General features: G+C 30.8%; 7 protein-coding genes, 1 long non-coding RNA gene and 1 other non-coding gene across 11 annotated transcripts; 6 read left to right on the top strand and 3 right to left on the bottom strand.

The window, feature by feature from the left end:
- The first annotated feature begins 5,229 nt into the window (after positions 1 to 5,229).
- Positions 5,230 to 8,273, top strand: LOC112755298 (probable galactinol--sucrose galactosyltransferase 2). The gene is made up of 8 exons (XM_072219737.1): positions 5,230 to 5,435; positions 6,111 to 6,352; positions 6,652 to 6,742; positions 6,827 to 6,875; positions 6,976 to 7,067; positions 7,160 to 7,273; positions 7,368 to 7,493; positions 7,588 to 8,273. The coding sequence occupies exons 1-8, from the start codon at positions 5,245 to 5,247 to the stop codon at positions 8,147 to 8,149; spliced, it is 1,467 nt and encodes a 488-aa protein (XP_072075838.1). The 5' UTR covers positions 5,230 to 5,244; the 3' UTR covers positions 8,150 to 8,273.
- On the bottom strand, positions 7,428 to 9,782 carry LOC112755299 (uncharacterized). Of its 2 annotated transcripts, XM_072219736.1 has the most exons (5): positions 9,124 to 9,782; positions 8,899 to 9,018; positions 8,637 to 8,832; positions 8,351 to 8,550; positions 7,428 to 8,272 (listed from the first exon to the last, which is right to left on the bottom strand). In XM_072219736.1, exons 1-4 carry the CDS (start codon positions 9,200 to 9,202, stop codon positions 8,472 to 8,474), a joined length of 474 nt encoding a protein of 157 aa, XP_072075837.1. In that variant the 5' UTR covers positions 9,203 to 9,782; the 3' UTR covers positions 7,428 to 8,272; positions 8,351 to 8,471. The 2 variants fall into 2 exon arrangements, 1 of the variants encoding a protein (XP_072075837.1); XR_011873764.1 differs by having other exon boundaries at positions 8,637 to 9,035.
- A 1,870-nt stretch (positions 9,783 to 11,652) lies between these two features.
- On the bottom strand, positions 11,653 to 11,724 carry TRNAC-GCA (transfer RNA cysteine (anticodon GCA)). The gene has a single exon. It is a non-coding gene; the product is annotated as a tRNA-Cys (tRNA).
- A 9,992-nt stretch (positions 11,725 to 21,716) lies between these two features.
- LOC140179694 (uncharacterized) lies at positions 21,717 to 22,455 on the top strand. Its single transcript, XR_011873498.1, has 2 exons — positions 21,717 to 22,078; positions 22,170 to 22,455. It is a non-coding gene; the product is annotated as an uncharacterized lncRNA (long non-coding RNA).
- A 4,642-nt stretch (positions 22,456 to 27,097) lies between these two features.
- LOC112756530 (polygalacturonase-like) lies at positions 27,098 to 32,645 on the top strand. Its single transcript, XM_025805151.3, has 9 exons — positions 27,098 to 27,509; positions 28,636 to 28,764; positions 28,891 to 29,061; positions 29,744 to 29,764; positions 29,894 to 30,101; positions 30,197 to 30,278; positions 31,147 to 31,255; positions 31,345 to 31,464; positions 32,194 to 32,645. The coding sequence occupies exons 1-9, from the start codon at positions 27,213 to 27,215 to the stop codon at positions 32,416 to 32,418; spliced, it is 1,362 nt and encodes a 453-aa protein (XP_025660936.1). The 5' UTR covers positions 27,098 to 27,212; the 3' UTR covers positions 32,419 to 32,645.
- An 8,126-nt stretch (positions 32,646 to 40,771) lies between these two features.
- LOC112756406 (zinc finger AN1 and C2H2 domain-containing stress-associated protein 13) lies at positions 40,772 to 43,451 on the top strand. The gene is made up of 2 exons (XM_025805001.3): positions 40,772 to 41,240; positions 42,473 to 43,451. Exons 1-2 carry the CDS (start codon positions 41,142 to 41,144, stop codon positions 43,247 to 43,249), a joined length of 876 nt encoding a protein of 291 aa, XP_025660786.1. The 5' UTR covers positions 40,772 to 41,141; the 3' UTR covers positions 43,250 to 43,451.
- A 2,016-nt stretch (positions 43,452 to 45,467) lies between these two features.
- Positions 45,468 to 54,167, top strand: LOC112758630 (protein SEMI-ROLLED LEAF 2). 2 transcript variants are annotated; one of them, XM_025807340.3, is made up of 19 exons: positions 45,468 to 46,661; positions 47,081 to 47,155; positions 47,399 to 47,514; positions 47,632 to 47,746; positions 47,886 to 48,014; positions 48,346 to 48,393; positions 49,351 to 49,553; positions 49,645 to 49,841; positions 49,945 to 50,237; positions 50,411 to 50,560; positions 50,661 to 51,104; positions 51,243 to 51,392; positions 51,550 to 51,622; positions 51,844 to 51,971; positions 52,093 to 52,293; positions 52,395 to 52,493; positions 52,589 to 52,714; positions 52,802 to 53,023; positions 53,498 to 54,167. In XM_025807340.3, exons 1-19 carry the CDS (start codon positions 46,518 to 46,520, stop codon positions 53,660 to 53,662), a joined length of 3,078 nt encoding a protein of 1,025 aa, XP_025663125.1. In that variant the 5' UTR covers positions 45,468 to 46,517; the 3' UTR covers positions 53,663 to 54,167. The 2 variants fall into 2 exon arrangements, with proteins under 2 accessions (XP_025663125.1, XP_025663126.1); XM_025807341.3 differs by having other exon boundaries at positions 46,526 to 46,661; positions 47,074 to 47,155.
- Positions 54,168 to 63,222: 9,055 nt separating this feature from the next.
- Positions 63,223 to 64,815, top strand: LOC112758157 (uncharacterized). Its single transcript, XM_025806751.3, has 3 exons — positions 63,223 to 63,358; positions 64,261 to 64,368; positions 64,454 to 64,815. Exons 2-3 carry the CDS (start codon positions 64,275 to 64,277, stop codon positions 64,600 to 64,602), a joined length of 243 nt encoding a protein of 80 aa, XP_025662536.1. The 5' UTR covers positions 63,223 to 63,358; positions 64,261 to 64,274; the 3' UTR covers positions 64,603 to 64,815.
- Positions 64,816 to 67,162: 2,347 nt separating this feature from the next.
- On the bottom strand, positions 67,163 to 71,166 carry LOC112755337 (leucine-rich repeat receptor-like tyrosine-protein kinase PXC3). The gene is made up of 3 exons (XM_025803362.3): positions 70,898 to 71,166; positions 67,991 to 70,597; positions 67,163 to 67,891 (listed from the first exon to the last, which is right to left on the bottom strand). The coding sequence occupies exons 2-3, from the start codon at positions 70,536 to 70,538 to the stop codon at positions 67,566 to 67,568; spliced, it is 2,874 nt and encodes a 957-aa protein (XP_025659147.1). The 5' UTR covers positions 70,539 to 70,597; positions 70,898 to 71,166; the 3' UTR covers positions 67,163 to 67,565.
- Between the last annotated feature and the right edge of the window lie 46 nt (positions 71,167 to 71,212).

Genomic DNA, 71,212 nt, shown 5'->3' on the forward strand with positions numbered 1-71,212 from the left:
ATAACTACTGAGTGTCGATTCTGTAACTGGCAGACCATTCGTCGGAAAACAAAGAATTAACGCCACGTCCTCCAACGTCACGGCACACTCACCAACCGGAAAATGGAATGTGTGGGTCTCAGGGAGCCATCTCTTGATCAGAGCATTAATCAATGCCGACTGACATTGGACAACTCCAATCTGTAAAACATGATAAAAGCCGGTGTCCCGTTAATACCCTTCTACTATTGGATTGTACCGATCCGACGACATGTAATAGTCACATTGCAACATTCTAGAACCCTAAACACAAACATAATATTAATTAATTAACAAATTAAATTTAACAGAATAAAATTTTCATTATCAATTAACCAGCAAAACATATCCACAGTCAATAAAAATAATAATAATAACAATACTTTATATAAATAACTATTATATTATATACTAATACTCAAGTAACTATTCTATTCTATTCTAACAACATACATACAATAATAAATCAATCATTAATCCTTTATTAAATATTTATATTATACTTATAACAAAAATAATTAATTTAGTAATTTTTAATTCATAATATTTATTTTACTATCGTACGAAAGCTTAATAATAAACACTATTACTGCAAAAAAAATTATTTATTACTAACAATTAATACTAATTAATTTATTTATTATCACACGTAGAACAATCTTAATATTAGTACTGTATTCTTAATAATAATTAAACCATCAGACGCGTAGTAGTAATAACAATTTTTATTATTATTACAATAATTTATTAATAACAATTAATATTAATTATTTTATTTATCATATCTCTATTTTTAATAACAGTATTATGATTATTATTGTAATTATTGTATTAATAACAATAATTAATTTATTATCATAATATACCATAATCCTTCCTTCTAAACAATATTATTACACTAATCCCTAATCTCTAAGATTTGCGTTATAATTTATTATTACTCATCCCTAAAATTATTTTAATTAAATTAAAATATTTAAAAATTATTACTACACTAATTTCTAACATTATCATTATAATAAACTACTAATCTCTAACATTATAATTATTATTTTAATTAAAATAAAATTTTCTAAAATAAAAACTTATATAATTAGGATGATCAAGATAATTAGCAATATGAAACTCCGGATGATTAACATCTTTTATTCTTCTTCTTCTAAGTATTGCTAAAAATGAATGGTCCAATTTTTTTTATTCAAAGGTTCATCAATGGAGGGCTATGGATGAATGAAGCTGGTGATGGGGTGAGGAGAATTTGTATTGCTGCTTCGAAAGTGAAAATGAATGGGGGATTTGAATCAGCTTTGGAGTATATACATCCTGGTGGGGGCTCATCAACCTGCATGCGCGACATGTGGCTGGGGGCACAAATCGGACGGTCCGATTTGTGTATCTTCCCCCTAATCGGACCGTCCAATTACTGGCATCAAATCGGACCGTCTGATTTCTTCATCACAGCCGGTGAAGTACCATGGATGCTCGTAACCGTGTCATGCTCCATCTTCTTCTCAATATGTAAAATAAAAAAGGGCATTTTTACATTGGACATGTAAACATCCTGATACCTGATACCTGATACCTGATATTTTTGTTTCTAATCCTAAATAATATATATTCTTAGACTGATTTTATTTGTTAACTATAACTAAGTTGACAAATAATAATGGTAGTATTAGTTTTAATGTAGGATTTATCTAATTATTTTTTTGCGCCATTTTTATTGCACATAAAAATAACCTGATACTTTTATAGAAATATAAATTTCTCTTTTTTTTTTTCTTAAATAGTACACCTTTTTAGATTTGTTAACTGTAATTTTGAATTTTTTTTCAAAGTTAACTAGTATTAGTTTTGAGATAACACTTAGCTAATTGTATTTTATATCATTTTCACATTACATATGTAAGTAAATTAATACTTTCATAAAAATATAAATTTCTTTTACTTTTTTAATTTACAGTCAATAATATTTTAAAAATTGTGTGACAATATAAATATAGTCAGAATTAAAATGAATTAAAACAGACATAAAGTATTATTTTTTTTTAAATTTTTAGCAAATGTTTTACATATTAAAAAAAACACCGATTAACAAAATTCATACTTAAAGGCATCGACTGAACAAAAACTTAATATATATTAACTATTGGTGATAAAATAATGTTGATACTTTTTTTAACATATATTAAAAAAAAGCTAATTCATTATTTACATTATTTCTTATGTTGTGAAGAAGAAGTATTTGTCACATAAATGTAGCATGTTATTAGCAACAAATAAGGCGATAAGATAGTGACTATATAATATATTTATTTATTTATAAGAGAAAAATCTAATATATATAATATAATACAATATAATAGATTAAAGAATAAGAAGTATTTTTGGTGAGTCAATGTACTACACTGAAAATTTGGTCTTGCACGTTTTTATACAATTAAGATAATTTAAAATATATGAATGGTTGAAAGTGTAAGAAAATTAGTACAATCACATGATCATTCAAGTAGTTCTGACTTCTAAATGTAGAGACAATATAATGTTAATTTGTCTTTTGAAAGTGGAAAGAATATTTTAGATGATATTATACTGTAATTATTAGTTGATTTTAAATTATCTTCTTCTGATATTTTATTTTTTATTAAGATTTTTAAAGACATTGGATATGTATTTTTTTATAGGTTGTAATTTAAAAATTATTTATATATGAAGTATTCGATGAAGTACAATGAAATACTTTTTAAATTGAAAAAATATACTATTATTTTATATAGTAAATACTCTATATTTTTCAATCTTAAATAATTTAAAAAACATCCATATATATTAATTCGTAGAAATTTTGGATTCACCAAAAATATTTTGGCTGATTTTTGGCTAATACCCTTTTGGTTCCCTAGCAGCGCTCTTTCTATAATTAGCTATAGTTTTAAATATTTTTTTAAAGTTGAGGAATAACAGTACTGTACTATTTCTACCATGCACGTCTAAGCAAATTGATTGCAAATTATCCTTTCATAAAAATATAAATTCTTCTCAATTTTTTTTGCTTTTAATCCTAGATAATATACTTTCTTGTATTAATTTTATTTGCATTTATTGTTAACTATAATCTCTAACATTATTTTTCAAATTGATTAATAATAATAAAAATAGTATTAGTTCCATAACAAGACTTATCCAATTATTATCTGTGCAATTTTCATTGTACACGTAAAAAAGAAAATATTTTTACAAGAATATATATTTTTTTATTTTTTTAGTTTCTAATCTTAAGTAGTATACTTTCTTAGATCAATTTTATTTGTATTTGCTGTTAATTATAATTTCGAACATTTTTTCTTCAAGAAGTTGATGAATAATAGTAATAATATTAGTTCTGAAGTAGGGTTTACTCAACTGTTTTTTATTTTTTGTTTTTTTTTTTTTACATTGCATATGTAAACAACCTAATAGCTGATACTTTTGTAGAAATATAAAATTCTTTCAATTTTTTTATTTTTGATTTAAACCGTATATATTTTTAGACTAATTTTATCTGCACATACAAACAAATCCGATGCTAACTATAATTTTTAATATTTTACTTCAAGTTGACAAATAATAATAACAGTATCAATTTTTAGATAGAACTTGTCTAACTATTTTTTACGCCATTTTTACTGTACATGTAAGTAACTTATACTTTTACAAAAATATAAATTTCACTTTTTTATTATTATTTTATTTTAAGTAAGCAAATGAATACTTTTACAGAAATATAATTTTTTTACTTTTTTTTATTTGTAATCAATAACATTTAAAAAAAATTGTGACAAATAAATATGGTCAGAATTAAGATGAATTTTGGTTGAAGAAACATAAAAGTACACTATTTTTCCAAAATTTTCAACAAATGTATTACATATTAAAAAAATATTAATTAACAGAATTTATATTTGAAGATGCTAACTTAATAAAAATTTAATTTGTTTTATTAATTTTTTTTATTTCAAACCAGAGAAAAAGATGAATAATAATTAACACAAAATTTTTTAATAGTTTATGAAAATTACTGTAATATTCTAACAAATTTTTTAATGATCATAAAAATTAATCTATGTTGAATTGTAGTATCTAAATTATTTGGATATGACATCTAAAATAATTTATTTTTACATATATGGATATTATCATATTAAAAATACAAAAAAATTATTAATAAAAAAAATTATTAGTTCCAAAATTAAATATATATTATCATATTAAAGTATTTTTTTAAAGAGAAAAAAATTTTATTCATAAATTTAATTATCAAGTTGCCATACTACTTAAAAATCTTAATTATTTTATTTATTAACAATTTAACATTGGATACTGAGTACAAAATTTATATCTTAACGAAAACACAACGATGAAGTTTTCCATAATTCAGTTCGAAGAAAACACTCCAGACGTCACAATCACACGTACCCAGGTGTACTCTCCAGGCTTCTCCACGTGTACTCTGCATGCTTTGTTAACTTTCTTTTAAAATACCACGCGTCACAATCTGGATAACACTATAAACCAGAACTTGTTCGATCTTTAACACTAAAGTTGGTATAAAACTCCAAGATCTTCAAACTCCTCCCTACCTGTCTCACTCACAAGACTCAATTCACAGTAGTAATCTCTCTGTGTGAGGTTATTTTGTTGCTGCAATCTCATTTTTCATCTTTTACATAAATTTTGATTCGCTGATTCGAACTTTTTAAGTTTTTTTGGGTGAGTTCGAATTTTTTAAGTTTTATTGGATGAGTTCTACACTTGGAATTTTTTTTATTGATAATCATTAAATCCAAGTTTATTGTTATATTTTAAGTTGGTTATACTTTCATAAAAATTCGTAAAATATTATATGTAATTAAAAAATTATTTTTGCATAAATTTCATTTTCACATCATTTATATTCTAAATATGACGAAGATGAAGATGGTAAAGGCTATATCAGTAAAATCACTAACTTGAATTTTTCCTTCCACGTTGCAATGACTCTAACTTTTCAACCTTTACCATCCCTTGTCACCACCATAAACAACCATCATTAGGTCTTATATTTATTGAATACTAATTAATACTAATAATAATATCATAGTATAGTAATGTATAGTTTATAAATATTGAATTTAATTATTTTGTAATATATATTAATTTGTGTGTTATTATGATGGTGGTAATGGATCAGCGGCGAAGTGTTTAAAGATGACGGTGATAGCTGAGATTAGTGTTAACGATGGCAACTTAGTTGTTCATGGAAAGACTATACTGAGAGGAGTGCCAAACAACATTCAACTTGTCCCGAGTTCTGACAATAGCCTTGGCACCAGTGTATTTGTTGGTGCCACTGCTTCCAATAATAAAAGCCTGCATGTCTTTCCCATGGGTGTTCTAGAGTATGTTCTTCCAACTGAGTTTTCTTACTATCTTGAGATCATTTATATCTAACTTATAGTCCTAATTAGTTTTGTTTTATGTGATCTATTACTAACTACACCAATCATATCAATATGATTGGCAATAGTACATGATGTTAATGGAGTGACTTATCATAATGTTATGAACTAATATTGTGCACTTATCTCCAAGACTATTTTAGTGGGTGGGGCAATTCTGAGACTATTTGGAGCTTAACTCTATTTTTATATATTTTTAGAAAATAAAATTATTTTATTGTGGATAACTATGATTTAAAAAGACCAAGAATTAGATCATTTTACTGACCGAAAAAGACAACAACTATATAATAGAATGCGTGTAAAATGTTCACATCATATTAGACTTACGTGTATTAAATTAATAGTTAATAATTAAATTAGTTAGTTACAGCTAGTAGTATATAAGTATGTACTCTTCTTCTACTCTTAATTTTTCATTTTAATTGAATCATTCTTTTTCATTACTAAAGTTTGAACTAATACATCACGTGATGAGTAATGAGTATTAACTTGTAATTAGGGGCATGAACAAGCTAAGTAATATTTCTTTGTGCTATTTAGGTAGCGGTTTTGTGATGACTAACATGAATCTGATGTTGGTAATTTTTATCGAAAAATTGGTTTTATGTGCAGCGAATTACGGTTCATGTGTTGTTTCCGGTTCAAGTTATGGTGGATGACCCAGAGGATGGGAAAATGTGGAAGGGATGTCCCTCTTGAGACGCAATTTATGCTCATTGAGAGCAATGGCAGTGAGATTGACGAAGACAATTCTGCAACAATCTACACTGTTATGCTTCCTCTCCTTGAAGGCCAATTCCGTGCCGTCCTGCAAGGCAACGACAATAACGAGCTGGAGATCTGTTTGGAGAGTGGTGAGTACTATTTGGTTTATATTACATGAAACCCTGCTACCACAATTCCATAGCTTAGCTTAGCTTAGCTTATAGCTATGGAGGTCATGGTTGAATTCAGTTCAATCCCCCCTCAGCCAAGTGTTGAAGGTCATGGGGAGGACAACCTGTGCTTATTACTTCTAAGATTTGCGCTGGATAAACCACTCAATCACACTATCCAATGGAGTTTATAGCTTTGGAGAATATATGTATTGGATGGCATCCGAAAGAAACCGAAACGACCCTTTTTCTTTTGGTATGTGATTTTGGTTTTGCAGGAGACAATGATGTTGTTACCAGGCAAGGCATTAACCTTGTCTACATCCATGCTGGAACCAACCCGTTCGAAGTTATCAATCAGGCTGTGAAGTAAGTGCCACCCTTTCTCAAACCTTTGAATTTTGATAACAATGGTTCTACTAATTCTCTTTTTGTTCTACTTTCTCATTCAAGGGCGGTGGAAAAACACATGCAAACTTTCTCTCATCGCGAGAAGAAAAGGGTAAGATCATTTTCCATGTACTATTATGTTGAGATATGATTATCACAAGTTAATAATATCTAAGGGATATTGTAATTTTGTTTTTGTTGGTTTTATGCAGTTGCCATCTTTTGTTGACTGGTTTGGCTGGTGTACATGGGATGCTTTCTATACTGATGTTAATGCCGAGGGTGTTGAAGAAGGCCTGAAAAGGTAGTTAGTGAGAGCATTTTGTATCATATATTGGTTTGTTTCTGATGTTTGAATATTAATTGAACATTGAAATCTATTCAATGTAATTGCAGTCTATCAGAAGGAGGTACACCGCCACGGTTCCTCATCATAGATGACGGTTGGCAACAGATTGAAAGTAATAAACCAAACGAAGCTGATGATTGCGTCGTACAAGAAGGAGCACAGTAATATTTCTGTTTGATGTAATTAGTTATATTGTTTTTGTTACAGCTTACATCACATGCAATTGAGATCTTGGAAATTATTGAACCATTGCAGGTTTGCTACTAGGTTGACTGGTATTAAAGAAAATGCCAAATTCCAAAAGAGGAATGAACAGAACAATGAACAAGTCTCAGGCCTGAAGCATGTTGTAGATGAAGCAAAGAAAAATCACAACGTGAAGTATGTCTTAGCATCATTAAATTCTATGAAGAAATTTTGAGGCAACAAACTCTTATGAATTACTACTTTGTTCTACTTTTTCATTTTGGGACAGAAATGTTTATGTATGGCATGCTCTAGCTGGTTATTGGGGTGGAGTGAAGCCATCAGCAGCAGGGATGGAGCACTATGAAACTGCATTGGTCTATCCAGTACAGTCTCCCGGCATACTCGGGAACCAACCCGACATTGTCATGGACAGCTTAGCTGTCCATGGCCTTGGTCTAGTGCACCCAAAGAAGGTCTTCGATTTCTACAATGAGCTCCATGCTTACTTGGCGTCATGTGGAGTAGATGGAGTAAAGGTTGATGTTCAGAACATCATTGAGACCCTTGGTGCTGGACACGGCGGCAGAGTCTTGCTCACACGCAGCTATCTTCATGCACTCGAGGCTTCAATTGCTCAAAACTTTCCTGATAATGGATGCATTGCTTGTATGTGTCACAACACTGATAGCCTCTATAGTTCTAAGCAGACTGCTGTTGTGAGAGCGTCGGATGATTTTTACCCGCGTGATCCGGCCTCTCATACCATCCATGTTTCATCTGTAGCATACAACACACTTTTCCTTGGAGAATTCATGCAGCCAGACTGGGACATGTTTCATGTAAGTTAAAGTGAATAGTTCAATGATAACTTTCAAATTTTATGATTGTCTCCTTGTTTCTTTGCAATTCCAGAGTTTACATCCAGCAGCCGAGTATCACGCCGCAGCTCGTGCAATTGGTGGATGTCCAATCTATGTTAGGTAAACAATAGGAGAAAATTCAGTTGTTTTCACGTGAAGTTGTTAGTTGAGAACGGATAGATAACATACCTAGAAATGAAATGACCAGATTTCATTTATGATGGTTCTTTGCAGTGACAAGCCAGGCAACCACAACTTTGATCTTCTTAAGAAGCTGGTTCTCCCTGATGGTTCAGTTCTCCGTGCTCAGTTACCCGGAAGGCCCACCCTCGATTGCCTCTTCGCCGATCCGGCAAGAGATGGGACTAGGTTTTTTGACTTCACTAGAGCTGCATTCATATATATGTTCTTTAAATTCAATGTTATTTGGACATAATTTGCTGAATATTTAAATGAATTGCTAATTCCAGCTTACTCAAAATATGGAACTTGAACAAATACTCTGGAGTAGTGGGTGCATTTAACTGCCAAGGTGCTGGATGGTGTAAGGTAGAGAAGAGAATCCGCATCCATGATGCATCTCCTGGAACTCTCTCCAGCTTTGTTAGTGCCTCTGATGTCGATCTCATAGCTCAAGTCGCCGGTGCTGGTTGGCGTGGCGATGTTATTGCCTATGCTTACAGATCAGGTACTAGTTTCACTTCATTAATCAAATCAGATACCATCACTCTAAATACCTCGAGGGCCAAGGCACAAACACCTTGCTGTGTTTTCAGGTGACATAACTCGGCTACCAAATGGTGCTTCAGTTCCGGTGACGTTGAATGTTCTGGAGTATGAGCTGTTCCATTTCTGTCCTGTGGAGGTAAAGCCTCTGAAACATTAATCCAATGATGTACCAAATTGATTTCTTTGGTCTAAAACTTTGCTGATCATTGTATTATCATTGGACAGGAAATTACCTCGAGTATCTCGTTTGCAGCAATAGGACTTCTGGACATGTTCAACACTGGAGGAGCTGTGGAGCAAGTTGAAATCCATAAAGTTTCTGAGAACAACAACATGGAACTATATGGTGGTGAGGCTTCATCTGAAGTGACCAATGATCCGAGTTCTAACCGATCACCAGCAGCAGCAACTATTAAGTGAGGGGAAGTGGGAGATTTGGTGTATACTGCTCCCAACGGCCATTAAAGTGCACCGTCGGCGGAGCCAAAACCGAGTTCAAGTATGACTTGGATACTGGGCTGACAACATTCTCTATCCCAGTTCCTGACGAGGAGATGTATAGATGGTCAATACAGATTCAAGTTTGAGTCACTAAACTTTGAATTTGTGCTAGTTGAATTTGTGCTAGTTGCATGAGGTGGTGAATTTAGGTTATGTTGTATTTTCATCAACTGATGTTATTCTCAGTTATATCCATCACAACAAGTACTTAGGTTATGTTGTAAGTTGTAATAATAGATGATGGATATAGTTGAGAATAACATCAGTTGATGAAGATATAACATAATCTAAATTCACCCCTCCATGCAACTAACACAAATTCTAAGTCATAGGAACTGGGATAGAGAATGTTGTCAACCCAGTATCCAAGTCATACTTAAAATCGGTATTGGACATCTCATCAGGAATCAAGGGGAATATATAGATCCCCTCAAGAATGTAACATGTTTGTTTCTTTCTTTCTAGAATAAAAACGTTCTCATCTGTTTCCAATGTTCTTTTGCATGGTCTACATCTGTATGTTTTGTTTTTGTTGTCAACACTACTGTGAGATTAGTGTCCAGAGAGAGAATGTGATTGAAGATATTTTCTGTAATTTAAAGCTCCTTTGCAGGTTATATTGAGACTTACCACACGTGATAGCTAGATATTTTGATTAATTAATTTTGTTCATTATAAATTTTTTTTTGTAATAGTCTAATAATTTATCTACAAATTAAACTCGACGTACCATATATCATTATCAAAATAATCTTTTCACATTTTATATTTTAAATCATCTTTCAATAATAATAATAATAATAATATTGTGCGTAAAAAATTATCCCATAAATCTAACAACATATGTGGTAAGAATTAAATATGGTTTTCTGTTATAAGTTAATTTGGACAATATTTAATTTAAAATTAATAATATTAATACGAGATTAAAAGGAAGAATTGTGATTAATTATTATAATATGATGGGCAAAGTGGCAGTGACTTTAATATAAGCTTTTTAAAATTGGATTATAAGCTTTTTAATTTTTTTTAATTTATTTATTTTAAACTCATAAATAAAATAATTTAGTATTTAAAATTTAGTGTTGTTTGATTTAAGATTTAGGGTTTAAAATTAAATTGGTTAGAGTTTAGAATTGGATGGTTTAAAATTTATAATTAAAAATTAAATTATAATTTTTATTTTTTGTTTAGAGTTTAGAGATGGATGGTTTAAGATTTTGATTTTAAGATTAGAGGGTTTAGAATTTTAGGATTTAATGATAAGAAATTTAAAGTGGAAGATTGAGAATTTGATTTAAATTTTGAAAATTTAATTTTTATCATAATATTTATTTTACATGATAATATTAATTTAGTTATTAATTCATTTAATAAATATTAATGAGGTAATTCGTTAACGGAATTTTTCATAAATTTTTCGGTTAATTGTTAATTTATATGCATAAATTCAATTATCATATAGTTAGTTATGGTAATGTAATTTACTAAATGTGTAGATTAGTTGTTAATGTGAAGGAAAATATTTAATTAATAATTATTTAATTTGTTATTATCTAATTTGCTAGTAATTAAATAGTATTGAAATAAAGATACAGTGAGTAATTGAAATTTTAAAAATTTTTATTTTTTGGGTTAGAATGATTTATTTGAATTTTAATTTTAATTTTATGCATGTCACTTAAATTTAAAGTAGTTAATGGCGCGTTGGAATAAATATGAATTTGATAATGGATGATACTCATCCTTAATCAACATTTCATCAGCCTTAATAAATGTATTAATTAATTAATTAGTATATTAAAGTCACTGCCACTTTGCATATAACCCCATCATATTATAATAATTAATCACAATTTTTAATCTCGTATTAATATTATTAATTCTAAATTAAATATTGTCCAAATTAACTTATAACAGAAAACCATATTTAATTCTTACCACATATTTTGTTAGATTTATGGAATAATATTTTTTACGCACAATATTATTATTATTATTATTATTATTATTATTATTATTATTATTATTATTATTATAGTTGAAAGATGATTCAAAATATAAAATGTGAAAAAGGTTATTTTAGTAATGATATATGGTACCTAGAGTTTAATTTGTAGATAAATTATTGGGCCATTAGAAAAAAAATTTCAATTAGTTATAAATGAATTTTGGTTTTTTTTACTATAAATTAGTTATAATGCACAAAATTAATACCGAAAACATTTTAATTTTTTTGCTACTGAAAATTTAAATTTTAAAGGGCCCAACCGGGTTCGAACCGGTGACCTCTTGATCTGCAGTCAAATGCTCTACCACTGAGCTATGGACCCTTTGTTTATTTTGTAATTTGTATAACTTAATTTTTAAGTTGGACGCTCATAGAATGAAAATCCTATAGCCCAAAATATAGTAACTAGCAACAACATATACTATTTTTAGAGGAAAAAAAAAAGAACTATCAGATGAAGCCCAGAGCAGAGCTAATAGAAAAGACACTAGCAAAAAGAAAAAAAAATCAACCCATATATATTTGCTTCAGATTCTTAATAAGACAAGGTTAGTTAGATACTTAAATTGTAGTTCAATGTATAAGCTGGGCTAACTAAATGCAGTTAGCTAAGCCAACCCTGACTCTAAAACCTTAAGCAAGACTGTAAGACAGATGCATGATTATGTGTTTATGTAGTACGTTGCACGGATATGTTAACACTTGATTACCAAAAAAATAAGACTCAATTTATTGATAGTTTTTCTTAGATCCACAACAACTAAATTTACTGAAAATATTTTTTTATGCACCTTAAAATTTTTATATCTATTAGAAGTATAGGTGAAGAAATTAAATAAGAAAAAAAAAAGCGTGTGACCTACAATTTGGTCATAGAATTGGTATTTAATAAGTGTGTGACACACAGAAAAGTTTTTTTCTTTTTTTAATTTGTATAGGTTTTTCTTTATACTTATCTTATGCTAAAATTTATTCTTTTGGGTCAATAAAAATTAGATTTTACATGAAACTATTTGTCATGCAAGATTAAGTTAATAGACAATAACATTAAAGAGTAAAGAAAAAGAAAAAATCTGAGCAAAATTAAATTTTTTATGAGAACCAACAATGACAATGTTATATAAGTAACTTGAAATTGGTAGTTTGGACTTGAAGGATTGGCCCAAGTATTATGAGAGGTGGTCTCCGACTTGTTGGCGTTCGGGAGTCGCTGTCCGAACTGTGTGTTTGAAGGAATGGGAGGTGGTACCTGCAAAGACACTCCAATACCTAAGTCAGCAAGGGATTAAGCAGGTTTTAAGAGTATTGGAACTTAGAGATACCTGAGGGGTGTCAGTGTATTTATAGTGGTGATCCAATAACCACCGTTGGAGTGGTTCCACTTTTCAGGGTGGATAACCGTCCCTTTATCTTATGGTAGTTGAGATATGGCTCCTGGAAGTAGGTTGAGAGATTTTAAGGACAGTTACTTATTTGAATAAGTGTTATCTGCCAGCTATCCTTCGAGCCCGACTTCTTTGGGATGGAGCCTGTGTTGAATCCGACCTCTTCTGAGGAGGTTGGTGGGTAGCGAAAACCAATCTTTGGGTTAGACCTTTTTGCCTTACTTGGACCTGGCCCTAGCGTTGGGTCGGGGATTGACAAGAATCATGGTGAACACCACTGGATCATCGTGTCCGGGAACAATGCCCAGCCCATCTTCTTTGGTGAAAGAGATGGTTGGGAGGTTGGGCGATTCGCTTCCGACTTGGTAGACTTCCTTTAGGTGTCTCTTGCGAGATGACTTTGTGAGGCCTCCTCCAGCAAACCCTCCTGAGATCATGTGTATGCCTTTTCGGGGTCTGTGCTAGTGGATCTCTTCGGTCCTCTTCATCTCGCTTCCTCTTGCCATGATGGTCCGACCTTTTCATGAGATATCTGTCAAGCCGACCTTCCCTGGCCAGCTTTTCTATCACATTCTTCAGGTCGTAACAATCATTTTTTGAGTGACCATATAGCTTGTGGTACTCACAGTACTCGCTACGGCTTCCCCCTTTCTTGTTCTTGATGGGTCCAGGGGGCGGTAGCCTTTCAGTGTGACAAATTTTCCTGTAGACGTCAACTAGGGAAACTCGTAGGGGAGTATAAGAGTGATATCTCATAGGCCTTTCAGTCCCGACTTTTTCTTTTTTCTTGGACTCTTTCTCCTTCTCTTTTGATGAGTGAGAGTGCCCAGATCGCCAGCTTGGCTCTCGTAGCCTGGCGTTTTCTTCCATGTTGATGTACTTTTCAACTCTTTCTTGTACATCACTCAGGAAAGTCGGGTGCCTTTTGGAGATGGACTGGGAGAAAGGGCCTTCTCGAAGTCCACTTACTAGGCCCATGATCACTGCTTCTGTAGGTAGGTCTTGAATTTCTAGGCACGCCTTGTTGAACATTTCCATGTAATCCCTCAAAGGTTCTCCGACCTCCTGTTTTACTCCCAGGAGGCTCGGTGTGTGCTTTACTTTATCCTTCTGGATTGAAAATCGCATGAGAAACTTTCGCGAGAGGTCGTCGAAACTAGTACCCGGCCTGGGGGAGGGGGGAGGCTGTCGAACCACTTCATCGCTGCCTTTGTCAAGGTTGTTGGAAAGGTCTTACAGCGAGTAGCATCAAAAGCGTCGGCTAAGTACATCCGACTTTTGAAATTGCTCAGGTGATGCTTTGGATCAGTAGTCCCGTCATATAGGTCCATGTCGGGGCTTTTGAAGTTTCTTCAAACTTTCGCCCTCATTATGTCCTCACTGAATGGGTCTTCTCTCCCAACGGAGAGTCTTCTCGGTCACTACGAGAATTTCGACCTCGGAGATTGGATTCCAACCTCAAGAGCTTTTCTTCAAGCTCTTTTCGGTGCTCGGCCTCTCTTCTCAGGTTCCTCTCTGCCTCTCGTTGCCGCTCTAGTTCTTGTTCTAGCTGCTCCAGCCGTCCCTGGTGGCCGTGGAGTAATCCCATGAGGTCGGCAGCGAGGGGCTGCTCCCTTTTTTCTGGTCCGTACACCTCGGAGGGAATCCCCCTGGGGTCTTTTTCACCAGAAGGGCCTTGGTGGTGCTAGGCACCTGCTCCGTGCAGGGATACTATAGCCCTGTCGTTGTTGGCTACATCTAACTGCTCTTGCTCTGAATCAGATGCAGTGTGCCCATCCGAAGGCTGGTCGTCCGCCATTACTGGATGATCGTTCAGGTCCCCGGCAACGGTGCTAATGTTATGTAGGTAACCTGAAATTTGTGGTTTGGGCTTGAAGGATTGGCCCAAGTATTATGAGAAGGTGGTCTCCGATTTGTTGGCGTTCGGGAGTTGCCGTCTGAGCTGTGTATTTGAAAGAATGAGGGGTGGGACCTGCAAAGACACTCTGATGCCTAAGTCAGCAAGGGGTTAAGCAGGTTTTAAGAGTATTGGAACTTAGAGATATCTGAGGGGTGTCAGTGTATTTATAGTGGTGATCCAATAACCACTGTTGGAGTGGTTCCACTTTTCAGGGTGGATAACCGTCCCTTTATCTTAGGGTAGTTGAGATATGGCTCCTGGAAGTGAGTTGAGAGATTTTAGGGACAGTTACTTATTTGAATAAGTGTTATCTGCCAGCTATCCTTCGAGCTCGACTTCTTTGGGATGGAGCCTGTGCTGAATCCAACCTCTTCTGAGGAGGTCGGTGGGTAGCGAAGACCAATCTTTGGATTGGACCCTTTTAGCTTACTTGGACCTGGCCCCTAGCGTTGGGTTGGGGTATGAACAGATAACAAATAAAATATCAAGAATTTAATTACATATATAAAAAGAGGGTCGCTCTACTATACAGATGTAATTTTGTACAGATTTACGGATATACCATCTCCTTGTGTCTCCTGTCGACACGTGTTGTCTCCCTTGTGCGGCTGGAGCAGGCTTTCAGCGAGGTGTGGCCGTGTGGGCGCTCAAGGGTGGGCCGAGTGAGCCGAGGTGGTTTCATGAAATAGAACAGGGTTTGTGTGCGCCGGGTTCCGTTGGTGAGACATTTGCGTTTTGGGCTTAAGTGGACGCAAAAAAAAAAAAAAACAATGGATGAAAAAAAAGGCAACTTGGGTCTTCACCTCACGCCTCTCCTCTCAACAGAGAAAAACCTAGCTCCATCTACGAGGGTCGTCGCCTCCAGTCTGCTCGCTGTCGCTGCTGGTGGAGCTTGGGATCTGCGTGTGTTCGTCGTGGTAAAGCTCGCTTCCTAGTTCGCAAATCGCCAGTTGCTTCATTGCAGCGGTGGAGTCATTGTCCCCCGGCCCTTCACCCTGGTCAGTGGCGTTATCCCCGCCATTGCTTGTCATTTATGTTCAGTTATTCTCCGTAAATTATTAGCAAACGCATCTTCATGAGATCAAAATAATTTTTTCGCTTATGTCATTCTAGGTTTGCTAGAGTCGAAATACATAATAAGCATAGTATTTTTTTCCGAACATAATTGATTTCTTGTTCTTGGTTATGTCATTATTTATATGTGAATGAATAGTTGATGTAAGATTAGTTAAGAACTTAAGATAACCAATCTTTTTTCTGTTGAAGTCGTTAATTGTGGGATCAAACTGTAGGAGTAATTTTTTTTTGTAGGAAAAATATGAGTGAAAAGGCAAAGAATTGAAGGAATAAGCACTGTAATTGAAACATGGACAACTATAGAGAATTTAATTTTAACATGTGTATGATGATGCTGGGTTTTGAAAGGTCTTATTACTATGGGTACTGCTAGCATGGTAGGCATGATAATGAATATATAATTATTGAGATGGCACTTCCTGGTATTCCCATATAGGTTTTTGTCATCTTTTAGTATGTACTTTGATGGTTCACATGTTCTCCATGAAAATTGATTTAAGCTATTAGTTCCATGTGTTGTATTGTAAATTGCTTGGTTTATTCAGAAAGAAATGTTCTATGCTTGATTGCCTCTGAATATTAGAGTTGTTGTAAAGTTGAAGACTTGTTGCACTCTACTAAGCATGGGTAACTTCAAAGACAGTAGACACATGGACATGGTAATTCCAAAATTTTGTTTCATAGGGTCAGGCCATATATGTAAATTATAATGAAGCTTGTAAATGAGTTATAATTAGATATTAATTTGTTGTTGATATTATAATAGATATAAATTATAATAGACATAAATTTTTTTCTTTTTTAATTCCTGTGATTAAAATCTGGAAAGGATTTTTACTCTCATGTTAACAATTGTGCTGAGAATTTTGTTGTACCTAATATGGTGTATAGGCTGTTAGTTTCTGTTTTTAAGTTAGTGAAAAAAAATAAAATTGGTGAATTTTGTTAAGGAAAGGAATACATTGGCCAATCTTCGTTTTCACTCAAAGAAAAAACAGGTGAATTAAGTTCAATCAGTTAAGTAGAAGACGAGATGGCAAAATAGTTGTTGCTGGTTTAGTTAAGTGAAAAAAATATTTTTTTTATTTCTTTGCGAAGGTGCCGATGAATTCACTAATGACATAATGAGTGTTAATATATTAATTATAAGTTGACCAGTGATATAGTGTATTTTTTAATTATAATAAATTTCTTTTTGTCACTTGCAACATTTTTCTTGATGAATTCTATGTTAAAACAGTTTCGATATACTATCTCATGCCAAGCTTTAATAACTAACTAATAACTTCATATTCTTTATATCTGTTTCGTAAATAGAACTCTTAATTTTTTTTTCCTCTTATTAACTGCTTTTAAAATTCTTTTCCAATGTATATCTCTAAGTATCCGTAAGAAAATCATCCTCCAGCTAGTACCCTGAAAAATACACAAAATTTAAATTACAAACAAAAATATTCAACTCTCGATACAATATTTACAGAATGTTATTTTTAAAATCGGTAAAAAATCAGTTCAACCAAATTGGAGAATTCCAAAATTACTAAAGACATGACCTGAAATAAGTCCTCTTTATTATTGGATGCTTCCTAAATTACCACTAAGCTGTATTATTTTTTATTATTGTATATGTTAATTATTATTTATACAGTTAAAATATACCATAGTTTTGTTAAAAATTATTTTTATTTCATACTCACTTGTATTTAAATTAATCATGCTTTTTTATTATTCATAGGACTGTTTATTATTTGGTTAATTAACCAAATTAATTTTATATGATAAAATTAGTTATTAACCGGTTAAAAAATTTAAAAGCTAGTTAAAAATTGATTTTTATAATTTGGTTTTGACTTTTGATTAACCATTTTTTAATAATGTGGATATAATTTTTAAAATTATTTTATTAAATTGATTAACCAAAATGTGATTATGATTTTTTAATTAATTAACTATAATTTAATTATTTTATGTACACCCCTAATTATTCATAATTATTAACAAAAATGTCATTACACATATGTAAACAAACACATCAAATAATGATATTAATTACGACATCATTATTCTTTTTGTGATTAAACGATATTCATTGCATAGTATTTTCCAGTAATAATAACGGAATAAATATAAACTAGGTAGTCACTTATTGGAATAAAAAACTGTTACTTTAGCATTAAAATAAAATTATAAATTCTTTATTATAAAAATGTACTACAATTTTATATACTTATGTCATGATCCCTGAATAATAACTTATTTATTATAATTTGTTAAAACTTGATTATTTTTAAAATATTGGTGGTGATGTCTATTTTAAATTGTAATTTTAGACTTGTGACTATTTTAATTTCTTTACTTTCGTAGGATCCATTCTATCGGTTCAACTAATAACTTATCTGTTAAACCAACAAACCAGTAAACTAATTATTTGACCGATTCAATCATCGCGTCAATTCTTACAACTATGATTTAGTCCATTCTACTGACCGGTTTATTGGATTGCGGTTTATCGTTTAAGGACTATAGATCATGAATTACGGTTTAAAATTTAGGATTTATAGTTTACGGTTTAACTTACATGGTTCATGGTTCATGGTTCAGGAATTAGTGTTACGGTGTCCTCTCACCTAGAGAAATAGACAAATCAACTGCAATTTAGGCTTTAAGGGTATAGGCTTTATTGTTCTCGGTTTTCGGGTTTTAGGACTATGGTTCAAGTTTTTTCGGTTTCGAGTTTTCGAGTATCAGATTCAGGTATGATGTTCTGGAATTAGTGCTACCCTGTACTTTCCCAACAAGAAATTCACAAATTAGTAGATTTTTTGGGTTTTGGATTTATCATTTAGGGTTTACTGTTATGGTTTAGTGTGACGGTTTACTTTCACCACAACAAACAAACATTATTCATGAATCTAACCTTCATTTTGTGTCATCGTCACTCTTTCTAGGGGTGTTCAAAACCGATTCGGACCGAACTAAACCGATGAACCAAACCAAAATAACCGAAAACCAAAAATGAAATAAAAAACTTGTTTTGCTGTTTTTTACGGTTCGATTTGGTTTTCGGTTCTGACCATGAAAATCCAAACCGAACCGAACCGAATCGGTTTGGCAAAAAAGCCTAAAAAATACCAACCCCACCCCCAGGCCCCCACCCCGATCCCCAAACGAGTGCTATTGCTGCGCATCCCTAACCCCCAATCGAAACCTAACCTAGCTCTCTCTTCTCACAATCTCGCCCTCTGCACACCCAGCCACCCATGTCCTTGAGTCTCGAGGCCGGCGGCACCCACGTTCCTCCCACCACCTTGAAGCCTTCCTCCCAAGTCCCAACGCCGAAGCCTTCCTCTTCGCAGACAGAGCAGAGATCCCCACCACCAGTGCACCACGAACACAAAGCTCCAGTCAGGCAGCCACAGCCAGCTCGCACAACAGGCCAGCACCCACTGACCCATCAGGCCAGTACCATGCCACCACCACTGACCCAACAGGTCAGCACAGCACCACGCCAGTGAAACGCCACCACCCAGCAGCGTTTCTGGGTTCTGGCCATGATCAACAGTTCAACACAGCACCTCCTAGTCTCCCACCCAGCCACCGATTCAAGTCAATATGGAGCCCAAGCCACCGATTCAGGTAATGTTTACCAATTGCTATTTATTGATGCATTGTTGCTACTTGCTGTTTGTCAGGTAATGTTGGTAACTTGGTATTGTTGAATTATTTTATTGTTGGTATTGTTGCTGGTTATTGATTTATTGTTCAGTTTATTGTTCATATTATCGTTCAGTTTATTGTTGGTAATTTGGTATTGCTGGTTATTGATTTATTGTTATTGGTATTGCTGGTTATTGATTTATTGTTCAGTTTATTGAGATCAATTTATTGTTCAATTTATTGTTGGTAATTTGGTATTGCTGGTTATTGATTTATTGTTCAGTTTGTTGCTGGTTTTTAATTTATTTGTTGTTGTGTTTCTGTCCTTGATTAGTTGATTTATTGTATTTGTTTATGTAGTTTGACGTCAGTTCAAGTGAGAATATGGGCGACAACCGGATTGCTGCCAGTTCCTCTTCCGAATGAATCAACAAGCATCAGATCTCCGAGTGTATTGCCTACTTTGCCAGCTCCTCATAGAAACACAAGGAAGCTTGCTAGTAGAGGTCGAGGGAAAAGGCGAGCTGTTGAAGAAGCTCCCATTGATGACTCCGCTGAAACTGAGACCGACAAAGGTAAGAGAAAACCTTGCTAGGTCTTGGACATGGGATCACTTTACTAAAGATGAAACTAGTAATCCACAGTACTCTAGAGCTAAATGTAATTGGTGTGGGGGCTAGTTATGCTTGTGATACACATAAAAATGGCACTAGTAACATGAAAAATCACTTGTTGTCACAATGCAAAAAATCACATGAGAAGACACCATAACTTTGCTATTGTTTAATGACAATTTATTTTTATTTTCAGTTGTATTGACTGTTGAACTATTAAACTTCTTTAATTGTCGTATTTGAATTTCTTTTGTCGTTAAATTTCATTAGATCAACACTTTGTTAGCTATTGTGTATTTGTGTTTGTCGATTTCAATGCTATGACTTTGTGAAATAGTATGGTAGTATTTTTTTTTGAATTGATTAAAAAACCGAACAAACCGAACTAAACCAAATCGATTTTAATTGGTTTGGTTTGGTTTGGATAGCCTTGATAAAAAAACCGAACCAAACCCAATCGCAGTTTAATTAGACGATCGGATCGGATGACTTTTCTCTCAAAAACCGAACCAAACCGCACCACAAACACCCCTCTCCTTCCACTATTTCATAACTTCCACCCAAAATGGCCTGAAGACCAACTGTCAACTGTTTTCTGATTTTACTTCTACTCGTCACAATACTATTTTCGCATCAAAGGCATACTCACATCTACACTAATCAAATTAACATTTTTTATTGCCTTCTTTTAATTAAAAATAATACTTAAAATACAAAAAAAAAAATGTCACCTGAATACTCCACATCAGATTAGGGGTTTAGCATTCAGTAATTATAGTGTCAATGTTATGACTTTGTGAAATAGTATGTAGTATTTTTTTTTGAATTGATTGAAAAAACTGAACAAACCGAACTAAACCAAATCGATTTTAATTGGTTTGGTTTGGTTTGGATAGCCTTGATAAAAAAACCGTACTAAACCCAATCGCAGTTTAATTAGACGATCGGATCAGATGACTTTTCTCTCAAAAATCAAACCAAACCGCACCACAAACACCCCTCTCCTTCCACTATTTCATAACTTCCACCCAAAATGGCCTGAAGACCAACTGCCAACTGTTTTCTGATTTTACTTCTACTCGTCACCAATACTATTTTCGCATCAAAGGCATACTCACATCTACACTAATCAAATTAACATTTTCTATTGCCTTCTTTTAATTAAAAATAATACTTAGAATACAAAAAAAAATGTCACCTGAACACTCCACATCAGATTAGGGGTTTAGCATTCAGTAATTATAGTGTCAACCAGTGACGGATATAGAAAAATTTTGATTTTTGGGCAAAAATAATATACGAAAATATTAAAATATTTAATCTTAATGTATTTATATTTTTGAATCTTCATGTATATTAGTTAGACAATATTATAATAAATAACTGTAATTAATACATCTAAAGTATATTAACTTACAAATATTTTTTTTATTGTAATTTTTGGGCAAAATATGTCATACATCTATTATTAATACTACCACATTTTTACCATATTTTTTCCTCAATTGCAATCTCTAGAATTTGAACCCTAGATCTTTGAGATGGGGAGGAAGAGATATGCCATGTGAGCTAAGGCTCATTGGCGCATATTTAATATTGGTTAAATCACATTTACTATATTAACTTAGAAATTTTTTCTGGTCACATTTACTATATATATATATATTTTTGGACAAAGTCCAGGTTGGAAGCCCAACCCAAACCAGACATGCTCCAAGCCCCTTCCAGCCAAAGCAACGGGACAGCAGCACTTCTTTCCCTGATCTTCTTCTTCATCATGGTTTCAACATTCTCCTTTTCCAACAGCTTCCGCTTTGCAACCGTTCATTGCACACGTGCCGTTGACAAAGTCAAAGTTTTGTTCCCGCAGGTATGCTGCTATCCTCCTCCAGCGTGAAGAGAGAGAAAACCCGAAGCTGCAACAATCACCAGTTCTCTGGCAGCAACACCTATCTCTCCTGCAATCAACCGCATTCTTGATTGATGCTGCCAATTATGCAGGTGTTGATGGAGTAGCATTTCTCCTCAACCGAGACCGCAAAGGTATACAGATGTTATATTCTTACTGATTTAGTTTTATTGGCACCCAGTCCAAATCAGATTCTCTTATTCATGATCTGTTTGTCATTTGTAGTGACATATGATTCTCTTTTTTCAAAATGTTGGTAATGGATTATGGCTTGCAAAAGAACCAATTTTGCTGAAGAGTACTGTCAAGTGTAAGGTTCGCCACTTTGTACGCCAAGACATTCCCTTCTTGAGGCACCCAGATGAATTCACAATTCGGGATGCTTCTTGCTAAATCCAATATTTCGTCTAGAATAACTTAAATTTCTGCAATTGATGCCTGTGATTTCAGAGCTTGAATGAGGACCATACTATCAGATTCTATCACATTTACTATATTCATTTGGGTGATATACTCTTTTGTTTTTTGTTCAGGAGTCATATACTCTTCAATGATATATTCCTCCTACATCATGGTTTTTCCTATCCATAATAACACCTAAAATAACCAAGGCCTTATGTGAAATGTTTTTGGTCTCCCGGCCCAATCATTACAACAGCATGCTTGGCTCTAACTATCCTTTTTGACATTTCCAAAAAAAAAAAAGAATATTTGTAAATCTTTATACAATAAAATCTGTACACTATAATTATCCATAAAAAAATGATCGCACTCTTGTAAAATAATTAAGCTAAGGGTCATCTATCCCTTTCTAGAGAGACACAGAAAGGTACCATTGTGGTCTTAAAATAAATAAATAAATAAAAACTCCCCTTGCTTAATTAATCTTTCTTAAAACGATCGGTTATGCCATGTATATTTATTAATAGATAATTTAGATATACATACATAGAAATATTATATTCAAGTAAATGTTCAAGTTTGTTTATCCAATTTTGGATGATCCAACTTACTTGTTTCAGTCACACACAATATTCAATGTTTATGGTTCCACAAATAACAAATTTATATTTTGCAAATAAACATACATAAAGTAACTAATTAGAATTCATATATAGTACAAAGCAATACGCTACGATAGATGATATGATATGATCCAAGTACATAAATCAATTGATACCATATATATCTTTTCAAATTAAACTTAGTTTTCCAAAGATCAACCTCAAATTTCTTAACTTCGTTAAGTTGCCAAATAAATGAGGATTGTGTTCTACATTAATTAACGACATCTCTCATGCTTTGATGTCCTGAAACAATCTAAGTTTTAATGATATCATCTCATGCGTCAATCCAGCACCACAATCATAGTATTGTAGACTTCTAATATATGCATATTGTCCTACTGCCACATGCGAGGATGCAAATATTTTATGGGCTTAGGAGAAAATATTTTATATTTTTTTACTTCCTCTATGTTAGAGATACGAATGTGTCTCTTTTTACCGGTTTCATTTTTTTTGAAAAGTGACATGATAAGTTGATGATATGATATCAAAAATTCTATAATTTTAAAATCTAAAATTTAATTTTTATTGACAAAACAAATTAGTATAAAATAAATAAAAAAAATTGAAAGCTTGTTAGATATATAACCCATTAAATTAAATCGTACGTGCCATACATGTGCAATTTATTGAGATGGCAATATCATAAAATGAAGACTTCACATTTTGCACATACTCTTTGGGGTCTAACATATCATCATGACATTTATGATAATAGTTAAGGAAAGTTTAGGCCATAAAAGGTTCATTCTAAATTAAGTTTCAAATAAAGTGATAGATGCTACATGAATCATATAGTGCCTTCTACTCCAAAGCCATTCCCTTACCCATAATAATCTTCTAATAAAGCTGTCATTATTATTTGATGATTCTAATTAAACAAAATGTACAATGTACATGCACATATATATAAAAGGATAGGATTAAGATGTGTGTGGCTCAGCTCTTTACTAATGTGTAGTGACCCATTCTTATAATGAAGTGATGATGACAAGTGTCTATATCTAGGGTTACGTTGTTGCTTCATAGTGTTAATTACCATGTCGATTAATAAGATCCACCACATTAATCGATTATTGCAACATCACGGTTTGAAAAATACTAATTATATTACATATATATACAAAATTAATTACCATATAGAAATAAACTAGTTATGTATTCGTGTGATGTGCAAAAAATATTTATTTAATTTATATTTTTTAGTTTTATTTTTTATTAATTTATTTAATTTATATAAAAATTATTAGAAGTTTTAATTTATCTTTTTAATTATTTTTTTAATTTTTAAATAAAAATTTTTTGTATTTTTTTAATATTTTAAAAAATAATATATATTTACATTTTTATTCATTTAAATATTAGGAGGATAATTAGAATGATAAAACAGGTCTCTTAATCATTATTTATATTTTATTATTCTAAAATTATATTTTTGTATCAATATTTTTCGATAATTACTAAAGATATATAAATCTATATTACATATTCATATATGATTAATAAAAATATAATTAATATGTTACAATGCAATGATTTATAAAGAAAATGATTAAAATAACAGTATTGTAAATTAAATGAGATAAACATCTATATTATTATTCCCTTAAATAGATAAATATGAAGAAATCAATTCGAAAACATCATCAAATTTGTTTTCTAACCCTACTTATTATTCAAAATTTCAATTTTTATAGTTCAATTTCCATCATATCTTGATTAAATTCTTTAATTTAATGAATTTTTTATTTTTTAATGGATATTTGACTAATTGATTTAAATAATGATATATATATATATATATATAAATTATATTAATTAAGATTGATACACGATAAAAAAAATATAAATTAGATTTATTATAATGATTGATAATTATTAAAATTTTAGTTATTAAATACCAATTTTCATATAATTTCAAAGAAAATACTTTTTTAAAATATTATGAGAAGAGAGCAATATATATCCTGACACCAAAATGTGTCACGTTCATATTTTAGCGCCAAAATATTACTTATTTTAAAATAATATAAACATATTTTCATAATTATAATTAATCATAAATATTTTCATATTTTTTTTAATATCATTTTAAAGAATATTTGAAGTTTATTGGAGATTTGACCAAAATCAACAAACTTTAGCTAACTCCTATCAATATGATGAAAATCAACATAATTATAATTCATATATTTGAGGTGCATATTATTATTTGTAGGTTTTATTACTTAATGAATATTTAATTAATCAATTCAAATAAAGAAATGTATATATTTTATTTACAAATCATATTAATTAAGGTTGATACATAATAAAAAAATATATAAACTAAATTTATTAAAATAATTAAAAATTAGTAGAATTTTAGTCATTAAATATTAATTTTTGTATAATCCTAAAAGATAATTTTTTAAAAAATTCTGAGAAAAGAAAAATATACATATTGATATTAGAATGCGCCATGTCAATATTTTTGACACTAAAATGCTACTTATTATTAAGATAATATAATGATATTTTGTATTTCATAAACTAATTTACTTTACTTTTATAATTTTTTTTACAGTATCTTCTAATTTAATATTAGGCTAAGAATTAATCTATCATAAATCTGAACTCCATTATATTTAAGAGTTTATTGTTAGTCAATTAGTTGTTGCATGCACAAAACATAATTCAAATATCTGACACTTATTTAAATGGACTAGTGAAGTAATAACTAAATCAATCTAAATTTATTTTTTGTAAAGATATTTGATTTTTCTTATTATATATTTAATTATACAATAACTTTGATTATTCTGTTGATTGATTATTTAGTTAAAAAAAGATGTCAATTAATATATATATATATATATATATATATATATATATAATAATTGATTTTATGATTGATTTATAGTGTGTATAAAATAATTATTACAAAATAAAAATAAAAAGGAAAAAATCAAATAGTAGTCGATTTTGTCGTTTTTCAATTTTATCGAGCTTAAGTCTTTAAATTAATAATAACAAAAGAAGCTTCTATATATTAGGGAGATAGAAGTGGTCGCCATAATTCGAACTAATTAATAATAATAATAATAATAATAATAATAATAATAATAAAATACCTAAAATTCTATAATTTCTACAGTAATCGTCTGAAAAGAAATTGGACAATTATCCAGCACACACAAATACAATGAACTATATGATTATCATCAACTCTACTGTGACTTGCACTCGTACGCAATGCTTGATATCTTAAAACTAAAAATAATGCATGAAAAAAAAAAAAAAAACCAAACATCTCACGGAATATCTAATTAATAAAACTCTTTAGAAACACAAAATGATAACACTCAGAGAAAGAAAGAACAAGAATATATATTCAGATGTGTCAACAGGGGTAATAATTACATATATGTGTTTTCTTAATACGCAACATATGTAATGTGCATCGTGAATTAATTAATAATATCATTTACGTAAACTTTATAATTATCCATATAGATATATTATTTGGTGTATTAATGAATATTTCATGCAATTATATCCCTATATTATTTGGTGAAAAAGATTATACTATACCATGAAAACAGTAATACTACTTATTAATTGCATGTTTTTGCATTTTAATACTACTTATCAAATAATTAAAGCGTGATGATCATTCACAGTTAATAGCTTAAGATTTTCAAACGTGCATGGACTCCTAGTGTAAAACAAAATTAAATATATTTTTATTATCTTTGTTAAACTTCACATATATACTAATTATTGTTCATATATCCGGTATATTATTCTTATGGTTTTTCCCTAAACAAGAGGATATATATACATAATGTTGAGGCATAATTACACATAAATACGTAGATATATATACATGAAATGTTTGTGATTGCAATAGGTATGATGAAAAAGACAAAGAGGGATAGGTTTTGAGTGATAATTTCATCTTAATCTCATCATTCCATACCATATATGCCCATATTGTAGATAAAGATTTAAGAATGAACCAACATATATATATTTGAATATTTTTCTCTCTATTTCATCCTTGCTTCTCTATAAATACAATAAGCTTCCTCCCTCATTAGACCCAAACACATACCAAACTACCAATTTCTATATCTATTTTTCATATATAAAAAACAATAATAAATTCCCCATACATACCCTATTTATTATTATTATTATTATTATTATATTGGCCATCATGAATAGATATCTTCTTCTCTTTTCATTCTTTGTTAGTAGCATAGTAGTTCCTTTTGTTGGTTGTTATAATGCAAAATTACAAAAGGGCCCACTTGTTGAGAGTACAAATGTTGAAGATGATTATAATATTAATGATAGATCATGGTGGAGATTCAAGGGGTTAGTCATGCAAAGCAAAGATGTTGTTGGTGGCGATCGGACTTCTTCTTCTTCTTCTTCACATTTGCGTAAAGTTATTAATGTAAATGATTATGGAGCTTGTGGTGATGGAGGGGATGCTTCTTCTAATACACAGGTAATAATTAAGTACCTATGGCTAATAGCTTAAATTAAGGTGAAAACTCAGGTGAAGTTGAATTCACGTGAAGGTGAAGTTGATATCTGAGAGTCGTTACATGAAAATTTAATCAAATTAGTTAAATCATCTAACGGGCTCTCAGCTATCAACTTCACGTGAAGTCGACTACACCTGAGTTTCCACTTGAAATTAATAGAGATATATATATAAAAAATGTAATTCTTGATGAGTAATATTAGAGTAATTAAGATGAAGTCAAGTCTTTATTTTATTATTTCATGTATAAAAAGACATAAATGGAATTGAACAAACGTTTTCATATTTTAGGAACATATAGAATAATTTACCAAAATAATGCTCTTTTTTTTTAACAAAAAATATATATAATTATTGGTTTTGTATCATAACTGAAAAATGACATTGATTTTTATAACCCTGTTCTGGTCCTAAAAATTTAATTAAAAATCATTGTTACAATATAAATACCTAAAATTTAATTAAAAATAATACACCGTATCTTCTGCCATTTTTGTAGGATTAAATTGATGACACAAAATGGATTAATCTGTCAAATTTAAAAAATTCATGTTTGCTCAATATTCTTGATGTGTTACAATATAAATTGAATAGAGCAAATATTTTTTTGTATATATGCTTGAAACACTTAATAAGAAATTTTCAATTGTGTAACTACTTTGAATACTTAATTCATGTGTCTCTTTATTATATTAGCTTAATTTTTTGGAAAGAGTGGCTTTATGATATAATATCAAAATTTTTATAATTAAAATATCTAAAATTCAATTATTATTATTATTTTTTAAAAGATAAAAAAATAGCATAAAATAAATAAAAAGAGAAAAAAAAGTCTATACAAAAATATTTAAATAAACTTAAAAAAAATTCTTACTTAAAAAAATGTATTAAAAATATAATTATTCACGTATCTCTTCTTATCAATTTAAATATTGAGAGAAGTAATTCTATGATATAATTAAAAGAATTATGCTAAGTGCTAATAATAATATATAAAATAAAGACTAATTAAAGTAATTATTTATAATATTATTTAATGTGTGTATTTAAATTTGATGAATAAAATAAGATATTACTCAATTTTCAGGCGTTTGAGAAGGCATGGCAAACAGCATGTTCTAGTGGCAAAACAATTCTTTTGGTACCTAAAGGAAATATTTACCAACTCAAACCAATCAGATTCTCTGGTCCTTGCAAATCTGACATCCAAGTCCAGGTAATTAGCTAGTAATTAATACTCAAAATAATTAATTAAGATTATTATACACGATCATTATTATTAGATTCACCCTGTGAAGAAAATTAATTAATAGAATGAATGGTTGAAATTAATTGTGATCAGATTGAAGGAACAATTGAAGCAACAGATGAGGCATCAGATTATTATAGCAATGATAGCAAATACTGGCTTGTATTTGATAATGTTAAGAAACTATTAGTCCATGGTGGTGGAACCATTGATGGAAATGGCAAAATATGGTGGCAAAAATCGTGTAAAAGGGACAAAACCTTGGTAACACTACCATACATATCATATATAATAATGTTGGAAGTCATTTATTTATTTATTATATTGAAATTTGAAAATCATTTTATAAAATTTGAAGCTTATAAAAAAAATTAAATATGATGAACTGCCTTCAAAATGAGTTTAACTAGGAAATTACTTTATTTTAAGGTTTAATTACTCTGCTGGTCACTATAGTTTCGCAAAATTTTTAATTAGGTCCCTATACTTTTTTTTCTTTTAATTGAGTCCTTGCACCAAAATTTTTTTTTAATTGGTCTTTATACTTTTTTTTCCTTTTATTTAAGTCCCTGTACCAATTTTTTTTTTTAGTTAGGTCCCTATAAAATTAAGCCAATTACTACTAAGAGGGACTTAATTGAAAAAAATTTTTTGGTGCGGAACCCAATTAAAAAGAAAAAAAAAGTATAGGGTTCTAATTGAAAATTTCACGAAACTATAGGGACCAATAGAGTAATTAAACCTTATTTTAATTCTAAAATCTAATTTTTAAATTAGAATAAAAAAATTTCTAATAAAAATTAATTAATATTAATTAATTAAAAGTTGATTCTTCAATTTATACTTATTCACATTTTTTAAGAAATAAACACTGTCATATTTTATAAATCATATTCATATTATCATATAATAACCACACTTATGGTTTCTTTAATTTAATTTGCAGCCATGCAAGGATGCCCCTACGGTATGTATACATGTTATTAACTAATTATTATTAATCAAGTATATTAACTGGACATTATTCAAAATCATGATAATAATAATAATAATAGTAATAACAACAATTAACATTATTATTATATTATTATTGCAGGCTTTGACATTCTCAAATTGCAGTAATTTGAGGGTTGAGAATTTGTATATATCAAATGCCCAACAAATGCATGTTAGAATTCAAGGTTGCAAAAATGTTATAGCTTCTGGGATTAATGTGACGGCACCAGGGGATAGCCCTAACACTGATGGAATTCATGTCACTAATAGTCACAACGTCCAAATCTCTGACTCCGTTATAGGAACTGGTAATTAATCATATATAATTAACCTTCATTAAATTAAATATATGCAAATATCTTTTAGTTAATTTGATTGAATTTAATTAATAATATGTTTTCAGGTGACGATTGTATATCAATTGTAAGTGGATCAAAAAATATTCTAGCTACAAATATAACGTGCGGACCTGGCCATGGTATCAGGTAATTAATTATTCAATTAATTCTGATTATCACTAATAATAATAGCGTTTATTTATCATGTGTCCTAATTAAGGACACTTGTTAAAATTACAAAAATAAAAAAAAATTATTAAAAAATATAAAAAATTTAAGATGCGTTTGGTTTGTATTTTTACTTTCAATATTTTTTGTTTTTTGAATTTTGTGAAAAAAAATAAAAAAAATAAAATTATGTTTTCTGTTTTTATCTTATTTTCTGTTTTAATTTTTTCCTTCACAAAATCCAAAAAACAGAAAATATAAAAAATAAAAACAGAAAATAAAAACCTAAACCAAACACATTTCAATGTATTTATTAAATAAAAACATTTAAAATTTTTTATTAGCGGTAAATTTATCATATGCTATTAAAACACATAATCCATAGTTAATTACTCAATTAATTCTGATTATCACTAATAATAATAAGATTTATCTATCATATGTTCTAAGAATACTTATTAAGATTACAAACAAAAAAGTCTTTATTGAAAATATAAAAAATTTAGAGTATATTTGATTTATATTTTTTTTATTTTTAATTTTTTTTATTTTCTGAATTTTATAAAAAAAATAAAAATAATAAAATTCTGTTTTTTATTTTTCTCTTTTATTCTCATTTTTTCTTTCACAAAACTCAAAAATAGAAAATTTTAAAAATAAAAATAAAAAATAAAAACGCAAATTAAATACACTACACCCTTAAATTTTTAATACATTTATTTTATATTTATTAAATAAAAATATTTAAAATTTTTCACTGATAAATCTATTATCATGATAGCTAAATTCATAATAATAGCTTCAATTGGAAACACCTTGATAATTAGTTTGCAATAATGGTTGTCAGTATTGGAAGCTTGGGGAAGGGAAACTCCGAGGCATATGTTTCAGGAGTAACAGTGAAGCGAGCTCAGATTTCTGGAACTACAAATGGAGTTAGAATTAAGACATGGCAGGTAATTAACTAATTAATTTCTAATTCATTTATACGATTTCTAATTATATGATTTTATTAGTGATTAATCAATAACGTATGTATTTGCAGGGAGGGTCAGGACTTGCTAGCTACATCCAGTTTAAACACATTGTGATGGAAAATGTGACCAATCCAATTTTGATAGACCAGAATTACTGTGACAAACCAAATAAGTCATGCCCAAAACAAGTAATATAAATTCTTATTCTTATTAATTATTCCCTTATAAAACAATAAAAGTCAACAAAAAAAAATTCCGTATTGAACTTAACATATTTAGATTAGAATGTTAAAAAGATTGTTAAAATAAAATAAAAAAAACGAGTTAAACTAGTTTATTCGTTAAAGTCTCATTTTTATAGGTTTATTTTTTAAAAAAAAAAATTCCGTCTATTTAAGCTGGTTAAATAGAATAAATTAAAAAATTCGATTTATTTTTATAGTCCTACCAAAAACTTAAATTAGAAGATATATCGGAGACAAAAAACAATAACAATCTGAATTTGTCTTATTTATTATTTATTATTTGAATAAATTACCATTTGTATCCAGGAAAGATACAAACGCCGACAAATGTATCCATATAAGAATAAAACGACAATTGTACCCACGAAAGATAGTTTCCGTGTGCCAAGAATACCCTAACGGACCAATTGTGTAACTAACGTTCGGGTACTCTTGGCACACGAAAGTCATCTTCCGTGGTTATAATTGTCGTTTTATTCTTATATAGGTACATTTGTCTGCGTCTATATCTTTTATGGGTACAAATGGTAATTTATTCTTTATTATTTATTGTAGAGTACATTGAATAAAGTAAAAAATAATAAATTTTGATAATTTTTTACTAATATTTTTTTATTATCAAACATTTTCGTATTATTATATACTCATAATTTGTGTGGTGTGGATGTACAGAAATCAGCGGTTCAGATATCAAATGTGTTGTACCAAAACATATCAGGGACAAGTGCTTCAGATGTGGCTGTGAAGTTTGATTGTAGTGACTCAGTTCCATGCCAAGACATAATATTGGAGGACATTAACCTCCAAAGTTTTGAAGGAGACAAAGATGCTGAAGCTTTATGCAACAATGTAAAAGTCTCTTATTATGGAGACGTTAACCCTAGCTGCTGCTCATAGAAATATACATAATTGCCATGATTAGATTAAACTAATAATTCATGACATGAATTATTGAAGCATGAATGTATATCATTGCATGCTTTAATTTGCAATGACACTTTATCATTGCATATAGGGTATGTAGTGTGTAGTGATCAATATAGTTAATTAGGGTGATTATTATTATTAATTAAAATTAGTCTTTAAACAATGATTATATTGTCATGATGATGCTAAAGATATAGTTGTACAGTACACTCAAATAGATGTATCATTGATTGAATTAAGAGTAGAAGAAAAAACAAAATAAAATAAATAATAAGAGTGTAGAGTGTAAAATTAAAACAACTATCTAGATATTAAAATTCCATATTATTTCTTTCCAAAAAATGGATATATACATATATTGCTATTAATTATTATTTAATTTGTCACTTGATTCTACATAAATATATATAATCCAAAGTATTATTATGTTGCTCAATCCGTTGATCATGCTTGTAGCTTTTAATTTATATACGTTATATGTTATAAATGAAAATTAAATATCGATATAAAAAGATCTCTTAAGATTGAGTTATATTCACTTAGTTATATAATTAATAGAAACAACATTTTAATTTAAACATTATATACTATACTAGCAACGGTAAGATATCATGATAAAATGAAAGAAAAGCTTGAAAGCTTTGTTAGCCTTTTTAATAGCAATAGGTAACGGCTTGAAGAGCTTTTACCTTTTTCTTCTTCTTTTTTTATATAATTTACAATACAATAATATTTAAAAAAAAAAAACTAAAACTAAAACAGTCTAAATTTATTTTATTTAATATTTATTAATTATTATTGTAAATAATAAATATTAAATAAAATAAATTATTTTTTTTGTTTTTTTAGTATTATGGTAACAATAAAAGCTTTTGCTTTGTGTAATTGAATATGAGAATTCATGATTTGTTGGCGTGCATGCATCTTTATTCTCTAGTCTTTACTCTTTAGAACACAGATTTCAGATTATTTTATGCCAAAAGTTAATTATAGATATAGGGCCCAACGGAATCGCCACAAGATTTTTGGTACTAATATTAGGTCCTACTCATCCATCATATAAGTGGCTCCACTTAATAACTATGAATGATGTCTGAATTGTACCTAAAAAGAGGGGAAAAAGAAAAGAGGAAAAATAATAATAATAATGTTGCCACTCAAAAATGGATTCATAGTTTGATCATGGCTTATGGGCAATGATAGTCAAACTAAAAAGAATTTGAGAGACAAGGAAAAAAATATATGAATGAAAAGTAATGCATGTTTGGCTAGCTACCATTATCATACTAGGTTTGCAGGTGCTACCTATTTTATGAATAAATATTTAAATTAATTAAAAAAAAATCAGACTATACACTTATTTTTTAACAAATTTTTAGTCCTTATAAATTTTTAAAAATTAATTATGATCATCAACAGCTTGGTCTCTATATTATTTTATAATGACATTTTATAAAATCTAATTATCTTATAATAAAATTTAGGTTTAATTATTCTATTCTTCTATAATTTTGCAAAATTTTTAATTAGGTCCTTATACGTTTTTTCCTTTTAATTGGGTCCTTGTACCAATTTTTTTTTAATTAGGTCCCTCTTAATAGTAATTGGCTTAATTGTATAGAGACCCAACTAAAAAAAAAAATTGGTGCAGGATAAAAAGAAAAAAAAGTATAGGGACTCAATTGAAAAAAAATTTGGTGCACGGACTCAATTAAAAAAAAAAGTATAAAGACCTAATTGAAAATTTTGCGAAACTATAAGGATCAACAGGATAATTAAACCTAAAATTTATTAAGAACTTATTTATTAAATAGGGATATTAAAAAATTTAATTAAAAAAAATTTTCAAAAACTTCTAAAGAGTAAATTTTGTAAGAACCCAAATATTTAATTTGAAATTCCTTAAAACCAATTTGAGTATTTACTCTCATCTTTTTTTTTTTCCTTAGTATTTTTTTAATTATTAAAGAGAAATTAGATGTATTTTATTCTTGTTCATGTATCTAGCAAGAAACTTAACAGACAAAAAAAAAAAAAAAGCAAATTTATTCTATATTTTGAAGATGAGAGTCTCAATAATGAGATCTTTCGTAATGGATAAACAAGAGAAAAAAAAACTTGATTAAGATGAACTAATAAATAACATAAAACAATAAGTTCCCATATTAAATTTCCTTGATAGAAAAAAAGTGCAGTGACAGCAACTAAAGCATGCAGTAATAATAGTCTAACATCAATGGTAGATTACTATACTTTTAAGGTTCTACTAATTAACATAACTCTATACATACATAATCAGCATGAACTTGTATTATTATTATATATATTATTATTGTAGTAACAAACTTACAATAATGTTTTGTGTTAATTTCTTCATTTACTTGCTGCTGCTTCATCAGTTGTTGTTGTTGTAGTTGGTGCTGCTGCTGGTTTTGGTGGTGGTTGTGGTTCTTCTTGAGGTGGTGGAGGTGGTGGTAGTCCTCCATCAATGCAACTTCTACACTTGTTCTCAACCCAACCTTCAATGTCATGGTCACCATTGAAGTGTCTTCCACCACATAACCTTGCTATCATTCCAGCAATGACACCTACTATTGTGATCACTGCTATCACAACCACAAGTGTCTCTATTGATCTATGTGAATAGTAGTTATAATTATTATTGTTCCTATTGCTATTAACAACAAAGGGTTGCATCTCATTACTACTACTACTCCCTTGCCTTGTTGTGTCCATCATACAGATTCTGATGAACAACAACTACTTTCTTTCAAATTCAAGAAGCTAATAATAAGGCTGAGTATGTAGTTATTAATAGCAAATAGAGAGTAGAATGGTGAAAATAATGAGACTGATCATCAAAACTTTCAGACACTGATGAGTAATAGTAGTAGTACAGTATTAGTGTCAAACTGAGTTTGCTGCTATCATTAATTAATGCTCATAAAAAAAGGATACTCTGTAATATATAATAGATGGTGGGGTGTATTTATATACCTTTAATTTACTTAGTTAAGTAGAATCTTGATACCAAAGTACATATTATATTTTGGCAAAACAAACAAAGTAGTTTTTTAGTTTTGCTAAGTGAATTTGACTACTATATATATATATATATATATATATATATATATATATATATCAGATGAGAATTGTATTATATTGTATTAAAAAATATTATTTGTATATTAAAATTATATATTATATATTTATATATAAATATATGTGTAATTTATATTGATAATTAATTTTGGTGAATCTTATCTTATTCTCTTTAAAATAAAGGGTAAATTATTCCTCGCGACATATAAAGTGATTAGACTTAACTGAAGCTCATGCGCCAACGATTACAGAAACATTATTGAAAGTTAAAACAAAACGTGGTGCATTGGTTGATGATGATTCCAACCGTGAAGACAAACTAAAATTTACGTTACTTTGATTACTTGTTTTCATACTAATGGATCGCGGTATAATGCAAATAAGAGAACATCAGAGCACCTCCAATGGTGAGTTCCTCTTTGACTTTTTTCTGACATATAGGAACTCTAACCATTGGAGAAGAGAAGGAGTGAGTTCCCCCACAAGGATCAAGGTAAGGGAGGCCCTCTAAGCAGGGACTCAAATTAACCAATAACAACTTGCCATTTGGCAAGTTATTATAAAAAAATAATAATATAAAATCTGAAATAATTAAATAATTAAATAATAATTAAATTAATAATAATTATAATAAAAATTATATTTTTATTTAATTAATAATTTATATTAATTATTTAAATAATAATTAATTAAATAATTAATTAGATTAAATAATTAAGTTTTTATTTAATTAATGATTTATATTATAATTAATATTGAATATTATTTATATTATTATATTAAATTATAATTAATTAAATTTACTTACATTAAAAAATAAATTTAATTTTTATACCTTATAAAATAATTTTTAGTTGAGTTGGTTATTTTTATTTTTAAAATTTAAAATGCTAATGATATTATTAAAATTAGCAGTTGTAAACACAAAACTATAAATTAGTATAATCTCGAATTATATATTGTGTATTATTATTATATATGAATTTATTTAATATTAATATCTTTTAATAATGAATTATTTTTAAATTTATAAATTTAAATAATATTATTGAAAAAAATTAATTATATTAATTTTAAGTATTTTAATTAATTAATTAAGTGGGACCACAATAAGGACTAAAGTTAGTTCCTCCTAATGGAGAAGAGAGAGATGCTTTGAGTTCCTATTTATTGTTTATGATGCAAAAGCTGATGTGGAGTTACTTTTTATGACAGGTGGGCCATAAACAGGAACTGGGATGAGTTCCCTACTGGAGATGGTCTCAACGCAACACTGTCATGGTAGTTGCTACTCTCATTGTGACCGCAATTTATCAAACGGTTCTGAGTTTTTCAGGTGGACTCACTCAGGACGGTAGTGACAATGGTCCAAATAGTAATAATCTTGTAAACGCTACTTCATCCCTCAATTCTACTGCAGTAGAGAAATCTGTCTTGTCAGGCAATGTTTTTGGTATTATGTGTAAAGATTTTCAAAAATGTAATGATATTGTTATCAAATTTTAAGAGAAACATAATGTCAATTGAAAAGAAAAGAGAAGAGAACATGAATCTTGAAGTTCTGATGAAAGAATAATTTATGATAATTATTGTATATATCACGAGGAATAATTTATTCTTTATTTTAAAGAGGGTACGGTAGACTACTTCACCTAATTTTAATGGGAATCCAATGGCTACTGTAATGAATGATTTATATTGCCGTTTGTTACTTTTATTATGTTCCAATTTTTCAAATTTTGTTTACTTTATCTGACCACTGTTTTTCACCTTATAAAATTAAAACAAAAAAAGGGAGAAAGAAAGCAGGGTGTGACTTTTGAGGAGCTAAGACATATATTGAGGCCAAAAGTGTTTCTGAGTACCCCATTAACTCATTAATATAATTGTCAGTGAGAGATCTTAATAACATATTGAATTGCACAGTAATTAAAAAGAAGAAAAATATTTTCTAATTTTCTTGTCCCAAGTTTGTCCTATGTGGTGTCACATGTTAATGTTTAATCTGTCTGAGACTGGTGATGTTATTTGTTTGTATTGTATTATTTGTCCTTTATATGTTCCTAGAGCAAAGTAAATAAATCATGTTATTATAAGAGAGCTATATATGAGTTTCTGCATTCACCTCAATAGTGTCCCGAATTGGATTGGTTTGTCAAGTTGCAGAAACACTTTAATGGTTGTGAGTGTGTGAATCTGAAGGAGTGAAGAGGACTAGTGTGTAGGACACACCCTTTTAGTAGTGTCACTCTTCACAATGATGCTTTTCTTCATCACCGTAGCTTGGACCATCACAAGTTCATAACATACATAATTTACAATGCCAATAAATATTATTTTTTTCTCAACCACAATTTTTTGTTAATAATTTAAGAAACTTTTTATTTGGATCAATCGAGATAATAGTACTAATTTTGTTAACTTTTTATCTGCTACTATTACTTGTTTTTTTTAATACTTCTTTAGATTTTTAACACGAATATAAATTATAGAAATTATAGGAAATTGGGCTGCTTTGGGAAACTTTGAAAATATAGACTTTGGTTATTGGTACTTGTCTTGTGCTCTTTCTTTTTTTTTTTTTTAAATAATTATTATTATTTTTAAAAAATCATTCATCGTTCAGGTATATATATATATATATATAAGAATAAAGAAAATTATCAGGGCCAACATTAAACTTTTAACACTTTGTTGTATTTGAAATTTTTTAGATTTGTCATTTGCGTAACAAAATATTGATGCTGATTAATTAATAATAAAAAATGATAAAATTTATTGACCTTATGGTACTATTGCAAGAATAAATAATTTTATAAAAATATTAGGTGTACACTAAAATAATTATTAAATTAATTATTATATATTTGTATATAAAGATATATTATTTAATTTATTTTTTATAAATATTTTATATTTTAATATATATTCTATAAATATGATTATTTAATTTTTTGTATATATATAATATACAAGTATAGTTAATAATTGGTTTAATTATTTTGTTCTTTATAATTTTATTAAATTTTTAATTAAATTTTTATAATTATATTTTTATATTGTTTTTAATTTTATAATTAAGTTATTTTTATATTAAAAATATTAAAATTAATAAAATATTTTTCTCTAAATATATGTTATTAAAGATTTAATTAAATTTTTAATTATAAATATTTTTAATTTATAAAAAATATTTAATTAATTCTATACTTTTATATTTAAAAAAATTTAATTATAAAATTAAAAAATACAAAAATTAAATAAAAAATTTAATTAAATTTAATAAAATACAAAAATTTAGCCTCACCTGAACTAGGCTTACTATTAGCCTTTACTTTTTGCTGTGCTAACACTTTTTGGTGATGACACGTGTTTAAAGTCAAAAGTACTTGGCGTGTGAACTGTTTTTTCAGAACGTAATGGGTGAATAGGTTTTGATGTATTTGTAGTGTGAGCCAAATGATGGATGTAATGTCAAATACTTGTATGATGATATTTTTATATTAAAATGATATTATGAATTTTTAGATAATTAATTAAATATATTTAATTAAATATATTTAATTAAATATATCAATTTATCTAGTAGTTCATAATTTTATCTTTATATAAAAATATTATTATAGGAATATTCATCATGTGTAAATAATTGTTTTTGACTTTTTGTGTTGCGAGTTCTTACAAATTTGAAATAGAATTATTTTTTTAACATATGTGTGATGTATTTGAGTTTGGGCCTGTTTTTATGAAGGTTTTAGATTAATTAAAGGGAAAAAATATAGACTTTTGAAATAGATATTTTGGTTTTTGCAATGTGTGATATGCTTAGGTTTGGGCTTATTATATAAAAAATTTTCTTAGCCTATATTTCTTGACTACCTTTAGCAGCTATATAAAAAAATGAAGGCCTTTAGAAAATGCAAAAAAGAAAAATGAAGTCCTCTGGAAGCTGACAATTTGGACTGAATAGACATTAACCAGTGGAAAAAAAAGCCTTGGGAAATTCTTTTTGTAAATATTTATAGGAAGAGTAACAGATGTGCTGATTGCCTAGCTCGAAAAAGTCTAAACTTAGACCCAGGCTTTTATCTTTGGGACCTGCCTCCTAGAGAGGTTATTAGCATCTTAGCTGATGATGAACAAGGGGTTTCTATGCCCCGATTAGTTTGTATTTAGTCTTCTTTTGGGTTTTGGCCCCGATTAATCACCAAAAAAAAAAAAAAAAAAAAAAGATTCTTACAAAGCCTTTGGTTGGATTATAAAACAAACAGGGGTTTGCGTGAGTGTGTAGGGATAGTAATGGGTAGAGTTTGAATTTAACTCTAATTCTACTTATAAATTGAGAACAATACAATCCCAATTTTATCTGGAGTTAATCTATGATTATATGATTCTGTCCACATATTTTTATAAATATGCAATATTATTATATAATTTAATAAATATACAAATTAAAAATTTAATACAAACAGCATAATTATTCTATAAATAACATAATCGTCCTATAAACAACATAATCATCATATATTTAATTTTATATAAAAGTTTTTGTTTAAATTAATAACACAAATATAAACAAAATATTGTAATATAATATTGTAATTATATATTACTAAAATGAAATTGATTTTTATATCAATAAAGTATAAATTTATTAATTGATGATCTTGGTTTAATATATATATATATATATATATATATATATATATATATATATAAAATGCGGGTTGGTCGAGTAGAGTAGAGACTCAATCCTGTACATTCAACTCTATCTGCAACAGATCGGGTTGACAATCTTATCGGACCATATTGAATATCTACAAGTAAGATACATACTGTCACCTCTAGGTTCATATTTTTTTTCAATTGAATTTGTCTTTACATTACTTTTAATTTTGTAATTAGATTTTTTTATGTCAAAATTTAAAAATATTAAAATTAATAAAATATTTTAAAAAAATATATATATAATAAAAAATTTAATTAAATTTTTAATTATAAATATCTTTAATTTATACAAAAATATTTAGTTTATTTTAATATTGTTATATTAAATACTCATTAAAAAATAATATAAAAATTTAATTATAAATTTAATAAATTGATAAAAATCACATAACTAAATTTAATAATATATATTTTAAAATAAAAATATTTATAATTACGTCTTGATTTGGTTGGACTTGGTCTATATCAACGTGAATTATACCGTCCACAGTCCACACGCATAATAGAAAATAAAAACCTTATTTGTTCTTTTTAAAAAAAAAATATTTCATGAATTATTCATTTTGGCTAGTTTTTCTAAAAAATAACTACTATTAAGTATTAATTAAAAAAAAAATAGTAGAATTTGTAATTAGTAGGTGGGATTATCCGATTTTGTTGTATTCCTGGATTTTCTGCTCTGAGTTTGTTTTGATCTATATACGCGGATTTCAAAATCCGCCCCAAATATTCAGATTCCATTTTTCTTTTTCAAATCTTGGTGCCTATTTCAATCCGCTTTCTTTCTCCGAAGTGAGGGAGAGAACGATCGAGCAAGCTGAACTGCAATCGGAATCGGAATCCGAATTAGAATCCGAATTCGGATGGGGACTCCGGAATTCCCTAACCTAGGCAAGCATTGCTCCGTTTCCGATTGCAAGCTCATCGATTTCTTGCCCTTCACTTGCGATCGCTGCAATCAGGTTTCTCAATTTCTATTCCTTTTCTTTATTGCTATGATTTTGTTTCTGTTGTATTTCACCTGCATTTCTTGGTTGCTTTTCGATTTTGTGCCTTGTTTTTAGAAAATAGAAATTTATTTTGTGGAAATCTTGTTTTGACTTTGATTAAGGAGAGTGGAAGAGATTAGCGATTGAGCTGAAAACTGAGATGTTTTCTGCCAATAGGAATAGAAATGTTTGTTGAATTGAAATGCAAATATTGAAGGAAAGAAAAGTATTAAACCTAAACTGGATGGTTCGTAAACGAGAGCGTGTGGATATTGATTATTGAACTGATATGCTGGGAACTTATAGATCACCATTGGTATGATGCTTGTCGAAATGTTAGAACTTAACGATCTTAGTTTGACCATTGTTTGCTTTCTCAAATGCATGTTATGAGCATATAAGCAATGGACTTTTATTTCAAAAATTAAGAAAAACCCACCAATTTAGTCTCATGAAAGACTGGAACACCAACATTGTAGTTTGAAAAGGACTAAACAAGTATGTGGTACTTGAAAGATGTAGTCTAATGAGGCATATCTTTTTCAGGTACCATGGGTTTGTTTAGTTCTTTGGAGGTAAATTTGTTGATGTTTTAATCTTTCAGGAGAAGTGCTCTCAGTGTTAGTTGAATTTGTTGTTTTGAATGTTAGGAGCTTTATCCATCTCTCTGTTTCTTGAAGTGAACACACTCTTCTAAAGGTATCTCGTTCAGCACTCAAAAACTTTGAAGTTATAATATCGAGGCCACCATCCGATTGCTCTTATCTTTGTTCTCATTGTCTGCCTTTTAACTTAGACATAATTTAGGTGCTTGGTTTATATTTGAAAATGAAAGTAGTTCATATATAGTGTTAAGGGAAGTGTTTAGCCTTTTTGACAACTTGTATTCGGGTTCCTGTTAAGCTTGCACCAAATCCCTGCAGGTTGTTGTATACTTGATAATATTTATAGGCATGTAGTGTTTGGTAGTTAAAATCATCGTGTTTTGCAGCATATTTAGCCAAGAAGTTCTTTTTTTTCCTTCAATTCTAATGAGCAGTTTGACAGTTGTAGTTCATTGGGATTTGAATATTGACTAATGATTAAGGATTATAGCTTTCTGAGGATCTTCAAGTATCGAATTATGAATGAATTTTCTGCTCGTTTTGATATTAAAACTCTTTGTTTGAGCTAACTATATCACTATATCTGCCAATCTCCAACAGGTATATTGTTTGGAGCACCGAAGTTATATTAAACATAATTGTACAAAGCCCAACAAACATGATGTCACTGTTGTTATATGTCCTCTTTGTGCCAAAGGAGTTCGCCTAATTCCAGATCAAGATCCAAATATAACTTGGGAGAATCATGTTAACACTGAATGCGATCCATCAAATTATGAGAAAGCCACAAAGAAGAAAAAATGCCCTGCCCCTGGATGCAGAGAGGTGTTAGTATTCTCAAACACCATTAAGTGCAGGGACTGCATGATAGACCATTGTTTGAAGCACCGCTTTGGACCTGCACACAAGTGTCCTGGTCCCAAAAAGTTGGAAACAAGCTTTTCATTTATGAGTCTTGTAAATAGAAATAGAAAAGAGGAGCCGAAACCCAATTTGACTTCAGCCTCATCATCTAAATGGACAACAGGCCTTTTTAATGTAGCTTCTAGTATTATGGCTTCAGCAGAAGCAGGCATTTCCAAATTGAGCGGTGAAACTAACCAAAGCCAGCAGACGACAAGGAATGGGACGGGACAAAGCAGTGGCAGTGGAAATAGAAACGGTTTAGTGGAGCAATGTCCTCAGTGTGGTGCTAAGTTTTCCTCGGTCACCACCTTGGTCGATCATGTGCAAAAAGTTCATGAAAGGAGTGGCAACCGTCCTGGGGCAAAGAAGGTGACAATTGATGCATGTCCGAAGTGTAGTAGGGGATTTGTAGACCCAGTTGCTCTTGTGGAACATGTTGAGAGGGACCATGGTGGTAGTTCCAGAGCTTAGGTGTGGGGTTAAGACACTGTTGAGGAAATTGCAGTGGATTGTTGAGTTTATAGACATTTTTTCTACCAAATTTTATAGCAAAAGGATGTCAAATTGTCAATACCAATTTAATTTGTTCAGAGAGATCAGTTGTGTAATTTTAGCCTTATTTGACAGCTTGATTATTTGATAATATAGATTCTTTCTTCTTGCTTGGAATTAATCTAACTTCTTGAATTGTAATTTTAGCATAGAAAAAGGTTACTTCCTGAGTAATCCTGTCAATGCAAACATTTCAAACGGTGGTGGAACCATCTTTGTTGCACTGTTTTTTGCGGTTCAAATTCTATATTTTATCATCATCATTATCATTATTGTTGATATTATTATGGTCTGAGTGGTTCAAATTTTGTTGTATAAAACTATGTAGGTAAGTTTGGTATGGGCGTAGAGATGGGGGCAAAATATTTTATGGATACAAATAGGAGTGTCGAATGCTTTATTGTCCTTCCAGCTATGCAGAATAAGTAAAGATGCTAAATTATCTCAATACTTAAAAAGAGTATAATACTTTTAATTATCTGTCATGGCATTATATTTATAAAGCACGTTAGTTGTGTTTGTTTCAAGTGAGACAAGCCCATCAAGTTCTTGCTGTTTAACATCCTCATAGTTTTTGTTTGTTAGCCTCCAGAGCTTTCTTTTAACAGTGCCATACACCTTTTGCACCATAAATTTTGAATCTCCAAATGAAACAACTAAATTCAACATTTTTTCCCTCATTTTCAGATGAAAAAAAGTAGAAATTTAGATAAGAAACTTCTAAGATAAAAAGTAAAAACCAATCAGAATGTCCTGACTTAGTGCAACCAAAATAATTTTGAATAGTGAAATTTCAGCATGCCAAATGCTGTTCCCTAAACTCATGTGGCCCTTTCATTAATGATTATTATATATTATATTTATTTATACTTTATTTCCGTATACACAAGATGTATGCGATATGAGTTAGAATAAAATATTAAACAAAAAAAAGGACTAATTTATCCACTAAATATTTTTCATTTTTATGATAGAAAAAACTTTAAGCTAAAATATAAATAAGCAGCTTCACTTTCCAACCATTTTCCCCCACAATATGCATGCGGATTGGTGATTATGCCATGCAAATTGCTGAATTCCCTTGTTAGTAGTGTTGTGTAATAATGATAAGTCATGAAGACATTGCTCCTTTACTTGTTTGTTTCAAAAGTTGGCAAGAAAGCAACATGTGTGCATGTTTGATGTTTCCTCCAATAATAATCAATGCAAACCGGTTTCTTTTGTTGCCCTTTCCATGAACAAAGAAAGTTGGCTTCATGCATAATTGAAAAGACTATTTAGTATTGTTTTTTGAGAGAATCTTACATTTGATTGTGAAATGTATGATTTCTATACTCTAAATTTGTTCTGCACTTGCTCAAAAGGTAAGTGAAGTGGAAAAGAAATCCCAAAGTCTAGTTGTTGAGAAATTTATATATAAAAAAATCGTTCTCGAAACTTACTTCTACGAAGAGACAATCTTAATCCATCAAGTAAGAATAATGTTGCAGGAAAAAAAAATTGAGGGTCTAACTTTTCATTAATATTGGAATCCTCAATCGTTTAACCAAAAGTTGTTATTCCTTAAAAAATTTAAAACTAAAAATTGTTATTAACTAGATCAAATATAACATATATAAAATTCCTTACGATATGACACTAATCCATCTTCATTTAATTTGCTACATTAGCATATATTTATTGGATCAAACTAAGGACAAAAATGAGCGTAGACAATTTTTTTATTTTTATTTGAGGAAATTATATATATATATATATAATGAATAAAAATTATTTAAGCTTTTCAAAAAAAAATTATTTTATAATTTATTTTTTTATGATAAAAAAATTGAAAATGATTTTTTTTTCTTAAATACTCTGGCTATAGTTGTAGATAACATGAAAATATATTTTCTTAGGAAAAAATGATTATTTTATAGAATTTATAAAAATATGAAGAAAATAAATAATTAATTGTTTTTGCTGAAAAAGTTGAGACACACGAATCCTAAATTACGAATTCTAATAGTAGTAGTATAATAAAAATTATCGTATAGAAATAATCATATTACTCTACAATATCTTTAATAAAATATTTGAGAGTTAAGAAAAATCTGGCTCTTTGTATTTTGTATGGATAAATAATTAATAATTAAATATATCAATAATGAACCACTTATTAACTTATCTCTGTAGAGTATAGAGCCATGGGAAGGTAAATAGGACCCACCTCCACCTTAACCGTTGCAAATGCAATGCATTATAGTTATATAAGGCGCCACCGCCACCGGCACCCCACCACCACCACATACTATTAATATCATTTCAATTTTCAAACAACTCTGCCTCTTTAAATTAAATTCTTAGTAGTTTTTTTTTTTTTTTACCAAAGATAGGAGACTCGAATCTGCAACCTCTTAATTGAGTATGAAGAGACTATGTCATTTGAGCTATTACTCTTTGGCAATTCTTAGTAGTTAATACTTACCATACTATGATTTCATATCAATATATTTTTCTTTTTTCTTTCTTTCTTTTGAGGGTATCATATCAATAACATATGCATAGTTGCATACCATAACGTCTCATTTGTTTTCTCATATATAGAAATACAACCAAAAAGAGATTTTTTTTTTGAAAAAAAAGAAAAAAGAAAAAAAAAAAACACAGACATTCTTCCTTGTATTGAGGGATTCCCCCACCCTCTTCCTCCCCCTTTTGCATGCATTTGTAATTTTTGTACGAGGAGGCAATGCATTCCCCCTCCTCCTTAAATCTTCACATTATTATTATTAACATCAATATCAATATCAATATCAAACTATAACATTGATCAAATTTCTTATTTTTTTTGTTTCTAGTTTTTCCTGGGGGTTTTCAAATTCCAGTGTTGCATTTTCTTTCATTTCATGCCCAGCTTGATGACCTTAAAATTTGATATGTTGAGGCTGCTGGTTGCATTTGAAGGGTGCCCATTTGAGATTTTAGCCTTTCTTTCCCTTCTCTGCGTTCAAAATTAGATTTTTCTTATTGGGTCAGGAGGGAAAGAGAGCACAATTTGAAGCAAATTTGTTCTACCTTCTTTTCTGTAAAAACTCTAAAAAACAAAAAAGAATAAATAAATAAATATATATAATATATATAAAAATCTCTTCTTTTCTTGTATTGTGATTGATTTTCTTCATCAAATTCAAATTGTAATTCAACAATGACTGTCTCTGGTGTAATCTCCCGGAAAGTTCTGCCAGCTTGTGGGAATCTTTGTTTCTTCTGCCCTTCATTGAGGGCAAGGTCTAGACAACCTGTGAAGAGGTACAAGAGGCTCATTGCTGATATTTTCCCTCGTAACCAGGTATCTTGTCTATCATTTTTCTCTTAATTCTGTCTTTGTAAAGGTTCCATGTTTATCTGATCATGTCACATCCTCATTGTAAGTCATGTTAGTTTAATGCACATTAAGCTGTTAAAGTAGGAAAGTTAAGTTGTAGGCAAACATTGTTCATTCCAGAAGACTAGGCAGCATGTTATAGAGCACACTAGACAATTGTGAAGCGGTTTATCGGTTTCTTGTGTTTATATGTTTTTGTGTTTGATTCTATGTAGCTAAACAATTTAAGCATGGTCCATGTTAGTTGAAAGATCTATGCTTCTATAGGGATAACTTTATAAATGTCTCTTTAACAGACTTATTTGTTCTTTATGAACTAATATTAAGACTGCAAAATGCATGGCATATTGATTTTTCTTTTCATTTGGTTTATGAGTTGATAGGAGGAAGGGCCAAATGATAGGAAAATAGGAAAACTATGTGATTACGCTGCCAAAAATCCTTTGCGAATCCCAAAGGTATGGAATCTCTTACAGTATAGGTTGATTCTTGAATATGTTTTACTTAGATGAGTTGTGTATGTTGTTACATATAAAAAATTGTCATAGAGAATACAAGTCCACCATACCTTATACTCTAATATTTTACAGACATCAAATCCTTCTTTTCTGACCTTTAGAAAATAGCATATGAAAGACTTATGCTTCTAATTCCTTAAGGTTTGTTACTATGCTCACTGAAGATAACTAATTGGTGATCAGATTGTGACCGCCCTTGAGCAAAAGTGTTATAAGGAACTTCGAAATGAGAATTTACATACAACAAAAATAGTCATGGCCATTTACAAGAAATTACTATCTTCTTGTACTGAACAAATGTAAGTTCGTGCCTCTCATATTAGATGCTGTTCTTTCTCATATCTATGCCTAACTTCCCGGAAACAAAAAGATTTAAGACATGTGGTGCATGTATTAACTTGTTTATCTCTTGATAGGCCACTATTTGCAAGTAGCTTGATAAGTATTATTCACACACTACTGGATCAACAACGGCAGGATGAAATGAGAATTATAGGATGTTATCTTCTTTTTGATTTTGTAAATAATCAGGTTGGTTTCACTAGTGCTTCAACTGTTCCAATTTTCAACTTTATGGATTTGACATTTCAATATGATCTTCTGTTTCTTACTATCCTTCTATATTGACTGGGACAACACTAGAGAATCACATATGTTTAGCATTTTTCAGACTGATGCAAGTTACCTATTCAACTTAGAAAATGTTATCCCAAAGCTATGTCAGTTGGCTCAAGAAACTGGGGAAGATGAGAGGGCAAGAAAAATTCGTGCGGCTGGTTTGCAAGGCCTTTCGTCGATGGTATTTATTTTATAATTGTTAACTTTCGATAAAGAGTTTTACTTTAACAACAGGACGATACACATCTCGAAGGAAGCAGATGAGCTTCAAGCTTGTGCAACAGAATTATGTTTTTCATAGTTTGCAATCAATTCCAGAAGCACAAGAAAGGAATTTTCCATTTTTCTATCAAATAATATTCATGTTTTCTTTTTCATTGAATACCTTCAATTGGATATCACGCAATTTTGCCACCTAATTCCTGCTTTCTAAATAACTTCACTTCATTCTTTCCTTTAGCATGAATTATATTTGTCTGTTTAGAATGAAAATGAACTACTTTTCTATGTAGGTGCGGTTTATGGGTGAACACTCTCACATATCAGTTGAATTTGACAATGTAAGTTCAATTTTCCCTTTCATACTTATACAGTTTAATCAATCATCACACCTGCTGATAATGTATATTTTCAATTTAGGAGAATGTAAATTCTTAAGTAGTTTCAGCAACTTGCACATATATAATTTTCTGTGGTCTTATTATTTCAACAAAATACTCCTTATTGCCATTACCACATAGGTATGCCACAGAATAAATTGGTAGTGGATAATATGAGGGAAGATCCTAAACAGCTTTGATACACGAACACTCTTAGATGAATAGCACTTTTGCTTGGAATTGAAAATGATCATAATTGATGTGATTATATTAATTATAGTAATGAACAATATTGGGGTGAGGCCCAAGGAGATTTCAGACAAGAGCATTATTTTAAGACTGGGAATTGTTTCAAAGTTGAAGGTGACCATTTTTTTGTTTCTAGCTTGAAAGCTACTTTATCCATTGTTTTTCTTAATCTACACCAGAAGCCATGCCATTCTGTTGGTCAATATAGAGTTTCTTGCAAATTCCATTACTGTATATGAGGAGTTTAGAGCTAGTGTTTCCCTTTGCATAAATTTATATGCTTAATCTCCCTGAAAATTTTTGTAAGATTCAACTCAAAAAGGACAAAGTTTCATACTATCATGTACATATCTGTATTCTCATTTCAAATGGAGTGTTCTATTCAACAAACATCGGGCTTGAATACTTAGCAGGAGAGTACTAAGACATATTGAAAACTGATAGTTTAACATACATATAAGAATTGAGAATTTATTTTATTTTATTTTTTATTTTATTTTATTTTACTATGTTTGTGTCTCCTACAATTCTCCGAGTCTGTGTCAGTTTTTATGCTTCATAGATATCCACCTATTATGCACTGTTTCCTTGCTCATTTGCAAGATAACTCATATTATATATTTATTCTTGTTTTCTCTAGAGTAATTTTCCTTCTCAATTTAATTCCAGATTGTTACTGTTGTCTTGGAAAACTATGAATGTCCTGGGCAAACTTTAGGCAGCTTTCATCATGAGAGACAAGATTCTGACAATATGCATGGCGAAGAAGCAATAACAAATGAAAATAACAACTCTACGTTAGTAGATGTCAGAAAGAGAAACAGATCCTGGAGTGTAATTGTTGATGACAAACGTGAATTGCATGTGTCAATGTAATATTTTTTTATCATTAGAAGCTCCATAAAGTAGCTTTGTATTATCTTCTTTCTATTTCAATGATTAATCTGTCATAAACTCATTCAGGGAAGAAAACAGCAATCCCTTCTTCTGGTCTGGGGTTTGCCTACATAACATGGCCAACTTAGCCAAGGATGGTTCTACCATACGCCGTGTAATGGAATCTATATTCCGATACTTCGATAATGGAAACTTGTGGTCTATAAATGATGGCCTTGCTTTCTCTGTTTTAAAGGATATGTTGTTTTTAATGGATGATTCTGGTATACTATTTCTCTTATTTGATCATATATAATGTCATACAATCTTTTTCTTGATTAACAAGGCACTTTTTGCTTTATTTTTTCTTCATTCTTGCTTTTGCAGGAAAAAACACTCATGTTTTGTTGTCAATGTTAATTAAGCATCTGGATCATAAAATTGTCCTTAAAGAACCCAAAATGCAGCTTGACATTGTTGAGGTGACCACTTCCCTTGCTCAATATGCAAAGGTTCAACCTTCTGTATCAATAATTGGTGCTTTAAGTGATGTGATGAGACATTTGCGGAAGAGCATACAATGTTCCTTAGAAAACTCAAATCTAGCAAGTGATGTAATCGAATGGAACAAGAATTTTAGAGAAGCTGTGGATAAGTGCCTTGTACAGTTATCAATTAAGGTACCTCACATTATCCACACTTCAAATCAAATTTATTCCTTAACATTTTAAGAATAACTGATTGATAAAATGCTTTATGTGATTATCACATTTGGTAGTTTTATCTGCTCTTTTGAACTTTATTTGCATTATTGGACTTATCACAAAGGAACTAAGCTGCCATACATGAATAGGTTGGAGAACCAGGCCCTATTCTAGATGTTATGGCTGTGATGTTAGAGAATATCTCAAATATTACAGCAATATCCAGAACCACAGTCGCTGCTGTATACCGGACTGCTCAAATTGTTGCCTCCTTACCAAATTTATCCTATCAAAATAAGGTAAGGAGTGAGTATTCATAGTCTATCTATATCATGTTGGTATGCTACTTTGAGTTCTGTGAATAAATTTGATACTAAAATCATCTTTTTTGATCCTCAGGCATTCCCTGAATCATTGTTTCATCAGCTACTCCTGGCTATGGTCCATCAAGATCATGAGACACAAGCAACGGCTCACCGTGTCTTTTCAGTAGTTCTTGTGCCAACCTCAGTTTCCCCTCGGTCAGGCATGCTTGCTTCCAATAAGGCATCGGATGTTCCACGAACACTCTCTAGAGCAGTCTCTGTCTTTTCTTCTTCAGCTGCCTTGTTTGAGAAGCTAAAATCAGAGAAACGTTCTTCAAATGAAAATTTAAGTCAATATAACAAGGAAAATAATGCTGGAGAGACTGAACCAACTAATGGTGTTGGCGGGTTCCTAAACAGATTGAAGTCGACTAATAATCGTGTGCATCATGGGAGTGGGAGTGGGAGTGGTAGTGGGAGTGGGAGTCAGCTAGCTACAGTGGATGAAAATAGTACAGATGATGACAATGGGAATTTGGTGAGTCTTGCATTGATGAGTATGTGTGTTTGAATTTAGTCCTGCATTTTAAACAAACTTCAAGTATCTCGAGTATGTTAGCTGTAATCTGGTTTATAATCATGGTTACTTGGTGATCTTCTTTTCACCTGAATGCAGGAAATTGCAGCTCTCAGGTTAAGTAGTCTTCAGATAAATCAATTGCTATCATCAATTTGGGTTCAGTCTATCTCTCCTACAAATTTGCCTGAAAATTATGAAGCCATTGCTCATACATACAGCTTGGTGTTGCTTTTTTCTAGAGCTAAGGTATTAAATGCACTCAGTTACATGATTGTAATATAAAAGAGGTTTAAGGTTGTCTACATTATTATTGGCACTGTCATATTTGCTTCTATTCTCTCTTTTTAATGAGTAAGACTTTCTTTTCCTTTAAAATAACTTCACAAATTTATTGCCTTTGCAGAATTCTTTTCAGGAAGTCCTAGTTCGGAGTTTTCAGCTTGCTTTTTCTTTGTGGAAAATTTCTCTTAAAGAAGGTGAGTTTTCAGTCACACCTAATAGGCTATTTGGTATTTCTTAGAAAACTTGAGTTCTTAGTGGATAGCAAAATTATCTTTGAGATGTAATGTTTCTTAAGCAAGTCTTTTCATAGTATTAATTAATATTCTTGATAACTATTAGAAACCAGATATATATGCCTCAGGAGTGGGTTTGAAAATTATGCCAAGAATGAATAAGTTCCTAGTTTTTATTGCAGGGTCATTGCCACCATCTCGACGGAGATCACTCTTTACTTTAGCACTTTCGATGATTTTGTTTTCTTCAAAAGCCTACAAAATCAAATCTCTTGTTCAGAGTGCCAAGGAAACACTTACAAAGAAACAGGTGAGATCTTCTTTTTACTGTTATGATAATTGAAAGAAACTTGAAATAGCAAACTGATCTTCTAACTCTCAAGATAAAAAAGTATTATTTTGCCTTAAATGATTTCATTTTATGTATCCAGATTGATCCCTTCCTTCGTTTAGTTGATGATCATAAGCTGCAAGCTTTCAGCACTGCATGTGATGGTTCGACCATCGCCTATGGATCGAAAGAAGATGATTACAGGGCCTCAAATTCGCTTCCAGAGTTAATGACTCTTACACAGAAAACACAGGAATTCTTTGTTTCTGAAATCATCCAGAACCTGGAAGTGTTGGAAGAGGTAACACTTTTACTTCTTGTGTATATTTCGGCTGTGAGAAGATATAGAATATTTGTGAGGTTCTAGATATTATGATATGAGCCTTTTGTTCCTTTGTCCAGGATGAACTATCCTCAATAAGAGAGCAGCTTCTAGAAGAATTCGCACCGGATGACATGTGTCAAATTCGATCGCAGTTGATCATGAAGCAGCCTGAAAAGGTTTGTCAAGTGGATTTTGTTTGGAGTCAATAACCATATCCCATGACTTCTGTAAAAAGGTTCTTATATTGCTTGGTTATTCTTGCCTTTTACAGGATGTTTCAGTTACTTCAATTGAGGATGACTCTTCTTTCGATTTTTTCGAGAATCAAATGAAAAACAATGCGAGATTGTCAACAGAGGCCCCTAGCCTTTTGAGTGCTAACCAACTGTTAGAATTAGTATGTCACCATCCATTTCTTACCATCATACATTTCTTGGTTCCTTGAATTGTGTTTTAAGTTCTTATGATATCATTAACATGAAAGGTTTTGGACACGCCTCAAGCTGGAAGGGTTTCTGTATCAAATGTATATAACATGCCTTATAAGGATATGGCTGATAAATGTGAAGTTCTTCTTATGGAAAAGCAGAACATGTCCAGACTGATGAGTGCCCAAACAAAGCAAGAACCTTTGATGGATTTCCCTTTAACAAATCCTCAGGATAAATTGCCCAATTTGGATTTTACTTTCCCCGTCGATCCGAAGGTAAAAATTCCTTGCTTACATTAGTACTATTTCCCTTCTCCTATCAGCTTAAACTTTTGGGAAAAGCAGTTTCATAACATGATATAGTTTTTATGATCTAAAAGTCTAGAGTTTGATCTTTGACCTTAAAAAAAAAAGAAATTCAACATAAGGCAAATAAAAAGAAAAGTAATGCCTATGCAAAAATTCACTCAAACCCAAAAAGATACCCTTGCATGAGGAATGCCTTAGAGATATAATCATATACTTCCTTTTATCAGCTTTTGAAATAAGTGGTTTGATGACAATAACTTCGTTAGGATGAATGCATTGACCTCATCTAAGGTTGGATGATATTACACACAACACCTATCTTTTTTGTAAATGCATGCATTAACCTTTTCTAAAATTAGTTATAAAATGTGACATGACCTCCTTTATAGACATGAAACTGTTCTATATGTAATATCTAACCAAGTTATATATAAGATGCAGTTAACCAATCCTTTTATCGGTGAGAATACCAATGTGGATTTGTACCAACCAAATTCTGGTCCTGTTCCAATGCCATGCACAACTGACTATCAGAACCAACCTCCTTTGTTCAAACTGCCGGCCGCGAGCCCCTACGACAACTTTCTGAAAGCTGCTGGTTGTTGATCCTTTGTAGTAATTAAAATATATTCTAGCATGTAGTTACAAAATCATAAGTAGTTGATTGGAATTGGAAGGCCTCGAAGCACCGTAACTTCGCTGGTGCGCAAGGCCTAGATGTATCATGATGTGTTACGGCTGCTGTTTTGATCATATGATGTGTTTAAGTTGGTAGATGCTCATATGTATCTGTCTTCATATGAAATTGATAGTTGAAAGCTAGTAAATGATTTGACATGTTCGACTAAATTGTCATCTAATGGTTTTTAATTATAAACTATCAACTTCACATGAAAACAACGTTGAGTTTTTACCTTTAGTTTCTATATGTTGACATCCAATTTGCTTCTTCACCTAATCTGATATGTGATATCCAGAAAAAAAGTCTTCATTGTTATGCAGTGCATGTAAAGTATAATGTGTTTTGGTTTTTGGTTTTTTCATGTACATACATAAACAGAATATGCAGATTTTATTTTATTTTTATTATAATAATATAGCATTTACAGAAGGAACTTTTAATTCTGTACATCTAACAACTGTTTTTTTTTTTTAATATTAAATTTATATTCCTTTATTATTACATTAGTATGTTAATCTTTCACTAATTACTATACTGAGATTTATGAAAATAATGACTTACTAGGTTTGTTATTAAAGTAATTTACTTAAAATTATGTAAATCAATGATAACCAAAACAAAGAAAAGAATGAAAATGAAGCATACAGTTGAGATGATTGAACACTAGAATGAGACCCGCGCATCGCGCAGACGGTAAATTAATGATAGTATATAATAAATATTAAAAATTGTTATATTTTGTAGAATTAAATTAAATGTATAACAAACAACAACAACAACAACAAAGTCTTGTCCCACTAAGTGGGGTCGGCTACATGAATCAAACAATGCCATTGTGCTCTGTCATGTATCATGTTAACAGAGAGATCGTTTACATGTAGATCTCGTTTGACCACCTCATGGATGGTCTTCTTAGGTCTTCCTCTGTCTTTCGCCCATTGTCCATCTTTCATCTCATCCACCCTCCTGACTGGATGTTCTATCGGTCTTCTTCTTACATGTCCAAACCACCTGAGACGCGATTCAACTATCTTTTCCACAATGGGTGCTACTCCAACTCTCTCCCTTATATCTTCGTTCTTTATTTTATCCAATCGCGTATGACCACTCATCCATCTCAACATCTTCATCTCTGCCACACTCAGCTTATACTCGTGCTCCCCTTTAGCTGCCCAACACTCTGTACCATAAAGCATAGCCGGTCTTATAGCAGTGCGATAGAATTTACCTTTAAGTTTTAAAGGCACTTTTTGTCGCATATAAAACCAGATGCACTCTATCATTTTGACCGACCTGCTTGGATCATATGATTTACATCCTGTTCAATCTCTCCATTATCCTGTATGATGCACCCAAGATACTTAAAACTTTTAACTTTTCGTAGGATATTTTCTCTAATCTTCACCTCTATATTAGGGTTTTCTCTTCTCAGACTGAACTTACATTTTATATATTCCGTCTTGCTACGGCTTATACGCAGACCATACACTTCTAAAGCTTCTCTCCATAACTCCAACTTTTTATTTAGGTCTTTTCTTGACTCTCCCATAAGGACGATATCATCGGCAAAAAGCATGCACCATGGCACAGGCTCTTGGATGTACTCTGTGAGTACTTCCAAGACTAACATGAAAAGGTATGGACTTAAGGATGATTCCTGATGTAACCTTATACCAATAGGAAATTTTTTTGTCACACCACCTTGAGTCTTCACACTAGTTGTGTCTCCATCATACATGTCTTTAATTGCACGAATATATGCGATCATTACTATCCTCTTTTCAAAAACCTTCCATAAGACCTCCCTTGGTACTCTATCATGCGCTTTTTCCAAATCAATAAACACCATTTGTCGATCCCTTTTATTACTACGATACCTCTCCATCATCCTTCTTAATAGGTATATCGCTTCAGTGGTAGATCTACCTGACATAAATCCAAATTGGTTCTCTGTTACTTGTGTCTCTTTTTTCAACCTCCGTTCTATCACCCTTTCCTATAACTTCATGGTGTGACTCATAAGCTTGATCCCTCTATAGTTTTCGCAACTTTGTATATCCCCCTTATTCTTGTAGATAGGTACCAAGGTGTTCTTTCTCCACTCATCAGGCATCTTCTTTGACCTTAAAATCTCATTAAAAAAACTTGGGTAACCAGTTGATGCCTTTTTCTCCAAGACCCTTTCAAACCTCAATCGGAATATTACCAGGTCCTACTGTCCTGCCATTTTTCATCTGCTTTAGAGCCTCTTTTACCTCGAAGTCTCAAATCTTTCGATAGTAGTCAAAGTTTTGATCTTCTTCCCTTGTGCATAACCGACCAAGACTCGGAAGAGTCTTCTGTCCTTCATTAAATAACTCGTAGAAGTAACTTTTCCACCTTTCATTAATCTTATTCTCTTAAACCAACACATCTACATCCTTATCCTTTATGCACCTAACCTGATCCAAATCTCTCGTTCTTCTTTTACGGCTCTTTGCGATTCTATATATACCTTTTTCTCTTTCTTTCGTGCCCAAAGACTGGTAGAGACCCTCATATGCTCTTGTTCTTGCTTCACTTACAGCCACTTTTGTCTCTTTCTTATTCGCCTTATATTTTTTCCAGTTATCTGCGTTGCGGCATAAAGACCACTCTTTAAAGCACTCCCTTTTATCTTTATCTTTTCTTGTACACTCGCATTCCACCACCAGGATTCCTTGTCTCTTGGTCCTATTCCTTTAGATTCACCAAAGCTTTCTTTTACTGTTCTTCTAATAACTTCTGCCATCTCCCTCCACATCTCTTCCGCGCTTCCATTCTCATCCCACTTTGCCTCTTCTCCTACCTGTCTTAGGAAGTTTCTTTGTTCCTCACCTTTCATCCGCCACCACCTCGTCCTTGGGTTCTTCGTATGATGTTTTTTCCTCAACTTTTACTCAACGCGAAAATCCATGACGAACACCCTATGTTGTGTTGTCAAACTCTCTCCCGAGATAATTTTACAATTAATGCAAAATTTTCGGTCGACTCTCCTCAACAAGAAGAAGTCAATTTGAGAGCTTGTCATGCCACTCTTATAGGTTATAAGATGTTCGTCTCTCTTTTTAAAACATGTATTTGCAATGAGAAGATCAAAGGTTGAGAAAAAGTCTAAAATAGTTTTACCCTCGACATTGATCACCCCGAAACCATGGCTTCCGTGAATACTCCCATATCCAGTCACTCCTCTCCCAACATGGCCATTTAAATCTCCTCCTAAGAAAATCTTATCTTCCAAAGGTATGTTTTGAACAAAACTCTCTAGATCCTCCCAAAACCTTATCTTGTGTTGTTCGTCTGAACCCACTTACGGTGCATAGGCGCTAATCACATGGAAAGCACCTCCCTCCACCACAAGTTTGATAGAGATGATCCGATCTCCCACCCTCTTGACATCCACTACGTCCTTCTTCCACTGCTTATCCACAATTATTCCAACCCTATTCCTATTCTTCACCTTTCCTGTATACAAAAGTTTGAAATAAGAAGTATCCAACTCCCTAACCTTCGCACCAACCCACTTTGTTTCTTGTAGGCACATAATGTTAATCTTCCTCCTTGTCATGGTGTCTACCACCTCCATGGACTTTCCTGTTAGAGTGCCTATGTTCTATGTCTCGAATCTCAACCTTCTGTCGCTCCGACCTTTACCTTTTACTTTGTGAACTAGCTTATTTACCCTCGTCCGTTCACGAAAACACGAGAACCCTTGCTCATTTAACACTACATTCGGGCATCGATGCATCAGCTCTTGCTCATTTGACACCGTACTCGAGCCATACAGCGCGTTGCTTCCGGGCAACGACCTAGCTTTAGCGCAATAATGTCTTTGATTCATGTCATGGGGATTTGACTATATTTTTATGTTGGTTGTCAAAGACCTAACACAACCCTCCTCTTTTATCCAGCCTTGGGACCAACTATGTACCGCAAGTGTAACATATGCGGAGTTAATTAAATTAAATGTGTAAACTAAAGTTAAATTTAAAAGGTATTTTATTTAAAATAATTTGTAGTACAAAAGATTTGGATATTAGAGTTGTATGTACAAAATGACATTTTTATTTGGTGGTTTGATTTTTGAATTTGTTTTAGTTGATGAATTTAGTCTTCTTATGTGGCGTTCGTCCTCCTTTTTTTTATTAGTTGTTGTTAGAGTTGTTACTTTCTTCTTTCTGTGTAGCTTCTTGTGAAGACATGTTTTTTATGAATTGTTGAGTTATATGCACTTTCTATTGTGTTGTTTGTTCCATCTTTGCAAGTATATTCTTCTTCCGAATATGTGTCTTGAATTTGTATAGTTTTCTTTCTCCTTAATCTCTTGATGGGTATGTGATATTCGTCTAATGATATTAGTGTTGGCGAAGTTAGTTCCTATAATCAATGAATAATTTAAATTAGAAATAAAAATGATGTCTAAAATAAGTGATTTTTTTTAGTATTACCTGTTTTATTTGTTGTAATGAGTGTTGAGGTTTAGTATTTTTTGTTGAAACAAATGTCTTGGTAAGAGTGTATTGTTTAGAACTTACTTTAGATTAAAATCATTTACATTGACTTCAAATATAAGTGAGGTTGCACAATTTTTTCAATTGAGGTGGTGTTTCAATGTCATTACTTTTCTAGAGTGCCATTAGATTTGAAATAGTTGTACTCAACAATTTTTTTGCTTCGCCATCAAATAGTACAAAAGTTGTTGTACCACTTTGATCTAAAACCTTTAATTAAATTTCGAACCTAAAATAAATATTGAGTTAGTAACTAATAATTTGATAGATGGGATTATGAAAAATATATAAAGTTACCTTATTGTTGAATAGTGTGGTGTTTGATTACATGTGTCAGAAATGTAGTTATCTTCTTTTTTATATACTTTCTTGTTACACTTTTTTCATATTCAATATAATTATTTCCATTGAGTAAGTTTGAGATGGTGTGTAGTTCAGAAATAAATTTTTTGTACTAAATTTGATGTTATTTGAAGGAATAGTAATAAGAGACTTGTATAAGTAGTTCAAATAGTATGAAATTTGAATATTTGTAACGTAAAATTTATTATGACTAATAATATTAGGAAAAAAGACAGATAGGTCCTTGACTTTTCAACTTTTTGACAAATACATCCCTGACAAAATTTAAATACAAAAAAGTCCTTGACTTTAACAAATGGAGGACAATTTAGTCCTTTCGTCTATTTGCCTCTCATACACCAAACGGAACTGGCTGACGTGGCTGAAATGGTGTCCAGGTGTCCGTTACGGTGCCACGCTGAAAGAGGAATAAAGTTCGAAGGACAAATAAGTCCTTGACGTCATTTTACAAATAAAGTTCGAAGGACAAATAGGTCCTTGAGAATTTTTTTTTTTCATTATACTTCTATTATGCTTCTATTATGAGAATTTAGTTTATAAAATTATGCTTGTATTTTGAAATCTAGTTAACTTGTTGTATTCTGCAATTTAAATTATTTGTATTAAAATTGCAGAAATTGAGCTTGTTCTGTTTCTACTTTTTTTTTTCTTAAATTGCATTAATTCAGTTTTAGTGCATTTGTGTATTATATTAGAATTTGTTAAATTGCATTAATTCAATTTTCATCATACCAGTGGCATTAGTTAGCATCAGTTCATTTATGCATCAAGTTAGCATTAGTTCATTTGTGCATCATTCATGTATTAAGTTAGCATTAGTGCATTTGTGTATTATATTAGAACTAGTATTTTTATACATAATAACATTACGAGAATAATTTTTTTTTAAAATTATAGTTCACTTTGTTCTAACAGTATAAATTATGCATGACACAAAAGATTTATAAAATCAAACTACTTTTACAAAAAAGTCTTAAGTTGACAAAATTTTCTGACTAAGAAGACCAAGATATCTGCAGATAAAAAATTAAATAATAAGACTTTTAGTTATTATTTTTATATGAAAAAGTCTAATTTTTTTATTAATAATTAATTTTAACATTCGTTATCTAAAATTTAAAATAATTTAATGTGTTTACTTTTACATTTAAAATATTTTAATTGTAAAAAAATATCTAATAACATATTTTGATTTGTCAAATTACTAATATAAAATATAATTATATATAGAGTAAAAATAGTAGAGAGAAATATAAAAATGGAGAGAGGTAGATGAGAGAATTTAGGAAAGGAGTTTATTAATTTTGAAAAAAAAAATTCTGAAGGACCTATTTGTCCTTCGAACTTTATTTGTAAAATGACGTCAATGACTTATTTGTCCTTCGAACTTTATTCTCCTTTCAGCGTGGCACTGTAACGGACACCTGGACACCGTTTCAGCCACGTTAGCTAGTTCCGTTTGGTGTATGAGAGGCAAATAGACGGAAGGACTAAATTGTCCTCCGTTTATTAAAGTTAGGGACTTTTTTGTATTTAAATTTTGTTAGGGATGTATTTGTCAAAAAGTTGAAAAGTCAGGAACCTATCTGTCTTTTTTCCATAATATTATTATGATATTTATAATATGGATTTTTATTACATTGAATGAGTTATTTATAGAAATTAATAAATTAATTATTATAATTATAAATTTATTGTATTGTTTACAACGGTAAGATATAATAAATATAGAAATATGGATTTAATGTCGTTGTAAGTTACAAATTCGGTTAGACGCTATTAATTTCTAATTATTGTCGTTGGTAATTATTGTATTATTTTTTGTATATTTTTTTTACTGATTTGGAAATAATAGATAATTTGACAAAAATTGAGTGGTTGATTCTAAAATTTTACCAAGTAAACTATGTTACTGACATAACATTAGTAGGAGAAGAGAGATATCTTAAAAATAATATAGATAAATTTATGTATCTATTTTTATATATTAAAAATAGATAGATTATAGATTGAAATTATTAAATATGAAAAAATTTGTTAGAGAATTCTTAATCATGGATGATGGATGAGACTACAAGAAAGACCAAACAAAAAAATATAAAATAAAAATATATTACATTTAACCTGAAATATTAATCTATTAAAGGTAAAGATCTTTCTTCTCATAAACCCTACTTCATTTTATTTACTTTTATTTGGGATTTAGATTTTTTTAATAAATAATTTAATTATTTTATTTATCAAAATATGTAATTTGTGACGTGTCACTTGATTTATCTGATATAAATGAGATAATTATAAATATATATGTATTATTATAAAAAAAACAATTACAATAATCCAAATTTGTAATACTTAAAGAGTATATAAAAATTTTATTTAAATTTATTTATAAATTTATAACAGGTACAAAAAATAGGAATATTTAAATTTTTTATATTTAAAAGAGTACATAAAAATTTTATTTAAATTTATTTAACTTTTAATCTTTTTAATTTAACGTAATTTTTTAAAAATTCTATTTAAAATAACTGCACGCTAAAAAATTAAAATACTGGTTTCAAATGTTCGTACTCCCACGTACTCTCACGTACTCCCGTTCTTTTCTAGAAAACGTGGGAATATATTGTTTCAAATTTACTTGATTACTTGATTTGTTTAATTTTGTTTCGATCTCTCTCTAAATTAATCTCTTCTAAATTACTTGATTTGTTTAGTGTTGTCAATTTACTTTTACTTTAGGATGGCTGAATTTAGGATCGAAAATCCAAAAATGATCATTATACACTATGAATTATGATAAATCAGTTTACCAACGTAAAGATTTTAAGATTTCTAACCGTTCATTTTTTAGATCTGTTGTTGAATTAACTTACACCATATTTAGTGGACGGTATGAATAATCATACTACTGTCCCATTGGACCATCATTTGTTGGGAACTGTCGTGGCAGGGCAGCATTTTTTATGCTTGCATCGTGCGGGAAATATTCCCCAACGATGTCAAAAAGTTAATAATGGTGCTGGTGCAATTAACGATAGTGCATAATTCAGTATAATTTTGAGAAAATGTAACATTTGTTCTGTGCAGTACTCTTAAGCTTTTTAAATTAATCACTATTTTATTATTTGTGTTACAAGTATTTTAGAGAAAAACAGAATATATAATGTGATCGATAAAAATACATTTCAGTTTATTAGTATGTTAAAATTTTGGTTTATTTGTATTTTTATCACCGTTGAGATTGATAAATACATTTAATATACTCCGTGTGAATCTAAATTCATTCAAATTAAGATAACTAAGTCAGACATTTTCAACAAAATTAAAGAAGGGTTAATTTTTAATTTGTCTTATGTTTTATTAAATAGTCACTTTTTAATTTTTCAAAAGAAAAATTTTTTTTCAACAATATCAAGCAGTTAACAATGGTGCTTAGTTTAGGTATAATTTTGAAAATATGTAACATCTATTTTGTTCTAATGTAAGCTTTTTAAATTGATCATTATTTTATTATTTTTTAAAATTATTCGTACAAAAAATACGTATATTTAAATTTTTAATATTTAAAAGAGTACATAAAAGTTTTATTTAAATTTATTCAATTTATTGATTTCTCTTCTTGGAATCCCTATAAATTAAATTTAAAATCGTCTATTATTCTATTTAGAGTAATATCGTGTTAAAAATTTAAAATATTGAATTAACCGTAGAGATTCTCGCTCTTTATTCTTTTTACGATTTCAAATTCTTGTACTCCCTCGTACTCCCGATCTTCGCTCTTCCGAAAAATGTGGCAATGTGTTGTTTCAAATTTTCTTTAAGAAATAATAGGTGGTTTTAAATATATGGATTTTTTTAAAATTGATCTAAAATAAATCATTAATATTTTTATTATTTTAAAAATTAAAATTTTATACTTTTAAATATATATTATAAACGAATTAATTATGAATATATCTCGTTTACACTATTAACGAAATATGTAGAGTACGTTAATTTCCATGTATCAAAGTGTCTTATCTCATTTAAATAAAATATCTTTATAATTAATTTGTTTATACGATAAACAAAATAAATAATAAAATATGAAAACATAAATTATATTTAAATTATATATATTAATAAATAAAATATTTAAAATATTTATTTAAAAAAATTCCTTAGAACTTTCCTTCACCCCTACAATAACTCATTTTTTTTGGGACTTGTCTAATAAATGATATATATATATATATATATATATATATATAAAATAATATCAAATAGAATACCTTTCAGCGGGAAGTGTAAATAAATTCGTCATGTTTTTAGTATTTTTTATTTTTTATGAACCAAACATGTAAAACCGATGTTTAAAAAAAATAATTTAAATTAATTAAACTTTTCATAGTAATATTATTTAATTTTGTTACACCAAGACGGAGGTAAGAACTTACACATGAATATTTAGTCATATTTATTTCTGTAGATAATCATGAACACTATAATATCAAATTATCAATATAATACATAATTGAATAGTATATTAAAATTAAATTTTTGTATTAAAAAAATAAAAAAACTAGAAGCCCATTATAAAAAATGGGCCGAGTGGGAAGCCCATGTGAATTTAGAAGCTGCGAAAGATTTCTATTAGCTGCGTCTCTTTAAACTCAGTCATCGCTGATTGCTGTCTCTTCCACCATTCGCTCATCAGATCTCAAGCTTCTTCCCTCACACCCTCAGGTACCATTACCAACTCGCTAACCATAATCCTAATCCTAGTTTTCCCATTTATTGTTAAATGATTAATTTTTTAGGTATTTGTATCTTGAGGTTTTGATTAAGTAGTTCTCATACAATCTGACCCTATTTATCGTTTCCAAAATTTGCCCTAAATATTCATTTATTTCCCCTATAGATGTTTTTTTTTATCAGATGTATCTAATTTTGGTGATTTTGATGCTCCGTTACGTTCACATGGAAACTATAATTTAAACGCAAAGCTACCCGTTTTAAATTCTTATATTCTGTAAAGATCGTATTTAATATCAGTGATGCCCTTTAGATGGAGATAACATAAAATTTCCCTTAATTCTGTTATGTGCTAGATTGGACAATGCATAATCCATCTTCTGTTATGTGCAGACATAATCGGTGTTTTGGTTTCTGGGCGGTTATAGATGTTAGCAGTATTTTGTTCACAAAATTCAGTTGAAATATCTCAGCTGCTTTGACGTATTTAGTTACCTGTAATTCATATATTGTTTCATGCTGTTAATCATGTTGATCCTTGTAGTGTTTCCCCGAGCCCAACATTTTGGGTTTATTTTTAATCTTATGAGTGGCTGGAAATATAAAGGATATTCACTATGTGTTATTGAGAATTTATATGTAATGTTACTGCTAATGGGGTATACAGTTTATTATATTCATGGGTGACTAGGAATTCAATTGTTCTAACATGGTGGTGGTTAATGATCCGGTTCATTTAGAACCTATGGTTATATTTGAAATGGGTCTCAACTTGTCAACTTCACAATTTCGATATATCATCTGTTGCATTGTTTGATTTGGTATCCTCTCTGTTGAGTTATTCCTGATGTTTTGAGTTTTGGCCCTACTTAATTAGTTACTGTTTTGTGCAGTTTACTCTCTAATCATGTCAGGCAAGTATATCATATCTGCTATTGTTGGATCATTTGGAATTGCATATGTCTGTGATTCTGTAATTTCAGACAGAAAGATATTTGGAGGTAGGTAGTGCTGCCGTAAGAATTAATCTGGCCTGTGGCCATTTTTAGCTGACTGTAATTGCTAACTCCTTTTTTGTTGGTTCAGGAACTACCCCTGGCACTGTTGCAAACAAGGGATGGTGGGAAGAGACCGACAAGAAATTCCAGGCATGGCCACGCACTGCTGGTCCACCAGTGGTCATGAACCCCATTAGCCGCCAGAATTTCATTGTGAAGTCTCGTTCCGAGTCTTGATTCCTGAATTTTGTTAATTGATTTTTAGTTGGCTGGTTCACCTTGTTCATGGGATCCATGAGCTATATGTTTGAGGCTATACTCTTGTAGTTCAATTAGTGATGCCTACTCTTTCATTACCGACCTTAGTGTCGAATGTTTTTATGTCTAAATAAAATGTTACTGATGAAATCTTGAATTGATTGATACGTATTCTTGGGTTGGAATTATAAATTTGTTTTGCCTTTACCATCCCACCATGGTATCATTAGTAATCAATGACACTACAAATATGTTTAGTAGGGATGTGTAAAATTTGTCATAGTAATTTTGGTCAGAGACGATGTTAAGTATGCTGAGAAAAAGGATAAGGTTATTTATGAGGCTTTATGATGCAAATGAGGCTTTAATGTAGCTGCTGCTTGAGACTGGTTTACCTCTCCTTCATAATTGAAGGATAATCTATCTATCTATTCTTAATATATAGAAGTAGATACATAAGTTTACCTATATTACTTTTAAGACATCTTTCTTCTCTTACTAATGCCATGTCAGCAACATCGTTTACTTGGCAAAATTTTAGAATCAACTACTCAATTTTTGTCAAATCATCTATTATTTTCAAATCAACAAAAAAAAAACAAAATATACAAAAAAATACAATAATTAGAAATTAATAGGGTCTAACCAAATTTGTAACTTACAAAGATATTAAATTCATATTTATATATTTATTATATCTTACCATTGTAAACAATACAATAAATTTATAATTCTAATAATTAATTTATTAATTTTTATAAATAACTCATTCAATGTAATAAACATTCATATTACAAATGTCATAATAATACTATTAATCATAATAAATTTTACGTTATAAATATTCAAATTCCATACTATTTGAATTATTTATATAAGTCTTTTATTACTATTCCTTCAAATAACATCAAATTTATCACAAAAAATTTATTTTCGAACTACACACCATCTCAAACTTACTCAATGAAGATAATTATGTTGAATGTGAAAAGTGTAAGAAGAAAGGTAACTCGATATATTTTTCATAATTCCATCTATCAAATTATTAGTTACTAACTCAATACTTATTTTAGGTTCGAAATTCAATTAAAGGTTTCAGATCAAAGTGGTACAACAACTTTTGTACTATTTGATGGCGAAGCAAAAAAATTGTTGGGTACAACTGTTTTAAATTTAATGGCACTCTAGAAAAGTAATGACATTGAAATACCATCCCAATTGAAAATTTGTGCAACCTCACTTATATTTGAGCTCAATGTAAATGATTTTAATTTAAAAAAAAAAAGTTCTAAATAATACACTCTTACCAAGACATTTGTTCCAACAAAAAACACTGAACCTCAACACTTATTACAATAAATAAAACAGGTAATACTAAAAAAAATTACTTATTTTAGTTATTTTAGACATCATTTTTATTTCTAATTTAAATTATTCATTGATTATAGGAATTAACTTCGCCAACACTAATAACATCAGACGAAGATCACATACCATCAAGAGATTAAGGAGAAAGAAAACTATACAAATTAAAGACACATATTCGAAAGAACATATTTGCAAAGATGGAACAAACAACACAATAGAAAGTGCATATAACTCAACAATTCATAAAGAACATGCCTTCACAAGAATCTACACAGAAAGAAGAAAGTAACAACTCTAACAACAACCAATAAAAAAACAAAGAACAAGCGCCATATAAGAAGACTCAGTTCATCAACTAAAATAAATACAAAAATCAAACCACTAAATAAAAATGTCATTTTGTACATATAACTCTAATATCCAAATCTTTTGTACTACAAATTATTTTAAATAAAATATCTTTTAAATTTAACTTTAATTTACATATTTAATTTAATTTTACAAAATATAACAATTTTTAATATTTATTATATAGTATCATTAATTTACTGCTCCGTGCATCGCGCGGGTCTCATTCCAGTTATTTAAAAAATAAAAGAAGCAAAGGATAACTTGATGTGTTTATATTATATCGACTAATTCAATTGGATCATACCATATGTTAGGAAGGATTGAATCCTACCTCAGCAAGAGCAAGAAGCTGGCAAGCTGCCTTGGCTCAAATGCATCGAGTACAATATGAGTTGCATGTATGAGGCAATTCTCCCGCTTTCTGTCTGTCTTTGAAGGAGATGGTCAACACTCCAAAGCGAGGCTTTAACAGTGGTAGCACTTAACTGGTGCCTTGCCTCCTTAGCCATGGATTGGGGAGTAATTGTTACATTTCTTTTAAACCGTGTATGCATGTCAAACTGTACTGTTTTCCTTTTCCTCTCTTAAGTTGGAGTTAGTATCATCTCTTGTTTTAGACTCTCATCCTAATTTTGTTGAAACTATATTTGGCCATGAAAGAGTTGATTCTTTGTTAAAACAAGAATTTAGTTCTAAGTATGGTGTTAGGAAATCTGTATTTTTCCATATTAGATCGGGTTGTGAAATCACTTCAGTGCAATGACTAGAAACACATAAGGCTCTGCATGCATGGACAAAGTTCAGATTTACAATATGCATCTAAAAAAGAAAACAAGTAGAACCTTCAATTTCAATGGGAAGAGATTAAAATTGAAAATGGATTCATCTCCCAAATGAGTAAAATACAACATGAAAACTGCTGGCTAACTCATGTGAAAGAAGGAACTGATATATCATGCCTCAAGTTCTCTTCTTGCTTCTGTTACCTCTCCCCAACCTAATTCTTTGGTCAAACTAGAAAGATGAAGGTCTACAATGCCAATGATATTAATTTTACTTTGACACAACCTTCATCTGTTAATAATTCCTGATACAAGATTACTATTCCAAGTTGCAAGTTTGAACTCATCAGTTTCCTGGTAGCCAACTAGCCATGATAGTTTCACATTCATAAAACCTTCGACGGTGTAGACGGAATAGAAAACTCGGGCGGCTTGCTGTCCTCAGTTTTGCTTTATCTCTCGGAGCATTTCAACCACATTCTTCATTTTTGGTCGCTTTGCCGGTGTGGTGTCTGTGCAGAGCAGCGCAACCTTAAGAGCAGCAAGCATTTCTTTCCTCCAACCAAAGGAAACAGTGCTGAGCCTTGCATCCAGTATCTGCTCTGGAGTTTCCCCTCTTACCGGAGCACTTTGAACCCACTTCACCAAATCTACGCCTTCACCGAAATCCTCATCCACTGGCAGTCGAGTAGTAAGGATTTCCAACAAAACAACGCCATAGCTATAAACATTTCCCGGTGCTGTAACTTGCATTGTATAAGCATATTCTGCAACACAGAACAAATGTAACATGAAGCTCACAAAACACACTAAATAGGAAGGAATATAGAATCATAGCAAGAACTGCATGACAGAAAATAGTATACCTGGTGGTATGTAACCGAAGGAACCAGCAACTGCACTAATACTGGCCGTGCCCTTGGTTGGATCAAGGAGTTTAGAAATCTCAATCTCACCAACCAATGGCTTGAAATTTGCATCTAGAAGTACATTGCCAGAAGAAATGTCAAGATGGATAATTGCTACATGATGAAGAAAAGCCAAACCTTCTGCGACTCCAATGGCAATGGATAGCCTAGAAGGCCAATCAGGCTGATATTCTGGTTGCCTTGAAGATTCATGAAGAAGCTGAGCCAGAGTACCATTTGGAAAATAATTATGCAAGAGAAGAGCAACATCTTCATATATAACATAGCCAACTGGTCGCACTAGATTATCATGACAAACTTTGCTCAGCCTTTCGAGTTCTCTAATCATCTTGTTCTGGTGGTTCATTATTGTCTTGTCGACGGACTTCAGTCTCCTTACGGATAAGACCACTCCAGAAGGCATGACGGCCTTGTAAACAGTGCTGAAAGTTCCACTACTGAGCTTATTAGAGTCTTTCAGAGTCGCTTTAACAACAGCATCAAGGTCTACTGCTTGTTTGAGATGATCAACAAAAATGCTCCCAGCTATTATAGTTGGTTTTTCAGTGGTTCCATCGTCTATGATCCCGGCAGCATCTTTGGCTACTTTTTCTTGCCTCTCTCTGATCATAAAAAGCAAGACAACTATAGTTACCGACATAAAAACTGCCAAACCAGAACCAATTACAGCCAGTATGATTCTGTAAGAAACCCTGTGATGGTAGGCCTTGTGATCATCGTAAAGATCTCCGCATGAAGAGTTCAGTGGCTCTCCGCAAAGCCCTTTATTGCCGATGAAGCTTGAAATAGGACTCTTCTGAAATGGTACAAATTCTGGTACAGGGCCTCCAAAAAGATTGTTGGAGAAGTTGACCTCTATCAAGCTCAACATTCCCTTAAGCTCAGGTGGTATATTACCCGAGAGCCGATTGTTTGAGACATCGAGGGAAACAAGTTTGTCCAGTCTTCCTAATTCAGGGGGCAGTGGTCCATGAAGATGATTGAAGCTCAGATTCAGTGCTATCTGTAAGTTTCTAATGTGGCCAACTTCAGGAGGGATAGTTCCAGTCAAATAGTTGCTGCCCAATTGTAGTTCAAGAAGTTTTGCACAATTTCCAATTTCATGAGGGATCTCTCCTCTTATGGAATTCTGACCCAAGAGCAAGTACTGCAACCTAGAAATGTTGCAGATTTCACTTGGAATTGTCCCATTGAATCTGTTGTTGCTAATATCAAGCTTGTTAAGACTTCTGCAACTCAGAATCGACCTTGGGATATCTCCAAACAGGCTATTTCCAGAAAGAATTAATTCCTGAAGGTTCATAAGTTTTCCAAATTCTGCCGGAATTGCTCCCATAAATCCATTTGAAGCTAAATTCAAGAGGGTAAGATTCAAACACTGAGCAAATTCAGACACTACTTCACCGGAGAGATTATTATTGTCGGCCTCAAAGTAGGTTAGGCTACTAAGATTTCCAACTGTCTTTGGAATATTACCTACTAGATGGTTGTTTCCGATTCGAACACTGGAAAGGGCATGGCAATTCCCAATTTCCTGAGGAAGATCACCACTAAAATTATTCTGGGTGAGAACCAGAACTTGTAGCTTCCCTGGGACAAAAATGCTTGCCGGTATAGGGCCTTCAAGCTGATTTGAGTGCAGGTTAAGTATTTGAAGATCCGGAATCGAGCCTAAATTATCCGGAACCTTGCCACCTAAACGATTCTCATAAGCAGAAAACACCCTCAGGTTGGTCAAATTGCCCACCCAAGAAGGTATTAAACCACTCAAATGATTACTAGAAATTTGAAGATCCTGCAAATTCTCTAAGCCATGAAGCTCTAATGGTATCTCTCCAACAAGCACATTACTAGAAAGGTTCAATGATCTGAGGCTTTTGAGAGCACCCAATTGCGGCGGAATTGAGCCTGAAAACTTATTTGAAGACAAATCTAGGACTTCAAGATCAGATAACTTTCCAAAAGCAGGAGGAATCAATCCATCAAAGTTATTATTTGACAAGTCAAGCCACTTCAATGCTTTGAGCTCAGACATCAAAGTAACATTACCTCGAAGGTTCCGGTGAGCAAGATCAAGCTTCTCCACCATTGAATGATTACCACAGCTTATTCCTTGCCAATTACAGTAGTTTGAGTTGCTGGAATCCCAGCCAGGAACTCCAAGCTCTTTGTTGATGGCAAGTAATATAGCTTGGTCTTGTAGCTGAGCATTAACAAGGTTAGAGTTTGAGAGATACCAACCTAGCAGAAGATGCAAGAAGCACAGAATTTCCATCACCGAACACTGTTCTCTGCTGAAGTGAAGTGCTTTTAGAGCTTTCACCCCCCACACTCTCAACAGCGTTCTTCCAAAAATAAACCCCAAAACTGTGATCAATGCTCTGCCACAACAACAACAACAAAAATTGCAACTTTCCTTCACAATGTACCTTCCCTTTTTCTTTAATGTGGAGATTTGGAAAGAGATGCCACAAGTTGAAACCATCAAAAACCGCTTGCTTCAATGAAAAATCTTTGGAAGCTTTCTAGTAGTAATAGATAGCCCTGAAATGCAATAACCCCAGATCAGAAACCAACATTTTGAAGAAAATAAAAGATCCCCATATGCTACTACCAAGAACTGTTACTCGCCACTGCTACTCCCTAGAAGAAAAAAGACATTTTTATTTTCAAGAGAGAAAAAAAAAAAAAGAAAGAAAGCGAACTTCCCAAAAAAAGGAAAAAAGGTTTAACTTTGAGTCCGGTCCAAAACTAAACCATATCTGAAGCAAGAAGAAGAAGGACAAATTCAAAAAGAGAAAAGAAAAGAAAACAAAAGGGAATAGTGCAGTGCATGGTGCATACTTTGGCAGCAGAAGATAAAAGTGATGGAAGCAACAAAAGCAGAGAGAGTAGGCAGAGTGATTGATAAGTGTGAAGCAATGCTGAGTGAGTTGAGTTGGTGACGAAAATGAATGAGAGAAGGAGGTACAGTGCTCACGGAGCAGGTGTTTCTGCTTCCACCAGAGAGAGAGAGAGAGAGAGAGAGGAATTGTTTTAGTGTGTTGGCAGTGTAAAAATGGCGTTTTCACGAGAAATGAGTGCAGTGATGAGAATGAATGAATGAATTAGCTGAGTTTCTTGCTGATTAAAATTCTTTTAAGTGCAAATTCATGGTAA

Source organism: Arachis hypogaea, chromosome 16, assembly GCF_003086295.3.
Source record: "Arachis hypogaea cultivar Tifrunner chromosome 16, arahy.Tifrunner.gnm2.J5K5, whole genome shotgun sequence".
Classification (NCBI taxonomy): domain Eukaryota; kingdom Viridiplantae; phylum Streptophyta; class Magnoliopsida; order Fabales; family Fabaceae; genus Arachis; species Arachis hypogaea.

What these genes read in the sequence shown, in the direction of transcription:
- LOC112755298 (XM_072219737.1), top strand. Translation starts at nt 5,245, where the DNA reads ATGACGGTGATAGCTGAGATTAGTGTTAACGATGGCAACTTAGTTGTT. An exon ending in CTCATCGCGAGAAGAAAAGG is followed by an intron (nt 6,876 to 6,975) that starts GTAAGATCATTT and finishes GGTTTTATGCAG; the next exon opens with TTGCCATCTTTTGTTGACTG. An exon ending in AAGAAAAATCACAACGTGAA is followed by an intron (nt 7,494 to 7,587) that starts GTATGTCTTAGC and finishes ATTTTGGGACAG; the next exon opens with AAATGTTTATGTATGGCATG.
- LOC112755337 (XM_025803362.3), bottom strand. Translation starts at nt 70,538, where the DNA reads ATGGTTTCAACTTGTGGCATCTCTTTCCAAATCTCCACATTAAAGAAA. An exon ending in CTTCGGTTACATACCACCAG is followed by an intron (nt 67,892 to 67,990) that starts GTATACTATTTT and finishes TCTGTGTTGCAG; the next exon opens with AATATGCTTATACAATGCAA.
- LOC112756406 (XM_025805001.3), top strand. Translation starts at nt 41,142, where the DNA reads ATGGGGACTCCGGAATTCCCTAACCTAGGCAAGCATTGCTCCGTTTCC. An exon ending in CTTGCGATCGCTGCAATCAG is followed by an intron (nt 41,241 to 42,472) that starts GTTTCTCAATTT and finishes AATCTCCAACAG; the next exon opens with GTATATTGTTTGGAGCACCG.
- LOC112758630 (XM_025807340.3), top strand. Translation starts at nt 46,518, where the DNA reads ATGACTGTCTCTGGTGTAATCTCCCGGAAAGTTCTGCCAGCTTGTGGG. An exon ending in ATCCTTTGCGAATCCCAAAG is followed by an intron (nt 47,156 to 47,398) that starts GTATGGAATCTC and finishes ATTGGTGATCAG; the next exon opens with ATTGTGACCGCCCTTGAGCA. An exon ending in CTAACCAACTGTTAGAATTA is followed by an intron (nt 52,715 to 52,801) that starts GTATGTCACCAT and finishes TTAACATGAAAG; the next exon opens with GTTTTGGACACGCCTCAAGC.
- LOC112755299 (XM_072219736.1), bottom strand. Translation starts at nt 9,202, where the DNA reads ATGGATTTCAACTTGCTCCACAGCTCCTCCAGTGTTGAACATGTCCAG. An exon ending in TTTGTGCCTTGGCCCTCGAG is followed by an intron (nt 8,833 to 8,898) that starts GTATTTAGAGTG and finishes CTGTAAGCATAG; the next exon opens with GCAATAACATCGCCACGCCA. An exon ending in GTTCAAGTTCCATATTTTGA is followed by an intron (nt 8,551 to 8,636) that starts GTAAGCTGGAAT and finishes ATATGAATGCAG; the next exon opens with CTCTAGTGAAGTCAAAAAAC.
- LOC112756530 (XM_025805151.3), top strand. Translation starts at nt 27,213, where the DNA reads ATGAATAGATATCTTCTTCTCTTTTCATTCTTTGTTAGTAGCATAGTA. An exon ending in AATCTGACATCCAAGTCCAG is followed by an intron (nt 28,765 to 28,890) that starts GTAATTAGCTAG and finishes AATTGTGATCAG; the next exon opens with ATTGAAGGAACAATTGAAGC. An exon ending in CATGCAAGGATGCCCCTACG is followed by an intron (nt 29,765 to 29,893) that starts GTATGTATACAT and finishes TTATTATTGCAG; the next exon opens with GCTTTGACATTCTCAAATTG.
- LOC112758157 (XM_025806751.3), top strand. Translation starts at nt 64,275, where the DNA reads ATGTCAGGCAAGTATATCATATCTGCTATTGTTGGATCATTTGGAATT. An exon ending in AGACAGAAAGATATTTGGAG is followed by an intron (nt 64,369 to 64,453) that starts GTAGGTAGTGCT and finishes TTGTTGGTTCAG; the next exon opens with GAACTACCCCTGGCACTGTT.